General features: G+C 39.3%; 1 protein-coding gene across 2 annotated transcripts; it reads left to right on the forward strand.

Moving 5' to 3' along the window:
- Positions 1-27,041: 27,041 nt before the first annotated feature.
- Positions 27,042-56,263, forward strand: TES (testin LIM domain protein). Of its 2 annotated transcripts, XM_051795549.1 has the most exons (8): positions 27,136-27,197; positions 27,746-27,791; positions 38,876-38,961; positions 47,700-47,952; positions 49,102-49,437; positions 52,689-52,904; positions 53,413-53,571; positions 54,817-56,263. In XM_051795549.1, the coding sequence occupies exons 3-8, from the start codon at positions 38,876-38,878 to the stop codon at positions 55,006-55,008; spliced, it is 1,242 nt and encodes a 413-aa protein (XP_051651509.1). In that variant the 5' UTR covers positions 27,136-27,197; positions 27,746-27,791; the 3' UTR covers positions 55,009-56,263. The 2 variants fall into 2 exon arrangements, with proteins under 2 accessions (XP_051651508.1, XP_051651509.1); XM_051795548.1 differs by lacking the exon at positions 27,746-27,791 and having other exon boundaries at positions 27,042-27,197.
- Positions 56,264-72,089: the final 15,826 nt, after the last annotated feature.

Here is a 72,089-nt window from a genome sequence, read left to right on the forward strand (position 1 = left end):
ATCAACCTTCTGAAACACTATAATAGCCATGAAATAACATCAATGCACCCAGTATACCACATGAAAAATTTTACACATAACACTGAACTTCACAACATCTTTATAATACAGCTAGACACACCAGTGTAAATGTTACTCTCTCCCTTAACACATTAGCTTTCTCACTTCATTAGCCACTTAACCTATGATACAAAGCGTTTTATGGCAATTAAATGTTTTTTCCTGTTTGTCCAATACAATAACCTCCAGCCTGTTCGTAACATCCCTGGACATCACCATAATACAAACACATAATTAAAAATAATTTTAGTTGTTGGAGCTTGCTGCAGTGATTTTTATAAATAAGTAATATATTTCAATCAGTAGTATATACTTTCTTGTTTTTATTTCCTGAAGAAATAGTCTGAAAAATATTACCTTCAGTAATGTTGCAGGCACATTATTTGCTGTATGCATTTTCTGTATTGCTTTTTCAGACACAGAACATGCTCTCCTCCAGTTCTAAATGAGTGTCTGTGTCTCCCTCAGACAAGGTTATGCTATATAAACCAAAGTCGCTTCCTCTTTTTCGCAGAAAACTCGTTCCCCATTTATTAAACAGAAAAGTTAAGCAGTGACTAATATAAAAGCATAACTATTTTGACTACTGTCCCTCTCAGAGAAATGTCAGGTTATTACTCTAAAATTAGAAATTAAAACTATTTATAAAATGCTCTTCCTCTAACACAGTTCTGCTAAAGAGGCCACGAAAAATAGTGCAGTATCCTTTAGCAAGTATTCAACACTGCATGTGATAAAAAATCAAATACACATGGGTCTAATGAATAAGAACGCTATTCAATACCAGAAGCTAAACTAAAAGGAATACACAAGATCCTTACAAGATCTACTGTATGTAGAAAAAATTTTAAAATATCAATATTTTAATATAATTTTAAATTATGGGTATCATTTCTCTCCTTACTCACTTTAACTGTTGCAGCAAATAAATACACAATTTGTGTTACATTTTGCAGAAAATATTTTATAGACTTTTCAGTAAAATCATGAGTATACTTAACAGGCATTGTGATGGTTAGATTTAGAAAATAACGTGCTATTTCATTAATAATGGATGCAAAACACATTTACTCCTCTGCAAATGGCTCCAAATCCAATTTTTCTTCTATTATATTTGGTGTTGAAATGTATTTTTTGTCTATATGAGTTTTAGATGTTTTTCTAATCATCCAGGAGCTTTCAGAAAATAAACTCGGTATGTCAAATCTCATCTATTTATTAATATTGCATTCACTGTACACAAAAATGGCATCTCTGAAGAGAAAAAGTATTAATCACAGAGGTTTACAAATCATTTTTCTGAGTTTGAGGCAGTCTTTTCAAAAGTTGTCATGCATATGGTTTTTTCCTTGGGCATGTTATCTTTTTCCATAGGAAATTTTTTTTCCAGGCAAAATTTTCACAAAATTTTTTTCCTTTGTTCAGAATTTTAAGATACACTTCAGCATATTCAAAATGTAGTCAGCTCTGGATATATCTGAAGTACATGGACTTAGAAACATCAGTGTAGTATGACCAAGGCTAATTTGTATCTGTGAAATATGTTGCCATGTTAAAAAATTTCTGGATATGAAGATGCACATCTGTCCATTCTTCAGTGCTTTTCGGAACCTCTGGTTTATATAACTTCTGAGCTTTTAAGTGCATGCTCATAAGAAGTAACGTATCTGTCCTGGAAATTCTCCACTCAAGTGCTCCTACTCTTCCCCTAAATAAGGACCCACATGTTTTGACATTCCAACCATTTTGTTGGTTTTGACACCTACCAACAACTTCCAAATCAAAAGGCCAAGACACTATAACCGCAAAGATTAGCAACTCATAACATTTGGATCACAAATCCTTTGCTATAACCAGTTTGCTTGCTGTTTCTGAGTTTTGACATTGAAATGCAAGCAAACAATATACGAGCTGACATTTTGTACTGCTGTCAGTCACGGCAAAGCCACAGCCTTTCTGAGTGCCAGAGAGGAGCCAGACTGGGACCCCATGAGTGTACGGGAACTGCCTGGGTTCCTCCCACCCCTGCTGGGAGCACACTGAAGGCCACGTTCCCATCTTAACATTAGACATAACAAAAATTGGTCACACGTGAGTTATAGACCCTCAGGATGTCATTTTAGTTGATTTCCACCCACGTTACCCTTCTCTATACTCCCACGGTTTCATTATATTGCTTCACCTGAAAATTCCCTGTCTAGATGCCCAACTCCCACCCACACATACAAATGTTGCATCTCAACATGCCATTTGGCTCATGCACTCTTGTATAGGAACTGTAAGAGAAAGTATTCCCCGTGCCCCAAATCTCCCTTTTCTATAGTTCAGCCTCACTGTAAAGTAAATCCTCATACCATAACAATTATCGTAGGAAGCTGAAAAGAAGTATCAGTAAATGGTAGAAACTGATGTCACTATTAATACTGCCTAATAATTTTCTTCTTTGTAACATACCTGTTCTTTGCGTCCAATACTTCATAAAGCATAAGCAGCAAAATCTCCTAAGTCTTTAGAGATTAACCAGATCTTCTAGCTTGTAATATTACCTAGAGGCTGCTGTGTCAGGTCATTCTAAAGCATTCTCTAAGAGCCAGAGCTTCTGAGTATTTTGTCTCTTTCTCCAGAATTTTTAATTGTCTCAACAGTCAAGTTGAAGTAGGAAAAGGAAATATTACTGGCAATTTAGATATAATCTATTTTGTTATAGGAAGTTTTTCTGTTCTTCTCTACTCTACTTACTGGTTACTTCCTCTTTATCCAATATGACTAATTTTTAAACTGATAACAACATAGTTCTTGTTAGAAACTCCCAGGAGCAGATGCTGGAGTTTAACTGCTGAATCATTGTGTCATCTGATTATGTAAAAAATTACTTCTAAATTTACAGGTTTATATCAAAATCACTAGATGCTTGCAAAATGCTTTGTTCTGGATCTATATTTGTACTATAGGATTTGTACTACATGTACTCAGGAAGAAAATACACTGCAGACTTTTACAGAGGAGTGGCATGTTCAGAAGAACAAGGTGTCTGAATTTTTTATCCACTACTCAGTGGCATTGTGTGTGCCTGTCTCCCTGAAAGAGACATTATGCTAGAAAATAGTGTTTCTAAAACTTAAGAAGAAAGAAAACTCTAGACATATAGCCTCAACTGACATCCTCAATGTAGAGAACCAACATAGGTGATGTGACACTTTTTGACACTGCTTTCATTTAGCAATGTACAGAGAGAGATTTCTTTATTTTTAAAAACTAAATCAAATGCATTATAATGACTGCAAATAAGAAGACAGAAATAAATAGAGGAAAACTAATATGATTACCAAGACAGAGAGGTGACCAAGGTATTGATACCTCTGTCCCTTCCAAATTATCTGTAAGAACACAAAAACTCAATACCGATATTACAGGTTGGGTACCACCACAGGTTCTGTTCTCAGGACAGAGAAAGGCAGAAGGGGGACACAGGGTGGAGGCCACTTCCCCAGCACTTTCTAGTGATTCTCTGTCTAGGGAATAAATAGAGGCAAGAATATAAACTACAATACCTGGACATTTCCAGTAGTACCTACCAGTCCCTTCTGATTATAGGCCTGCCTTAGTTAAACTAGTTGTCCCACTTTTTTCCTTTGAGGATGAAAACTTAATTTCAGCAATTAAATTCTAAGCCCGATGTCCTTTTCACTTGACTAATATATGCCTCCTATGTACTTCTTCTTAAAAGACTGCTATGTATGTACTCTCCACTGATTGCCGAATTATCCAAGTCTAGGAGAAGAAGAACAAGGTATAAGGGAAGAAATAGTCCCTTTGTACTCAGGCAATCTTTGGTCATGTATTAACAAGGAAATGTTTAATGACAAATAATAAATTACATCACAAATAAGTTTTTCCTTTCTGGTAAATAACTGGGTGTCAAGCTAGAACAGGAACAGTAATTATTTCTTTAAAAATTGTTGGAGTGAAAGTTATACAGTGACATACATGTTATCCCGTTTTGGCTTGCAGTGTTATTCATGAGGCTTATCATGTGACATACATACTCCTAAACTCCCTGAAAGAAAAAACCCTGATTTTTGCAATTCATACTGCTGAAGTATAGCTGCATACAAACCACCCCAACACCACTGTCTTCAACAAGCACAACCTGCTGCAACGAAGAAAACAGTAAAAATGCTGGGTGAAAAGCCTAAAGGTTCTGGCTTCACGCAGGGAACAAGGTGTGATGCAGCGTGCATTGGTCCAAGCACCGCCAGCAGCCCGCCCTACCCCGCAGTCTGCCACTAGAGGGAACATGGACATGCTAGAATTAGGAGCATAGGAAAATCGGACATTTGAATTTTCTTGTTCATATCCCTTTTAGAATTCTCTTATATAAATCGTCACTTACATAAAGTTTCTGAAATATGCTCTACTGGGTCATTTCAATTCCGAGAAAGTACAGTATTAAGGTTTAAGTGAAAGTGAAAGGGAAATCTTTTGAAGTGAAAAATCCTTACCTGAAATTCAGCTTTCTGCAAGCCAATCTGCCCCATTTTCTCTCAGACTTGCAGAAAAACCCAACAATATCACTGAGTTCTTTTTAAGTAAATCTGAGTGAGAACTTTTCAAGGAAAATAGCCCAACAGAAAATACGGACTCACTAAAGAATCCTCTTCCCCCCCCCCCCTCCCCCCCCCCCCGAAATAAAAACAACATTTAAATTCAGGAAGTTCCTAATTTTGCTTTCCGTGGAATTTCTGTACAGAGCAAAAGTGTACATTGCAATACCAGGGAAGTCCTCCTTTTCAACTTTCTTGCATCCCAGGTGAGAGACACAGTCAAGAAGCTCTTGTATAAAACTGCCTTGATTTATTTTTCAGAAACTGTTTCAGTTTCCATTAACAAATGAGAAAACTTATTGAAGCATGAGTTCTTTCTTTAGGCACTAAATATGCACTAACTACAGGCATAATTACTATACTGTAATCTCTTCCTCCAAGAAATTTGTAGCTTTTAGTTTAATCTAAGACAGTACAGATAATTTTAAGATCAGAAATTTCTGTATAACAGAAAATCTTTGCCATATTCAGATCAACACCCCTTCATAGCTGTCACAAACAATGTCATGTTTTGGGGTCGTCTTCTTTAATGGGAAGCATACTTATAGAAATACAAGAATTCAATTCTGCTTGTAGTTGATCTTCCCTTAGATTTAAAAAGTAGGCAGTTTTAAGTCTGAGGTTATTTTACTCATGGTTTCAACTGGACCAGCTACTTCTATGTTAAAGAGTATGGAAAAACCTTATTATTTAAAATGAGTGTTAACAATGTGAAAGAAGTTTTACACAGTCTTGATCTCTGGTGAGAGAGAAGGGCATTCACTATGTATGGCACTCCAGAGTACAGGGCAAGACCAACATATCTTCAGTAGACATAGAAGCCATCAACAGGTAAGCCTATCAGTGTAAAGCAGTAAGTGAGTAGAAAGTTAAATGTCTGTTATCCAGACTTCTAACTGGGTTTTTAAGTAGTAATTTAAGATCTTAAAATAATTTCCACAAAATAATAAATAGGTTATATAATAGACAAAAATTGGGGGGGTGAATATCTGCTGAGAAGATTGAGCTTTAAAGAACTAAATGAGGCAGTGAAATAGGGAAAAATATGGCAGGTTTTTGATTTTTTTTTTTTAACTGAAAAGCAATTAGTACTTAGAATAAAAAATTTAGACTCGAGACAGGACAGGCTCCCCCAAGATCATCTATGAATTAAGGAAAATAATTTTAAGAACTATTCATAATAGTGCTGTATTACTTTTAGGAAAAAAATACTTGTCAAGCCCATAAGATGGCAGCAAACTCCTTTTTTAGTTGAGAGTGGTAACTGTCCACTGTTTTGCACAAAGTTTATATTTTTGATGTGCTTCAATACCACCCCCTCATCGTCCAATTAACACCAAAAAATTAGTACGCCAGTAGTATATGTATTCCTCTAATTTAAAAAGTATTATTTCTCACTGTGAATATCAGATGCTAAAGTAAAACCAAATGCCACTTGGAACGTCAGGTTAAAAAAAAAAAAAGAGAGAGAGGAAGAATAAAACCTCCCACAATGAAGAGACAGAATGTGCCCCACTGTGAACTGACTGGTAACTTCTTTTCATGACACATCAGTTGACCTCAGTGCTCTGGCTATTGAAAGAGCAGAACTAACAACATGACTTATGCAACATCTCACTGCAATAAAATCTCCTTCTCTAAGTTTTCACATTACTGAGCCCCATACCATTTTAATGCTCAGCATCTCCAGAAGGCATACATTTACAAGCAGAGTGGAAAATATATTCATTTTGACAGTCATGTTTACAGATAAGAAATCTCTCTCTCTGTGGGCTAGAGAGGTTCACTGTCAGAAATTAGTAAACTGTATTGTATATGAAATACTGTCATTGCTTCTACAACTCTATGGCTGAAACATAGTATCTGTACTGCTAACAACTCTATAAGATCTCATCTACGAGCTCGGTCCTGTTTTTCAAATCTGGTTGATGCTGGAAACAAGGTGCCATATGTTTGGGTTTCCACATCTTATTTTTTTTTTTTTTTTGCACTGAAAATGCATCCAGGCAGAGAGAGTGTTACTGTACATCTGTCAAGGATTGCAAAGCACAAATTAATGGCTAGACTGCTGACCTCATAGACATCCCAGACACAGATAGTTAGAAAATCACAGAATCATTTAGGTTGGAAAAGACCTTTAACATCACTGAGTCCAACCGTTAACCCAGCACTGCCAAGTCCACCACTAAACCATGTCTCTAAGCAGCACATCCACATGTGTTTTGAACACTTCCAGAGACAGTGATTCCACCACTTCTCTGGGCAGCCTGTTCCAATACCTTTTCAATGAAGAAATTTTTCCTAGTATCCAATCGAAACCTTCCCGGCACAACTTAAGGCCATTTTCTTTTGTCCTGTCACTTGTTACTTGGGAGCAGAGACCAGCCCTAACCTGTCTACAATCTCCTTTCAGGCAGATGTAGAGAGAAATATGGTTCCCCCAATAAGGTGTTCCCCACTCTGCATATGCATTTCTAATCTCAGTACACATATAGCTAGCCTGGAACTTCTGCCAAGTATTTGATTCACTGAATCTATATTGCACAAATAGTTTCATAATTTCATCATACCTTCTGATCCTGTATAAATGCTAGCACATTAACCCGCTGCACATAGGCCACACTAACAAACACACACAAATAACAGTTAAGTGTATATAGCAGACATTTAATTTTGGTCATAGTATACATTAGCTTAACCACATTACTAGGGTCTATATTTAACAACGGGAGCTTGTTTCTTCAATTTCCAAATAAAGATTATTTTTATGCATGTTACACCTCACGGTCTGGGCCTGGAGTTTTGCAAATCAAGCTGTCTCCTTTTCCTTGCCTGTGAAGGAGTGAGAAGGATTGAATTTGCTGTTTCCTGACATTCTCACAGGTGTTTCCTATTTCTAGGCCTCATCTAACTTAGTTCACTTTCAGTTCAGTAGGCACTGTTTTCCCTGTTTCTGCTTCCATAAACAATCACTGAAGGTTCCATTTTGTCAGCTGAGACAAAACAGGTCAGTGCAGGTTGATACAGAATATTTCTCTGATCTTCAAAAATAACATCCTTTTTATATGCATTTCATGAATTACTGTGAGCCATCTGTTTTTATGATTGCCTGATTCCATAAGATCACACATTACTTTGTCATAATTAATGCACCAATATTAATGACTATACATTACTTTAAATCAAAATAGAGGAAAAGAATTAAGCAAGTCCCACATCTGCTCATGAAATTAATACAATATCAGCTGTGAGCTAAACTTGTCAGAAGACTGAGCTGGTTTAATCAAGATTTATCAACAGAGATTCCAGATGGAAGAACACTAACTTTTAGTTAGCACTTTCTTCTTTGGACTTTGTTCAAAAGCTAAACTAACCTTGTCTCTTGGGGCAATGCAAAATAAGCAATAAAATGTCTTCTCTATGTAACCAAGAATAATTCTTCGTGTGACTAAAAGATGTTTGTGCTTTAACACATACATATTTTGGGAACGGTTTAATAAAACCAAAACTACAGTGGTCTAATTCTGAAATGTTTTCTATATTGAATAGACAAATATTTATACATGTAACAAAATCATGGCATGGGAAAGACATCTTTATTCAGCACTTATATGAATCAATGACAGGAATAAATTCTCTGATGTCATACAGTTACTCCATTCCTTCAGAGCAAGAAACAGCTCTTCGGATTGCCTTCTTGGGAATGGAAAACATGGACCATTCATACCGCTACTTCTTGTATCAGTGGCTACTTCTTCCTTTTCTCTATGTGAGGTGTAACAATCTGAAGTTTATTTATGTAAGAAAAACCCTTAGGAAAATTGAGCTTTCTAAGTAAGGCACATCTTGTTTTTATTTGTATGTAATTTCAACTGAAATGGCTAGTACACTGTTAGAACAGAAAAGAGCACTGCCAGAGCTGTTCTGCCTCGTAAGAACTTATCAGCCTTACCCTTTTATTCTGTTTTACTTTCTGAGATACCTGCTGAGTTGAACCAATTACATTGTTTTCAGAGTTACATATTAGACAAGACTGCTGTGATCCCTCCTCACCAGTGTGGGTACAGAAATGGTATATGAGCGCAGTTAAGAAGGAAGGGAACTGCTTTGTGAAAGTCAGTGGTAATTTAGATGTATCTCCAACTACAATCTGAGGATGCTGTTTTGACAGCTTCAGACTCTCTAAGGCAAAGGTGTCACACTTCCCTGTGGTCCCTCTGGTCACTTGCTTCCTCCCACCCCTTGATGTCAACCCTGGCAGAGTGAACTCATCGTAACAGGTAAACCAGCAGAATATTATCCTTGCCTAGGTTTCCTGCTGGCTTAGACAGTAATATTGCCATCACTAACTGATTCAAGCATTGAGAAAAACTGTTGGGGGATGGGGTTAAACAGGATGATTTGGAGAAAAAAGAGGCAAAGAAACCAAAGTCATCCATGCAAGATGAAACACAGTGGCAAAAGTCCTTTGCATTATGCCACAGCTCGGTAAATCAAAACACTACTGACTGAGCATCCAGATTGTCTTTGGGTCCTATAAGTAATTTCGTTTAGCTATTTGGTTGGGTTTCTACAACCCAAAGGGGCTTTCAAGGTTACCCTCTTCTGAAGGTCTACAAATAGTCTTGCTTTTGATGAAAAACTCTAAGAGAAAATTGTATGCCTAATAACAGCTGAGATAGCCAAAGTGAGCTACATTTCTTGGAACTTTATTTAATGGTTAAACCCACTGGAGAGGCCCTCCTGCCACCTGTGCTTGGCTCCAACAGATGTCCAGAGACCCTTCCAAGCTCAGCTGTTCTGTGAAAATGAGTTAAACTATTCTGGCCGCAAGGCTGTAAATACTCACTAAGCTAGAGGTGATCTGGCCAGAAGCAGTATGATTAACTATGTATCAAAGATAAAAAGAAATTGCTGTCTCTAAAGGATGAATCACATCACCCTAAGACCGGTGTGTAAGTAAGCCAGATGAATTTTGCCACTGACCATAAAGGGAGCTCAGAGTGACTAGCTGTGACTCACGCATTTAACACCTACACATCTAAAATTAAATGATGAAAAGCTCTTGCTTAATAATGAGAGACAACTGTATCTGCCTTCAGAGGAAGTACAGGAAGTTGTAGACTACCCTACTATCTCCCTTTATACCTGAGAAATAATGATGACCGGACAGATTTCTACTGAGAATGATCTGTGGTAAAGCAGTATCTGTTACCAGCAGCAGCACTGCTGTTACACCACTCACACCTCCCATTGTAGCTCTTTTCTCACCAGAACTTGTGTTATGTTCTTTTATTTACCTATTCTGTGTTTGATGTTTGTTCTGTTTATTATTTTTCTTCAGATTGCTGCTGCTTGTCAATTCCAGAAACATCCACAGTCTGTCTGACCGAGGCTTTTTTAGATTGGTTCAGAATTAAAAACTGCCTGCCTCTTTAGTCATTAGCTTCCTACTGATCAGAGAGCAACCTGCTGTTCATCCAAAGTGAGGTACATTGACTGCTGAATAGAAATGCAGCAAAGAGATTGGTAGTTAGTAGAGCAGGTAGTTTAGAGAGGCTTAAAAAAGCTTGCTCCAGGTTGTGTGGAACTGTGCAGCAATGTTGGTGATGTGCCATGTGACACAGTCTCTGCCACCAGCTGGAGGAAGCACATAGAAGACCTCAACCCTCATGGCAGTCTGGAGGGCAGGTGGATGCGTCGTGGCCAGGTGACAGGCTGAAGGGCATCTGGGATGGGTTTAATGGTGGCCTCACCTGTGGGAGGTGTGCTCTGTTCAGGCTGACAGGTGAAGGGGTCATGAGGTGAGCTGACTGACTGCACACCATCATGGAGGAAGAAAACATCACTGGCTCTTCCCAAACACCTTATAGAGTCAAGAGCCTGAGCCACACAAAGAATCAGCATGGTATGAGGCTATGCCTGAACCCATGGTGGATGGAGACTCCCACAGAGGGGAAAACTGGGAGTTTACGCCTTCTGGCACCAATAGAATGGGTCCTCTTCTGCCCTCAGATCTGAGCTTACAGTGCCCTGAGAGTCAACAAAGGGGCACAAGGTCCACTGAGGAGACTCTAGAGCTTAAAATATGCATTAGCACCAAGATGAAGTGGTAGGTGATAATGGTTGGAGACCCCCCTGTGTAGAGGATGGAGTTGCTGTCATAGGAGGTTTCCTATTTGCTGTGATGATTCAGGACATTGTGGAGAAATTGCTGGGGTTCATAGTGCCCTCAGACTGATATTTCTCATTGCTTATCCAGAGAGGCACCAGGGAGACCTGGAGCAAATCTAGGAGGTCTAGTTTGCTGAACGGGCAGAGGTGAAAGACATGGGAATCCAAGGCAAATTTTCCACAATCCTACAGGTGAAAGGGAAAGGCCTAGGAGGATTAAACATACTCTGATTTACCAGGTGGTTGCATGGATGGTGTCATGACCTTTGGTTTTTATGACCATGTTGCAAATTCCTTTTTCTCTCATGGGGGAACAAGTCGGAGGAAAATGCAGGTCACAGTCAATATTTATTAGAGCATTTATTAATTAAGCTATTGTTATTAATAGAAGATAACTATTCACACATTACATTTCCCTCACACAGTTCACTTAAAAACAAATACACAGCTACTAGTCAAAGCCAACCTCGGCTGCTCACTCAGAAGCAGAGGGTTATATTGATACATCAGTGGCTTGTACGTAGGTGTTGAGAATGGTCCCTCCAACAGTCCTTTGTTTTACCAGCTGTATGTGCAGTCCTGTAGCACTCATCTGCATACAGTAGCCTCCACTGCTTCTTGATGTCATCTGAGCACACAACCCATTTTTGATTCTAGTACAAGCTAGTGGCCAAATACAGATTCAAAAAACTCATGTCCCAGGTTTTTCAGTCATTGTGGATTCAAAAGGATTGCTAGACTGTGGAGATCCTGAAATATCTTCTTCACATGCTACTTCTAGCATGTACTTTTCCTGTCTTCAGATTGCTGTTTCCTGGCTATTATTTCTCCATCCATACTCACAAATACCTATAGAGCCCATCCACACAAATTCATACAGAAAGGGTTTTTATGACAAGCATGGGTTCCTGTATCAGGAATGGGGACTGCTGGCAAAGATCAGGCCCATTTCGAGGTGGCAAACTTGGTGGCACCTCAGTAAAGCGGTGTAGGAGTTTGCAGCTAAGTGAGGAAACAGAGGTCAGTAACTGTTAGCCCAAGAGGCAAGGTGGTGGGAACAAGCAAGCCCTTGTGAAGGATTAAAGAGGGCAAGAGTTCCCACCTATACGCAACAGCACACAGCTTGGGGGAATAAGAAGGGCTGTGCAGGCAGACACAGAACTATGGCATCACTGGAACAGCTGCTAACTGCTGGGACAACTCAAATGACAGGACATCACTGATGGATGGACACAAGATCTGTAGAAAAAACAGGAGAAGAAAAGAGGAGAGGGCATTGCTGAATATGTGAAGGAGTAGTTTGAGTGTGTGGAGGTCTTTGGAATAAGCAAAGAGACTGGGTGAGGACTTATGAGTCAGGGTCAGAGAAGAGACCACTGAGGGTAGCACTGTAGTTAGGAAGTGAATGAACCTTTTTTAAGCAACTCAAATCAGACTCTGGTTCTTATGGGAGACTTTGTCTTTTCTGAAGGGGGCAACGCAGCGGGATCACAATCTAGGAGGCATCTGGAGGTTGTCAGGGACAACCTCTGACCACATATTTTAGGGGTACCAACCATGAACTGGAACAAGAAAAACTGCTTGGCAATGTGATAATCAATGGCATCCTTGGCTGTAGGGACCAGGAAACAGTGGAGTTCAAAATCCCAAAGGAGGAGGAGAAAGGTGAATATACAGACCTCATCATCAGGAGACCAAGTTTTGCCTTCTTCAAGGAACTGATACATGGGATCCTGGGAGAGAAATCTCTGAAAGCAAAAAGGAGTTCAAGAGACCTGGCAGGTCATTAAGGGAAACTGCCAAGTGCAAAACCGGTCTATCTTAATACTCAGGAAAATGATCAGATGTTTCAGGAGACCACTTTTCCTAAACAGGAAACACAGCTATGCTCCAGTGTAAAAAAGGCATTATACAGATTATACAGGAGGTAGAAGCAAGGGCAGGCTACTAAGGAGAATACAGAAATATTGCCCGGACATGAAAGGATGGTGAGCTATTCAATGCCACCTTTGCCTCAGTCTGCACCTGGCCAGGTGCTTCATGCTGGCCTCTGTGCTTAGAGCGAGGATTTAAGAAGAGAACCATCAACAGTGGAAAGGAATAGAGTCAAGTATCTTTAAGAAATATTTATTCATACAGATCCATGGGATCAGGTGATATGCATTTGATTGCCTGCCATCATCACTGTAAGGCTGCTTCACACTATTTTTGAAAGACTGTAGAAATCAGAAGAGGTCCTGATGACTGAAGAAAGGCTAATGTTGCATTCATCTTAAGATCTTGTTGATTGGAGGAATGGTAATCCGGTCAGACACGATTTGGTCCCTGGGAATATCACAGAACATGTCCTTTTGAAAGCTATTTCTGGTCACAATAAGGTAAAGAACGTGATTGGGAATAGGCAGCATGGTTATAGCAAGAGTATACCATAGTTAACAAATCCAGTGCCAAATGCCTTTTACAATGAAAGAACATCTGTCAATGTGGAGAGGACAGTGGATGTCATCTGCCTTGTCTTTAGCAAGGCCTTGAGAAGATCTCCCACAGCATTCTTGTATCTATGAGATACAGTCTAGGTGTTTGACAGCTGTTTGACTACCCGATGTTTCTACTCCTTGGCTGGGATAGAGTCAGTTTTCTCCACGGTAGCTGGTATGGGGCTGTGTTTTGGATTTGCGCTGAAAACAGTGTTGGTAACACAGGGATGTTTTAGTTACTACGGAGCAGTGCTTACACAAAGTCTTTTCTGCTCCTGACACATTTCCCCTTTCAGTGAGGAGGCTGGGGGTACACAAAAAGCTTGGAGGGAAGGCAGCCAGGACAGATGACCCCTGCTGACCACAAAGATATTCCAGATCATATGATGTGCTCAGCAACAAAATTGGTGGGGCCTGGCTGAGCATCAGTCAATTGGTGGTGAGTAACTGTTTTCTTTTACATCATCAAGAAATAATTCTTGGATTTTATTTTCCTTTCTCTTTGTTTGGTTTTTTTCCTACATTTTTTAAATTTGTTTTTAGGTATTACGTTGTCTTTATGTCACCCATAGGTTTTCTTCACTTTTACCTTCTGATTCTCTCCCCATAGCACTGATGGGGAGTGAGTCAGTGACTGCTTGGGGATAAGTTGCCACTTGGGGTTAAACCACAACAATTGGTTAAAAAAAAGTCTGCTTCTTCAAACTAACTCCATACTGGGTTGTGAAGATAAAAAAAAAAAAAAAAGACTGTAGCCACTAAGTCAAGGGAAGTGATTCATCACCTCAACTTGGCACTCATTAAACCACTCTCAGCATGGACCCCCACTGTATAGGGCCCCACATTCAGTTTGGGACCTCTTAGCACATTAAAGACATTGACCAACTGGAGGGACTTCAGCAAAGAGCCACAAAAATTACAACTGTCTAGAGCATTTGCCTTGTGAAAAGAGGCTGAGGGACCTAAGCTTGCTCACCTTCTTCTGAAGAGGTAGCTTCAGGGCAACTTAGGGACCACCAAGAGGATAGAGCCAGGCTCTTTACTAAGTTGTGGTGGGAAAATGACAACCAGTGCCCATAAACTGAAAGATGGGATATCCTCACTCATAAAAGGAAAATATTATAATTAAGCACTGGAGTGGGTTGCACAGAGGAGTTGCATGAACTCCATCCCTGGAGGTTTCCAAGACCCAAGAGGACAAAGCCCTGAGCAATACAGTCTGATTGTTGACCCTGATCTGATCAGGAGGCTGGAGTAGATAAGCATGAGCACCCTTTCAAACTGAATGATTCTGTGAAATATTCTTTTTCCCCTCCATCATTTGTATGCTGTGACAAATCATGGGTAACATGTGAATGAGAGTGTACATAACTGCGAATGGAGAGGCTCCCACTCCAATTCATGCAGCAGCAGTTCCAGAAATCTTATCTGGTTTTTCAAACTCAATTCTTACTTTCATTTACAGGTGGGAGCCTTAAAAATACTTACAAAAAATAAGCATTTTGAGGAAAGTGTCACTTTCCCTTCACTGATGCTCAAAGTATGCCAAGATTACAACCTGTGTAATTCTAAGATCTCACTGTAGTGGGATGATCTGCTTCTCACAAGGTTCACCTTCCTTTCAAAAGAGAAAAGAAAATCATTAATTTTCCCACAAAAAAAAATAGTGATGGCAATCATGGTAAAATCCTTAGTTATACTAGAGTTTCAAAACAGAAGATATATTCCAGTTATACTATGCTTATATGGGGTTTATGGTTTAAATTGTAATTATCTCTGAAACCTAATTTAAAATCACTGGCATTTTATAATGATCGTCCAAAGACATGAAAGTCTGCAAAGCAACTGGAGCATTCTTAGGCTTTACAACAAGACTTCCTTTAATGTAATTATAGCAATTAAGATCCTACTATTAATAATTTTCTTTTCAGATTAACAAGCCACTTATGTAGTACAATATAAAGAGGCTTCTAATTACAGTGACAACATTGTGATTTTTGAAAACTGTTTAATAATGCGTGATAAACGACTGCCAACTTGCATTAAGATGTTTTAGGAATCCTGCATAGATCTGATGTTTGATAATCCTATTTTGAAGACATGATTTGAATTGCAAATTGAATTTAAAGGAAAATACAGCATTCTTCTGCCAAAAGGAATCTTTATTTGCAGTGCTGGGCAGACCTTTAAAAGCATAGCAGCACTTGATTAAAAAAGTCTGCAATTTGTTGCTATTTGATTTATCTGGCCATGTGACACAAACCACAATGGTGACAGAAAAACTTCTCTTAATAATCTCAGTGTATCAAGATCTTAAGTGAACTATCTGGTTTAAACAAAGCATCCTCTCAATAGATAAGCTAATCCAGAAGAAATAAATAAATATAAGTTATTTGACTTAATTAACATCAGAAAATAACAAAATGTTGGAAATGAATCTCTATTTAATTGCTCCAGAGCAATGTATCTATTTTCGGTATTTATGAAATTACCTTGCTGCATATGAAACTCCTGGATTCTTGATTTTTTTTATTAATTTTTTTTCAAATGTCACATGGGTTTAAGGAAGAGTTATTCTTCAAATTTTAGACATGAATACTGAGATACAGAAAGGTCAGATTTTTCAAAAGAGTAAGGTTTAAAGAATGTTAGCTGACTCTTCTTCTGAAATTTTTATCCCAAACACATTATTCAGTCATGTAACCTTTTCAGGTTGCTGAGCCTAGGGTGAATGGTTGCTGAACTACATGGTATAGACAGGCTTCAAACTGAGCTACCAAACTGAGAAGTTCTTGAGAACACAATTTTTCAGAAGCTTATATTACTATAAAATTATAATTAAATTCACCTGTTCTTTAAAAAACATGAAAAGAGAAACTCCAGACTTACTTTCTGCAAAAATTCAAGTATTCATTACACAGATTAGAAATATTAGGGGGAAAAAAAAAAAAAAAAGACCAGCCATTTTCAGAGGAAATTTACCTAGAGGTTATAGGATTTGTGTGGGAGATTCACTATAAAAAGAAAAAATATTAGACAAGGATGTCCTATATTTCACCTACAGTTGAAGACCCTAACCACAAGACTATCCAACAGGAGAGCCATATATCCACTTAGGTTGAAACACCTGAATTATCTGGCATTAACAACAAACCAACTTCTTTCTCTCCTCTACCATTCCACTTCCATTAAAAAAAAAAAAAAAAGTAACAATAAATAACTTGTAAAAGGAGAATTATGCTGCGTAGGATGTGAAGCAGCAAAGTTTTAATCTCAAATGGTTGATGCTTAATAAAGTTATAACAAGGTGAAAATAGACCCTGTACCAGGAATAACCTTGGCTATTGTACTGTATTTTTGTCACATTTTTGTAGGGGAAAAACAAGCAAAGAAGTGAATGAAAAAAGCACTGAGAGGTAGGCGTGTACATGGGCACACTGAATGCTGGCTTTCTTTTCTTGTGTACCTTCAGTTACTCCCTTAGTAACTGACAAATACAAAATGCTATGAAGCTATATTAAAATATTTTTTTTGAGAATGGAAGGCAAAACATGGATGGGAAAAGTAAACTAAGACTTCAGTCACTCCATATAAGGGAGTGAGAAGAGGACAGAAACCAAATAACAGAGCAGCAAAGGGTAAGAAAAGGCACACATAGAAAAGAAAAAGGAAAATGTATGAAAACATCTAATCTGATGAACTCTGTTGTTCATATTGTTTCTTTTTATTAATGTCTTATGAAACCTTTAGTCTTTACCAGTAAAGGAGTACAGCTGATGTATATATATATAACAGCTGTAAGAAATTGTGTTGTAATATTTCATACCTAATACACACAGAAGACGTACATCATTCAGACAATGAAGTCAAAAACACAAAATGAGATACAACTTCAACAGTTTCTGTTTTCTTCAGCACTCATGTATCATATTCTATCCAACAGCTTTTGAGACAGCAATATACCCATTGTTCATTAGATGTAGATACTTGACCAGTGATCGACAGGGTTTTCAGTGTTTAGTTTACATACTGTAAAAATTTTACTACTTTCTATTGAACAAACAGAATCTAGACAGTACTGTATTTCAAGACATGCAAACATGCTGATAATCTTTGGGATTCATAGACTTCTTTCTTGGTCTGTACAACAAACAGCTTCCCAGTTATACAGTATAGAAGAGATGAATTCTAGTGTCTCCTGAACAACCAGCCCTCCATGTTTGTCTCTGCCTTTCCACCTTCAAGACCCAATCCCTAATCCCTTCTGGCATAATTTTGTTGTAAAGCTGTCTCACAGCTCTATTTAATAATCCTTCCAATTCTGCTTCTACAATGACTTCTCCTGTTATCTGGCTCCCTCACTTTGAAGTGCCATGAAAACTTCTCTGCTCCCAGCTACACCATCGTGCCCTTCTCCTTCTGCTCTCTCTGGTGTTTGATTTCTTTCACAACAAGTTCAGCTCACTAAACTGACAAAAAACTAAATAATCAAAAGATTAATACATTTTTTCTGGTTACAGAGTTGAACTGTCTACTCAAGGAATTGGAGAAGGACCAGAGATGGCACAAGGAAAAGTCATAAGACTGGACAAAGGGCAGAAAGGAAGGAAGGAGCAAAAAACAGAACTGCTGCTTTAACCAAAAATGGCTGATAGTTAGGATCAGATGTCTTCTCTAAATGCTTCTCAGTCACATAACTACTGAATGATTTTTTTAGTCACATGGAAACTGACTATTTCTCCCAAAAACACACTTGTTAATGGTATGCAAGCCATCAAACCACTTGAAGTCAATGGTACTATCGTGGCTGTGTAAAGCTAAACACATAGACAAAGTACTTGTAGGACAAAGCCTAAGAAAGACCAAATGCAGTAAGCACATATAAGTATCTGCCTGTGGCTGAACTCATGCCTTTGTAGGCTCTTTGCCCCAGAAAACAAAAATCAAGTTTTCTGAAAGCCTTTGGAAAATCTTTTTTTTATTTGTTGAAAATGCAGTTTGCTTTACTTCTCGAGACAATGTCACCTTTTTTGCAGTGAATACCACTCCTGCAGATCAGATCTGTTGAGCCACACTTTTCATCTGTTTCAGAGCTAGCAAATCTCTACAACAAAGGCCTCTAAGTCAAACAGCAGAATGCAACTGCCAAAGTGAATTGCATGCCACAGATGTAAATTACACCTTTTCATTTTAAATGAAAGCACAAATGTAGGGAAATTCTCTCTGTGGTTGACTTATTAATCTCAACTAGCATCCCCATCTGCTGGATTAGGGCCTAAACTTGTATTTCAATAGAGGCAGCAAGTTCTAGACTCATAGCAAGGCCATATTACTATATGAAATTATTATATGAAGAAGGATTAGAGTGCAGTAGAAAATCTTACAGGACTTAAAAAAACAGAAGTGGCAAGCCGAAGCTGGAAGTTTACTTATTGTAGTTTAGATAATTGTCCTAATTTTAATTTTTCTTCCTTAATACCATACATACCATCAGAAACTATAAAACATTCACACTGAGACTAATCCTTTGACAAGGTGTAAGTTACTGGGTAAGATCTCAAGTGGATACCTTTTCAGCTGGGCTAAGAGTGGATTTGATCAGTGACAAAAAAAGGTGTTTGACCTATCAAAGTGACAACTTGGAGACCTATGACCCTAATGACAACCAAAATTCATTTAAGAGAAAAATTTGTGCTTGCAGAGCCAAGCCAGAAGATTTTTTGATGGCTCTAAAAGGAGTCCGTTATGCAGAAAGGCTGATGATCAGTGCCTGTTTCCTAAGACTTAACAGGCTTGCTTTTCTCAGAAATGGGTGGCAAGTATCACCAGATACTGTAATTACGAACAGACATATAAAGAATTCAATTACCTATTAATGTTCCTTGGCATTTGTAGTCATAAAAGCATGATCTCATATACTGTAACTACTTTCTTTCAGCAGTGCTAGACATCATCCCTGCAAGCCTCAGCTGAAGTTATTAAATATACATTATAGCAAAAGAGTTGCTATGATTCTGTCCAGATGGTACTTAAGTTATCCCTCTCTAGACATACACAATCTTTATGTAAATTATTACTAATGGAAAATCTGAGAACCACAGAACCTTTGCTGGAGCTTTCTTGCATGGGAAAGAAGCCAAACAAGTGTTCACAACATTATATGGTCAGCAGAGATCTATAGGAAATTAGTTCCCATCCCTTAATTTTTTGAGAGTATAAATAAAAAATTGTGTTGCTTTGCATTGGAACGAAACCAAGAATGTTCCAAGTGAGAAACCTGACAGAAACAGGCTTTGCCCTTTACTGAACTAAGTACTCCCACAGTGAAAGAATTCACCAAGGTTACATTCTTCTAGTCTGAGCCAGGCAGAGCAGGGTCTATAATTTTGTGATCAGATATTGGTCTTCTGCAACTCATGTAAATACCTTAATCCTAAGTGAGATGGAAATTATTTTCCTGTGTTCGCTACTGTGATAAGAAATTCCATTCCTAGTGTTTGAATTCCTGCAGAAAGTTTTGATTTCAAAGAACTCGTCTGTTCTCATGACAAAATACAAAACTGTTTGTCATAAAATTTCTAAATAATTCTAGTTTAAAAATTTTGCCTCTGGACATTGAGAGACCTCTGACGTAATTCACAACAATAAAAAATAGTTAAACTCATTGACTTAGATACCATGCTAATAGATAAACATCAAATTTTTGATCTCTCTCCAGATGGAAAATACAAGTATGTAGATAGCTGTTCCAAATCAAAGTAAAATACTCAAATCCAACTGAAATTATAATAAGGAAGAATGGCGGCAACAGAATTCCCTAAAATAAACCTGTATTTGCATTTTGCTATTTTTTCATATCTTTAGATGACATATATCTTTAGATGTCAAAAATCAAATCACAGAATATACAAAATCGTTGAGGTTGGCAATGACTTCTGGAGGTCATTGTCCAAACCCCTGCTCAAGCAGAGCCACCTACAGCAGATTGCACAGGACCATGTCCAACCAGCTTAAGAATATCTTTGGAGACTCCACAATCTCCCTGGACAACCTGTGCCAGTGCTCAGTCTCCCTAACAGAAAAAAAAGTGTTTTCTGATCTTCAGATGGAGCTTTCTGTGTCTCATTTTGTGCCCATTGCCTCTGATCCTGCCTTTGGGCACCACTGAAAAGGGCTTAGCTCCATCCTCGTTTCACTCTCCCTTCAGATACTTACAAACATTTAAGACTCCTCTGAATCTTCTCTAGGTTAAACAGTCACAGCTCTCTCAGCCTTTCCTCATGTAAGAGATGCTCTAGTTTCTTAATCACACATGCTGTCCATTACTGGGCTCTTTCCAGTATACCTGTTGCTCTTTTGTACCAGGGACCTCAGAACTGGACATAATACTTCAGATACGGTGCTGGATAGAGGGCAAGGATCACCTCCCTCAACCTGCTGGAAACACTCCTAGTGCAGCTCAGGAGATCATATGCCTTCTTTGCTGCATGGGCACATTGCTAGTGCATGATCAACCTGGTGTTCACCAAGACCCCCAGGTCCTTTTCTGCAAAGCTGCTTTTCAGCTACTCAGCCCCCAGGAGGTACTGGTGCCTGGGGTTGTTCCTCCCCAGATGCAGAGCTCTGCAATTCCTATTGTATGTCCTGAGGTTCCTGTCAGCCCATTTCTACAGCCTGTCCAAATTGCTATAGATGCCAGTATGACCCTCTGGTGTGTCTGTTACACTATTTTCCATTATCAGCAAACTTACTCTGACCCAGCACCCAATGATGAAGATGCTTCTCTCATCTACCAAGCCAGTCATTTTATCATAAAACACTATCAAGTTGGTTAAGCATGACTTGGTAAATCCATGCTAACCACCTTTTTGTTCTTTACATGCCTGAAAGCAGTTTCTGGGATTAGCTGCTCCATCACCATCACAGGGATAAAGTTGAGGTTGACTGGCCTGTAGTTCCCTTGGTCCTCCTTCTTCTGCTTATTTTTGAAGATAGGAGTGAAATTTACTTTCCTTCAGTCTCCAGGCATCTCTCCCCGTCACCATGATAGATCCAAAACTATCAACTGGTCTCACAATGGCATCATCCAGCTTCCTTGGTAATCATGGGTACCTCCCATTAGGACCCACAGACCTATATATGTCCAATCTGCTTGTGGGATTTCTGAAGGCCAGTCTTATTAGTAAAGACTGAGGTGAAGGTGGCAATGCCTTTTGCATGTCCCATGTCATAAGGGCCCCTTCCCCATTTAGCACTAGGCCCACATTTCCCCTACTCTTCCTTTTGCTACTTGTGTACTCAAGAACTCCATCTTGTTGCTTTTGACATCACTTCTCAGGTTCAGGTGGGCTTTGGCTTTCATGAACATATCTTTGCACGCTTGGACAGTGCCTCAGTATTCCTCCCAGGTTACCCATCCCTGCTTTCATCTTCTGTAAACTCCCTTTTTATGTTTGAGTTTTGCCAGGAATTCCTTGTTCATCCATGAATGAAATATTTATGGAAACTTACTACACAATAAGCTTTTCAAAGAACAAGAAGTGTATCTCTGGATTTACTTAGTATTTTTCTGATACCATACTTCAAATTTTTTATAATATAATTTATTATTCATTTTGGGCAGGTGTTGAGGGTTTGGGTTGCTTTTTGGCTTGTTTTTTTTTTGTCTAAGTAAATTTACCTCAATTAGAGATTTAATAATTCAGGAACCTTTTTCAGGGTAGCATGGTTGCAACTATTGATTTTGTGACTAGGACTGAAAAGCAGAGATGAAATAAAGAATTAGCTCCATTCTCTAGTACATAATTTCTGAGTTATATCAAATAAATTACTTAAAAGCCTAAAAGTTCATGGAGCAGTCCCATAATTCAGAACAGACTCCAAGCCATGAAGCACACTGGGCAAAAAAGAAATTATAGTCAGCAAACAGCTGTCTCCCAACTTAGTGGAATCTCTTATACTTGATAGAAAATATCTCTGCCTGTTGGGAAACACAACCTCCTCCTATGTCAGTTTTTTCAAAGAACAAAGAACAGCTTATTTTTTACTTTTAGAAGAAGTCTTCTTTTTATTGCTTTCTCCCCTTTTCTTTATCCCCTAATACTCTCCACAAGGTGGAAGATACAGGTTCAGGTTCCTCTTCTGATTGGAGAAAGCTTTGATTGTCCCAGTAAGTGCCATAATTATGAAGCTACAGCCCATTTTTCCACCATTTTGCTTTCCCACTACTTCAAGAACCAAAAAGTCACAGGGACAGTCAGGGCGAACAAGGAAGAGTATGACTGCAGCCTGTGCTAAAGGTTCTTTGGATAATAAGTCTCAGCTGTAAAACTGTAAGTTTATCCAAAATCTGGCCAATGTCAGTCTTGGGACTGCATAGCCACTTAGAAGACCTACACTGTCACTACTTCGGTGGAGCCTTTTTTCTCTTCTGTACAGTGGCACTACTTCAAAAGCATAGTTAACACATCTCATTTAACTATGTAGCCAAAGTCTAGTAGCTAGGCCACAGTCCTAACAGATGGAAGCTGTAGTTTGATTCCCCATCAGGCTGAGGAAAGTTTGCATCCTTGTAACCCGACTTGGGGAAAAGTTCACTATATACTTGGGCTTTATAGAAAAGCAGGGCAGCCTCTTCTCGCTATATTCTTTTTAAAAAGCAATAGCTGTTACCAAACTTCACAAGGTTCTTAAATCAGCCTTTATTTCATGCATGGTCTGAAACTCGCTAATACATTAAGCCTCTTTGAAGAGTGAAATACAATGAAGTTTAGTCTCTAGATCTTGAATAGGCCAAGCATGAAACAACTATCAAATTACTCTGTCAAAATTCACAGAATCTCAAATCTGAGACAGTAAAAATGGAGAACTAAGTATACACTTACCTGGGAAGCAGATAGTCAGCAATGCCCCAAAACTTACAACTTTTGATTTCTGCACCCAAGTTCCCTTCTGTTTTTTTATTGGACCTGCCACAAGGCATTCCACGTAACTTTCCCTTGTTTTATTCAAATAGATATAAAAAGGCAAATGTTATTGCTTTCTCAAACTGAAATGTTTTTTGAACACTCATATTTATATTACATTTCAGATTATACTTACAAAAAAAATCTTAAAAGCACTTCTAACATATGAAGCACTAAGTAAACAGCACAACTAGAAGAATTTAACTGGAAGCTAGTCTGAAATATTTGCTTCAAAAGTTTAAACAGAAGAACTGTTTGTTAAATCACAGCTTTTCTAGAAACAAATTTTCAGCACTGCTAAGTCATTATGAACTATCCTTTCTCTCATTCAAGGATGGACTTATAAATCGTCTATATAACCTACATAACTAATGCTTGGAGAAATATAGTTACTCTAAATACATTTATCATAGTGGTATCTAAGTGCAAAGGAAATTGTAAAACCAGGAAAATGATCCAGCAAATCATCCACTCCCTATGTTCCCAGAAGTGTGCATCGTAGAAGTATTAGCCTTTTCCCATCTTCTGCCTGTTGTGTTCATTAACATTGTTGTGGAAAGTTAATGCTGGGATGCATCTTGCTCTTTCTTTAGAAAACACTAATATTTAAATCAGGTATTCAACAGTTCCTAGACAGTTATGAGAAATCCCAGCTCTGTGCCCTGGCACATGTCAATACTGTGCTCCTGGAAACTTCTGAATCCTTAAGGAGAAGAGCCATACGGGATCACATTCACAGGACAGGAACTTATTTCTGCCAGACTAATTAAAGCCATAGAAAACACAAAAACCAGAATCTTAAAATGCACTCTTTATTGATCCAGGTCTCAGAGGAAGTGTGTTCCAACAGCAACCTGCTGGTTTGCAAAACAGAAGTCTTATATTACTGCCTGTATTTTCCATTATATATATGAATTTGTAGGCCTCATACAAAGTCATAGATAGGAAGGTTGTTAAAATTTACTGTATTTCAGTACTAAATGACACAACTGAAAAATGCACAAATCACAACCAGAGCATCTCCAACTAAGGAGGTTTAGGAAAAACAGCAGCAAAATTATTATTAACTAAGCAGTGTCATAGTTTACCAGAGGAAAAAAAAAGAAAAATGTCACAATCATTATTATGCTCTTATACTTAGGGAGATAAGAATAAGCAAAATACACTTAAATCATATAAGATTTTCTTTCACTTTTTAGCTTCCTAAAATGAAAATATGCACCTACATCCAGTCTCATATGAAAAACATATAATGAGGACTATGATAGTTTCAATTCTCTGCTTAGCACCATCAAAGGTGCATAGCTAGTCTTTGTAATTGCTGGTGTGTTTCAGTATTACATCATCTGACAGCACATTCACTGAACAGGAATAATATCCTGCTTAGTCCTTTGATCTTAGCCTGAGAAAGTTATGAGCATTGTTGATATTCAAACTATATGGTCCCAGGTACACCAACATTTAAGGCACCCTAACTTCCCCTGTCTTCTACCCCCAAAACCAGCAGGAAGTGACCACTAAACCAAACAAAACAGAATGAGAACAAGAAAAGAAAAACAAAATTTCAAAACCAACCAAACAAAATACATGCAACATCTCTTATTATTCTCCTCTGTTCAGAACAGCCCTATGCACTAAGCACAGCTGCATTACTTGATAGTCTATATTCTCTCATTTTTTCCAATGTTACAGCTTGAGCCCACCCTCTATTAGTTGCAAACTGAACTTTTTGGCCAAGGTCTGCTACACAGACTCATCTGTAGGAGCAGTTGGCCCACAACATACACCTGTCCTAGCAAAAAGTCAGAGCTTTGCTTTTATCAGTTAACAGACAACAAACAGACCTCTTCTCATTTTTGCTTTGTTGCCAACATCTTTCAAAAAGTGATGCCAGAAAAAAAAAATTAAACACTGAAAGATAAGCATATTTGGCCTCTGGGGAAGAAACAAGATGACCTAAGACCTACTTGAGAAAAGTTGGTATGTGTGGAGAGAACAGATTAGATTCTGCAGATGAATGACCAAATAATCTACCAGATTAATCACCACCAATGCCCAGGGTAGCTCTAAAATCTATATGAAGGTTTGTTACTTTTTCCAAAAATCAAAAGAAATATGAAGCATTAAAATATTTATGGAAGTATTCAGTCTTGCAAATACTTCATTTTTCTGACATTTTACATTACACATACATTATATGTAAAATATATATTATCAGTGACATTCCAGGACTGAACACGTGCATATGAGTTTGAAGACTGGGATCAGAGCCTAAAATTTTTTCATAATATTCTCACAGTGCCAACAGGAGAAAAAAACCCTGCTGTTCAGTTCAATGAAAAGAAAAAAAAAATCTGTTATAAAATGTGTGGTAACATATGATGAGATCAGGTTTTGGAGTATCAAAAGCTCTTGACTGGATTCAGGTGGAAGAAAATTCACTTTGGCAAAACCACTTAATTTCCTGCAGATGTAAGGGGGGTGAGAGGGAGCAGAATTAGGCCACAGAACCTGCATCAAAGAGCAGTTCTATTGTAATCTCAGGTGACTGGGCTGGGCAGAAGGTTGGCAGGGTGGTCCTGTCCCAGTCACCACGTGCCCCAGCTGCCACACCTCTGCCAGGGCCACCACATGCGCACAGCCCCTCTGCAAATGGGCACAACCACTGCTCCTCCACGGCCTCGATGAGAGCTCAGCCCCTGCAGGGTGACATTTTAACTGTGTTTCCAGAGATGTGCACAGCCTGTCCCCAGTGTAGCCCAAGCACCTAGCAGCCTCCTGGGCGCTGGCAGGCAGGTGGAAGCAGCCCTTGCGGACACAGCACTGCCCAGGAAGTCACTGTGATATCGGGACCAGTCTCAGCCAGGCGAGGCAAGGGTGTACCAGCTGCTGCCTCCCACTTCTCCTCATGTCAATAAACCACAGAGAAACAGAATCATTAGAGTTGGAAGGGATTCCTGGATCCTACTCCAACCCCCCCGCCAAGGCTGGGTCACCTAGAGCCGGTTACACAGGAACACATCCAGGTGGGTTTTGAATGTCTCCAGAGAGGGAGACTGCATGACCTCTCTGGGCAGCCTGTTCCAGTGCTCTGCCACTCTCAACATAAAGAAGTTCTTCCTCATGTTGAAGTAGAACTTCTTGTAGTTTAGTTTATGGCCATTGCTCCTCAGTCTGTCACTCAGCAGCACTGAAAGAGTCTGGCACCATCTTCTTGGCATCCACCTTTCAGATATTCATATGCATTAATGAGATCCCCTCTCAGTCTTCTCCAGACTAAACAAGCCCAGTTCCTGCAGTCTCTCTTCACGGGAGAGATGCTCCCGACTCTTAATCACCTTTGTGGCCTCTGCTGCACCCCGTCCTGTAGCTCCTTGTCTTTTTTGTACTGAGGAGTGCAGAACTGGGCACAGCACTCCAGATGAGGCCTCACTAGGGCCGAGTAGAGGGGCAGGATCACCTCCCTCGACCTGTTGGCCACATTCTTCCCGGTGCACCCCAGGATACCACCGGCCCTCCTGACGGCAAGGGCACACTCTCATTACAGCCCGAGATTTCCTCTCTTCTCATCCTTCGGGAGGCTTCGCGTTTCCAAGCGCCTGTACTCCAAGGCAAGCGGCTCCAGTAGCACTCACCTCACCATTCCCTGCTCTGCCCGTCCCGCCGGGAATGACTCACGGCCGTGCCCGGGGGCGGGGCGGGGCGGGACCGGGCGGCGTGGATTGGCTGCGGGGCCGGCGCGGCCGGGCGCGGATTGGCTGCCGCGCGGCCTTTGTTCGGCTGCAGCCACTGCCCCGGGGCAGCGGAAGTTTGAGCGCTGCGGAGCGCGCGAGCCGCCTCACCTCCGCGCCCGCGGGAGCCGCCTCACGGCCGGAGCGGCCGGCCCCGACATGGACCTGGAGAGCAAAGTGAAGAAGGTAAGGGAGGCTGCCCGCCGGGTCACCTGCCGCGCCGGCCGGCGTCTGCTCCGCGGGGAGCGGCGGACCCGCCTCGTTTCTGCCGCCCCCCGCGGGCGCTGCGCTGGGGTCGTTCCTCGGCCTCCGGGTCAGCCCTTCCCATTGCCCCGCCGCCCCGACTCAGAGGTGGGAGGCAGGGGAGCTGCCTGCTAGGTGACCTCCTGGTGCGGAGACGGCTGAGCTGCCCCGCTGCTCCGACCGTAGGTAATCGCCGCAGTTTGTGTCCGAGGTGGTCATATGGGGATGTACCATTATACGCGAGTAAAAACATGTATTCTCCCCTCCCGCCCCAGTAAACCTCTCAGAGCTGATAGTTGTCTTCAGGTTTTGCTCATTGTATGTAAGTTTGAAACTTAAATTGCAAGCAGCCAAAGAGCTGTTTGTGGACAGGCTGAAGGTTAGTTTCTGACCGATGATGTGACTGGCTCCTTACAAGTGCACTGTTAGCGTTCCTGTGGATTACCTACCTGAGACAGAGACCTAGGATTGGTTTCTCTCTCTTTTTAAAGGCATATTGACTAGTTAGTTTGGAGTCAAACTGGCAAGAAGCTTAAGGTAAGTAACAGAAACCAATAGGTAATCCAGTTGTATTAAATCTCTCTCTAAAACTCGCTATTTAAAGCTTCCTATATAAAACTGACTTCATATGGGATGCACATATAAATCTTTGCTTCTGGTACTTTTGCAAATTAAATGCAGTGCTAAATCACTGACATTTTTCTTTATAGTAGCTGTTTCAACACTATTTGATAATGGCAGAAGGAGTTTTACATATTAACATGGGTTAAATCTGTACATAATAATATCACTGATGTTTGAAAACTAGTCTTTTGAAACGCATGTTGTATGAACACTTGTAGGTTTTATTCCTGGATTTCTATATTTAAAGGTAGCAACTTGTTTTAAAATACACATGTGCACTTTTGTATACTTCTGTGCTTTTCCAGCTTGCAGGTCAGAAACTGACAGGAGTATGGAAGTAGTTGTGCAGCATGGAAAACTACTTGTCAAGGCTGAATCCTAGTGAAAAAGTTAGAGCTTGCTTCAAGCCATAATGTCACCTGGATGAGGATTGTGATTTGGAGAAACTACATATATCAACCCCTTATCAACATTAGCCGTCAGTGTATAGATGGGTGTAGCTAAGTACTATCGCTGTCTTTAGAAGATAGTTGTGTGCACAGGGTTGTTCCCCCATATGACTCCTTGTAGGTAATGCAAACAACCTTACTGAGTAGATTTGTATATATCATCAAAGCACTATTTAAAACTGAAAATTGATGGCATCACAAGGCTTGTTAACTGATAGTTTTTTGAACTCCAGGAGGTGAGAGATGCATATTTGTGGAAGATAGAGCATTCCTACTCAGAATTTCTCCATCTAAAGAGAAAGTTAAGTGCTGTGAAATGACTGATAAAATTCTGCTGAATGTTGATTTGAGTGAACTTGTAGTTGCTGAACATCTGCTTTAAATTGCACTGTAATTATTGGGCAGTTGTGTGTGTTGTAAGTTTATTTGACTATTTTTGCCATCTTTTTCTTTAGTCATCTTTTACTCTTCTTCATCATCTTCAAAGTTTACTGAAGACTTTTCTGAACCTGCTCAGACAGAGACAGAAGCTAGCAAAACTCTGTTTGTAGAAAGTAATTTGTCTTTTTGTTCTGTTCAGCTTTAGTGTTAATACACAGAGATGTCTGTGCTGGGAAAAACTTTACATTTTCTTTGTGTCTACTATATGTATGTTCAGAAGACTACTTCTGTTCTTCCCCTATGTCCCCTCTCTTGTTCACATCTTCTCGTCATCTTCTTTCTCTTTGAAACTTGGGTGAAGCTCATTTCCAAGAGAACAGACAAGGATCAGTGACAAGTCACTGCAGGGAGAACTGGAAAGCTTTGTTATGTACCAGTGCGTTTGGTACCAAATCCTTTCCTTCTTTTATATCTACCAATATTTACTTAATGAAAACTTCCTAGATTTTGTGCACTGGAAAGAAAGTGACAACTCACATCAACTCTGAAATAACTGTCTTCAATTCCCATCTTTTAATTCCAATTCTCAACAAACCTGTTTATCATCTTTTTGCTTCTCTCTCTTTATATTTTTTTTTTTTTGACCAACTTCCCTCTTTCTTGAAAGATGGAAGAACATTCTGAGAAGTTTCTAGTCAGGTTTATCAAAAACAGTAAACTCTTTGGCTTGAAACTTGTCCTGAACTGGAGATGTCCATGTCAGATTTTTTTAGTCCATCAGCAGCAATGAGTTACTTTACCATGTGTTGTAGTTCTCACATATCTTTTGCACCCTTGGGCAAAATAACTTGAGTCCTTTTACAAAATGTACTTGCAACCTCATGTAACATTTTATTTTGTAGTGACTTGTACCTATTTACTGCCTTGCAAATAGACATAAACATTAGGTAGTGGCTGACCTGCCTGTTGGGTAGGAAGTTCCTAGAACACTGGGCAGAAGAAAGCAGGAATTGTCACACTGTCCAGAAATAAGCTGTCATTCCCTTGCTTTTCTGAACTCAAAGTCTGAATTTAGAAGTTGACTATTGGGTAGCCCCAGTGTTCAATGGAGCAGAGGGAAATTAATGCCTGGTGGAGCAGTGTTCAGTGTAGACACTCAGCTGATACTGTAGAAAAATTTGTTTCCCTGCCCACAACTGCTAATGTATAACTGCACAGGATAATATACTGGGGTGTTTTCTGTTTCTGGAAAACTCAATAGATGAAGTTTCCAAGGTGACATTTCTAAGGTTTCTCTAAGTGTCAGTAACCCATGAATCCATTCTTTAGTTGTAAACTGCTTCATTGTCTCTTTGGAAAACTGCTGCATACGTTTATATCTACAAGTCTAGGTGTGTACAAAGGAAAAAAGCACTCGGTAAAAGTCTGTTTTTATTGTTGATATCAGGTTTGGGGGTTTTTCCCCTAAAATTTAACAGTTCTAGCACAGTTCCTCTGACTGGAATTGCTTCCCTCTAGTACAAGAACCCTAGGGCTCAAACAACATGCCTGTCTTTCAGCAGGAAGAGTTACTGCCCCACCTGACACTATTTCTAACCCATCTTTTAGCAGTGGATACCTTATATATTTGCTCTTACACAGTAGTCCTGTGTAACATACCCTTCTGTAGTGTTTATCTGTGAGGAATCTGAGGACACAATTACTTCAGCTCAGACTTTTAATTCAACTTCTGTTTGGTTTCTTTTATGTGCTGTAAAACTCATCTTGCTGTCTTAACAAATGGCTAGAGGAACCAATACTACCATGTAGCCAGGTGTCTCTCCTAGTCTGAATCCCGGGCTCTGGACAACCACAGTCTGCCAGAAACAGAAATTTCAGCATGAACTTTATGCACTGAGGAATATATATGCAGAACATATGCAAATATTTGGAATAACATTTAATTTTTTTGTAATCAGTTCACCAATCTTCTTAGACACATGAGATGACTGGCAAATATCTAGGCAGTGAATACTGTCTTTTTGGCTGCTTTGTGAATAGTAAGCCTGATACCTTACTGTCTGTTATAATTTCCATTTAAAGGAGAAGGAGCGTTTAAGGATTACTTTACAGTTTTCTCCTTTTTCTCACAAGGAATTGGATTTGCTCTTGCATTTGAGGATCATGAAGATAGCGTTTTGTATAAAAAGAGATTGCACAGCAGAGCTGAAGGGTAAAAACAGTAGCTCCAGCTTGAGAAGTACTTGTGCAACAAACAGACCACTGTTTCTCCCAAACACAATATATGCTGTGTTCTCAAACCTTGCTTTGAGGGTATAGGGAAAACGAAGACTTAATGCTTTGTGTTGAAGACTCTAGCAGAACTTTGTTCTAACAGTCTGGATTCCTGCCCTGTCTGTCACCTCTGTGAACTTGGTAAAATGAATCAGCAGGTCACAGTCATGCTTTGCAGTCCTGCTGGTAGCATGGTCTCATGCTTCATTAGAGAAAATAAGAATCTGGCAGTGAGTCTGTTCTGTATAAGCTTTCACAGTATAATACTTGCTTTATAAAAAGAACTTTGATTGCGATGGAGAAGGGGTGGGGGAACTTGGGGGGAAGAGGTGCAACTTCTCTAATGTGAAATTTCTGCGTGGTTCTTTTTTTATGGTGTGAGACTTAATTTGTTCTATTACAGGTGGAAAAGCAAACATGGAATGCTTTAGACGTTAAGTCAACAACTGTAATGATCTTTTATCTGATAAATGAATGGTGAATAAAGTATGTATAGGAGCAAAGTCAACTTTTTTGTGTTTTGCAAAGCATGATTTAGTAACCTGCTGGACTGCACTTCCTGTTGAGATCACTGTTTGTTTTGGTGTTACTGCCATGGGAACCCTTTATAGTAGAGCTTTTTTTTGCTGTTTCTTATATGTAGTAAGATCAAAGAAATGTAGTTTTATTCATGGGTGATTTTTGCCTGCAAGTAGAAGTACGAAAGTGTTGGTGGAGATATAAGAGGAACTACTTCAGTTTTGTTAACAAGGAAACTGAGTAACTGCTTCCTGCATATGCTGTGGTGTTTGGCTTGGGGGTTTTTTTCCCATCAAAATTTGAAAAAAATATATCGTGTGAATAGTTTTCCTGAAACACCTATCTGAATCCACACCCCTAGTTGATTTTTTTTGTCCAACATCCCTTCATATCAGCTTGGCAAATATGGCAAGGCTAAATTAAACTTTTTGAGTTTTTCTTTTTCCTCCTGTGGCAGAAGTATTCCCCAGGTGTCTGACCATAAAATATCATGAAATGCCTGAATAGCAAGTCAAAAAAACTCTTTGAATGCAGGACTATGTGGCTTCTAAGATCAAGTGAAACTTTCTTTGATATGGCATAATTATAAACCAAGTACCTAACAGTGAGGTGGAAAATTAACTTACTTTGAGTTACAGTATTCTGCCATTAAAATAACAAAGATCTACTTCTGAAATTGTTCCTGGAAAAAAAAGAAATGTGTTTATTTCCCTCTAAGTAAGTAATAGTGAGTAGTGATTGTCAATGAAATTTTATTGGTAAAAGTTGCTTAAAACCACATCTATTTTTTTTACCTCAAGAATTATACTCAACATGTTATGCAAATTAATGGCTTCTTCTGAGCAGATACAGAGTTTACAGATGTAAAGGCATTGATGTAAATATCTATAATGTGTATTTTAAAATTGTTTTACTATCTAACCTAAATAGATATGCGTGTTTCATTTATATATATAACTAATATGTACATGTATGGGATGTATGCATATATATATATATGTTTTATACAGGGGTATATGCACAAAACTCCCTAATACATACTTTTTGCTAATGTGCAGAGTTGGTCAAGTTCTTTTAGGTGCTAGAGACCTGCAAGAAGAGTAGAGCTGTGAAGATGAAAGCTTGTCACACCTGTTTTCTAGAGTCTTAAACTTGGTTAAATGAACAGGGCGAGTGTCAAGGTAGTGAGGAGGCTTCTGTCATGGCATTCCAGATTACACAAGATCTAACTGTAGTCATGTACTGCTCTGTGTGTGTTTCTGTTTTTTTTCATTTTTAAAGTCTTGTTTAACACTTTTTCTTTATGCCTGGTTTTTAGTTTCAGAGCATGCACTCTCCTGCATGGCTAAAGATTGTAAAAAGTGAGTATGTAGGTTTCCAGGTCCACTTCTGAAAACCTAATGGTAAAAGATGCAACTGGGTAAGAGCGCTGATGTCAAAACAAATACACAGAATAGTGTGAAAATGCCTCTGCAGCATTGGGTGATGGATAGAGTTGTATTGGAGGTTTATAGATAGTGTTAGATAGTGTGTATAGACAGTATGTCAGCTGCATTCAAACATAGCTAGTATGATGCTGGACTTTGTGAATAAACATTTGTTTTCTATCCAGCTGAGGTATTTTTATTACCTGTTAGTCTCTTGATGATACTCTGTGTAACAGTGTCTTAAATATTTAGATCCTGAGCTATGTGATATTTTGTTGAAGACATCATAATAAAATAAATTCTTAGTACTTGTGTATTATCATAGGCTACTGCAGCTCCTCGATTTATTCTTCTGCTTGTCCTGCCCGGATCATCTTTCAAATATTTTTTCTTGGATATATATATGCATCCTTTCTGTGCAAAAGGGGCTTTCATACCCAGTCTTCTTAATTCTGGTCAACTTTTCCCTAATTCAAAATGCATATTTAAAAAAAAACCCAACAGGATCAAACTTACCATCAATTTTAATAGACATGTTAAATAATAACAAATATAGAGTGGTTCATGGGATGCTGCTCTTTGCTCAGCAATTAAGCAGGCACAGCATATGAAATTCCTAATGTGTCTTGTTCTCATGGTCTCTTTTTTCCCCTCCTTTTTCATTCTTGCTTTACCTTCCCTTCTTTGAAAGTCCCTAAAGCACATTAGGATGTGCTAGAAATCTGTTGTGCTATGCAGGTGTTTTCCCATCTGTTCCTCAAATAGATCAATAGTTAGGTGACCTTCAAATCAGAAGATTCCTGGTATTTTATAGTAAATCCAAGAATAGCTTTAGCATGGATCTCTTTGCTTCTCCCCTTGGAGTAATGAAGAGCACAGGAGAAAGATCTGCAAAATGATATTGAAGGTTTGATTTTTAAGGGTTTAATCTGAGGCTCACTGTTAATTGTTGCAGCCCATTAATAACAACATTCTCACTGTATAGCCACATTCTTTCAAATTCTGGAGATATCTTGAATGTTGGAAGGACCCTATCAATCTTCTGCAAAGGCTGAGTAACCAGTGTTGTGTCTTGCTGTCTGTGGAAGGAGGAGTAATGCAGTTCACCAGTCTGGTGGTTCAGAAGTCCCCTTTGGGGAAGGAAGGAAAAGCAGCTGAGGCCTGAGTTATCTCTGGTCTCTTGGTGGGACTGAGGAGGTAAAAGAAATGTTGTGGGGGGGAAACATGGAAATGAAAAGTGGCGCTTCTACCTTTTGTTACAGGTTCCTCTTTTACCACATTCCTACCATTGCACCCAGGGGCTTCTTTGTAAAGGGCAGGGAGATCAGAGCAACTAACTTTATTTGAGGGATGTATTTGTGTTGGGTGTGATGACTATTGAATGGTAACTATTAAAATAACTAAAGACTTCCAAGACTTGTCAAGATACTCTTTCTATTGTTTGTGCCCAGCTGCTTAGGAGAGAATAGACAAGACAGAACCAGACTAGTCAATGTACAATGATAATATTGAAAGACAGTGGGCAGAAGCTGCAGTGTGAAAAATACTAATTAAACAGAGATTTTTTCATTCATCTGTGAGGTCCAGTGTTGTTGGACAAGGATGTTGTACCTACATCTGTACAAGACCCCTGGGCAAATACAGTTTTGTGACACCTGTTCTTTGTGAGCAACTGGGTGACCTCCAGACAGCTCTTTGAACTTAAAATAATCTATACATATTAAAGGAAGTACAGGCAAGCTTTAAAAACTACTGCTCTGCCTTATGTTTTAATTAATCTAAGATTTTTTAGGGCTTATCTCTGTTTGTCCTGTAACTGTCAGCAGTAATCTTTTTCTGTGTCATTATACTATTTAACTATTAAAAAACTAATCCTTTGTTCCTCAGAAAATTATTTTTTTTGCTGGCACTGGGAGCTGTGGCACAGTTTATTCAGTGTAGGATCAAACTTCTTAACAAACTTATCCATATTTTACCACATAAGAGAAACTGTAGCTGACAAAAGGTAATTGCATCTGTTTTAGCCTGCAGACTAAACTGGCTATGTACCTCCACATGCATAACCCATTTGCATCCATGGGTTTTTTTTTCATAGAATCCCATATGGGGAGGTATTTATTGTCTGATGGTCTCTGAAATATACTCTATTTGCAGGAATGCAAATTCTGAAATTGATATTCTAAAACTGCAACAAGGCAGGACTTCCACGTTTGCTGATAGGTTTCAGTTAATAGGAGGGGGAAAGTTGGACTTTGATTCTTGGTAATGTTCAATAAACTTAGTTTAAACCTAACTTATTGCATAGCAACTTCTCTGTTTACATATCTGAACAAACTATTAGATTCTTGAATATGATCATTCGGGGTTTTTAAGATGACTCCTTACTGTTAATACAACCTACTTTTGTCACTGGATTCCAATCTGAACTGAAACAGGATGGTCTCTCACTAATTCTCACTTAGTGGTAACCATTTAAAATTCTTTACCCTTGAGGTACTATTTAGTCTTGAAAGCAGCATGTAAAAGATGATCTCAATCATAGTTATATCATCTTCTGTACGCAGAGTATTTAAATCCATATTGAGTATTTTAGTAATACCAGTTGGTTTGGGATAGCTTTTGCTGTTAAATGAAAATTAATGGTGGTAGACAGACAGGAACCTTCTTCTGGCAGTATTCCAGCTGACGTATCTACCATTTCTCCCATAGCTCCATTTATGGGGAAAATGGATTCAGTCCTGTTCTCAGGCATGCATTCCTGCTCCAGTGGGTGCTCAGCCAGCTCTGTATCTCTGGGTTCTCCAGCATGGAGCTGACCATGTCTTGCAGAAGACATGGGGATAAATGCAGGCAGCAGCAAAGCAGCAACACACTGCAGCTTTGGGCTTTCTGAATTTCCCAAACTACAGTAGAATTGACTGCTGAAGAAGAAACAGTCACTTCAGAGGCTGATGCTTCTTTACAACTGAAGGATGTCCTGTTACAGGACTCTGGAGGAACATGTGACATGCACTGACTTTTAGATAGCCAAACTCAAAAGCACTGTGCTGTTATTTTATATCCTTATTTTCAGCAAGCACCCACATAGTTTCTCTGTCAGAACAAAGGCTGAGGCTGTGTGTGCATCTGGAATCTCATCTAATTTGGTTTTCAGTGTGCCCCTTAGCTGTGAGCTCAACCTTTTCCATAAGGTGACCAGACATTGTGTATAGAAAGGTTGTCCCCTTTCTGTTTCACAGTAAAATGAAAAACATATTTCAAAACAAATCAGTCTCATTTGCTAATTCAGTTTATTTGAAGCTGCACAAGCATTTACTTAATAATGTTCTCTGTATTTCTAACCAGGGAATATGGAATCCTGCATTTCTGAAGAAATGTGCATTTAGACTGCTGGTTGTGAAGGTGCAAGTAGGCTTGGCCGATGGCTGTCTCTGTAGTCTGCAGAGGGAGTATGTTCTGGGTGGAGCATTTAGACAGCACAGATTTCCTCTCCTTAATTTGTTTCTAAAGAGGTATTTTTAGCTTTTAAAAAACCTTAAATGTTAAGACACTTGAAAATATGTTAAAAAATTGAAAAAAAAAATTTATTTTCTTACTTGCATTTCAGATTCTGTTTTGGGAATTCTTGAAATGTCAAGGCTATTTCTCTGTGCACTGTAAAAAAAGTACACTCTAAACAAGTGATCCTAAGTTTCTAAGTCTTCTAATTACAACACTAAGAAGATTATTGTTATTTCTTCCCCTTCAGCTCTTTCTAAAGGAGGAGAGAGCCAAAGCATAAAGAAGTAATGCCAGTTTGTAGCTGAAGTAGTAGCAAGAGAGAATGGGTTTAGTGTTGCCTTTGGGGTTTTTTTGGGCGATGGGGGTTTTGTGGGTATTTGGGTTGTTTCTTAGGGTAGTGCAAGCATATTTTAAGTTTAACAGCTTTTTAGAGAGGATGATTTTAAAAACCAAACAAACAACTCCAAACAAAAAACAACCTGTCCCTCCCAACAAAAAAGGCAGCTCTTTTGTGTTGCTTTAGCTTCCTCTTTCTCTTCAGAGAACATCCTGGCCAACATTTTGTTATAATTGAGTGTGACTTGACGAGAGCGTTTAGTTGTTTTGTGGTATGTGTATGTGTGTTCATGAGGTACAGTATTCTTATGGGGGAGCTCTGGATTCCAGATAAGACCCCTGTAAATGCCCATCTTCAGTGGAGGCAAACTTTTATTAACCTGTTATCTTAGACAAAAGTGTAGCTGATAGAGAACTTAATCTTTAAAGTTATGTTTATTTTGCATGTCTTCTGGTAGGCTTCAGGTTAGCACTTATAGCATGTGAACTTCTTGAGTCCTTAGGTTGATGATGATGTCACGAAGATCACAGTAGGCTTGTATTTCGTCTTGCAGATATGAAAGAAATAATTTTATGTCCCTCAGTCCATCCCTGCAGTTGCAACAGTAGCTTAATGGCTGCCGAAGTATCGCTTTCCTCTAAATAGACCACGATCTGCAGGCAAGCTTTGTAATTCCTCAGGGATGTCTAATGACTGTAAAGGCACTGATTCTTTAAATTATAAAATAACTGAAAATGTGGTATTCCCTGCATCTTACCACACGTTCTTCATTAAATAAGTGGTATATGAATAATCTGTTCCTTCGTTTTGGACAGAAACAAGTTGAAAGTTGAGCTGTTTACATCCTTGTACATACAGCAATAGTAGTACAATTTCTCACATTACATGGCAAACTTAATAATAAAACTGTATCACAACATCTAATCAACTTTGGCATTGTGCTGTTGTTGCCAGAACTAAGATTCGTACCAGAAATTGTCAGCTTTAGCTCAGTTTCCATTTGTGGTAAAAGCTAAACTGTAGGTGAGCTGTCTGCTTCACAGTGACCATCCCTCACACAGTGTCTACCCAGAAAGCTGGGAATGCTCCTCATGCTGCTGGAGCGGTGGCTGGGGATGTGGGGATGGGTTCCTCTCTGCGCGTTGGGCATGAGCCTGCATACCCTGCTGTGGCCACAATTCTGTGGTCCTTCATCTGTCTGATTTAAGAGCAATGTTTCCGAAAGGTTTAAAGAGCTGGAATGATACATTTTAAATTTACTGTGTTATATGAACGCATAAGTTATGGTGCTTCATGTCTGTTTTTCATCTCAAACTTCAAGTGGCTGTTACTCAGTTAAATTTGTTGATGTGTTGATATATTATGTGAATACCTGGCCTTCACTCTGCACTGTTTTTTTTTTTATATTCTCTCGTATTTTCTCTGCATTAAGAATTGGTCATCTGTCCTTTTAATTTTTTCACCATGAAACCCTTTACTTATCACTTATGGTCATTGCTTTTGCTAACTGTGCTGTTTCCATTTCCCCCAAAAAATAAGCTGATATGAGTCCACTATCAGAGTGCAGTCTCAAATATACTGAGAAATATTAGACTAAATGCTTAGTTGTTACCTTTATTCCTAAATAAATGTAAATGTGGGGTTTGTTTATTTCTTGATCTCCTGTATTTTACCAAGTCATATACTTTAAATCACTTGGTCCTGACAGCTGGATTAAATGTCCTTTGACTTAAAGTCTTCTGGCCTCACTCACTGTGGTTTCAGAGCTTCAAACCTAAGGAAGGGATGCAAAGAATCTGCTTCTTCCCTTGTCTGATGCTTGTAGAGCAAGCTGGGCTGGGGAGACAAGTCACCAGAAAAATACTTGCTTTTGGCTAAAGCTAGCTCTACCTGCTGGCTCAACTCTGTGAACAGGCTGGTGTGAACACTGTTAATTATGTAGATACAATAGGAAGGTAAGTGGACCCCAAAATGCTGTCCTGATGTCAGCTTACTCAGGTGCTTAATCTTTTGCTTTAACTGTAGATTGCAGATTATAAAGGCAGCAGTAAGATCACTCATGCAGTATTATTCTTGAAGCTGACTATAGTTATCTTGCTCTGTACACAGATGGGCTTGGGCCACGAGGAAGGGTTTGGTGCCCCCTGCTTAAAATGCAAGGATAAGTGTGAAGGATTTGAGCTTCATTACTGGAGGTAAGTGACACCGGATGTATCCTATACTGTGACTCAGCACTCTAGACCTAAGTACATGTATGCAAATGTCTGACTGCTTTTGTTCTCTCTTTTGATTAAACTATTGAGATGCTTTTAAAAAGCTGACAAGGTTTAGGACCAAAGCTTCTCAGATGCATTACAACAGAGTGTTTAAGTGTCTAATCACTTGTGAACGTACATTTCATCTACACTGAAAAAAAAAAAGTGGTAGTACTTCTACTGAAGCATTTGCTTTAGCTGACTAAACATGTGAAGTAGGTTTGTAAAAACATAGCTATCCTTACTGTAAGAGAATTGACAGGGAAGAAGTGTGTTTTATCTCAGTGATAAAATGCATTCTCAACTCCTGACCAAATAGATAAGCTTTGATCTGAGACTCAAGGTAAAATTATTTTGAAAATATGTTGAAACTTTGTATACAGCTACAAATGACTTAAAAGGGGGAAGAGGTGGCACAATTCAAGTAACTTGGATAGTACTCAACCTTGGATAATGCACTGTTACTGTACAGTGAGTTGATGATAGCAGTAAATAGTCTGTGTTATGGTCTGTGCCATTTGGGCAGAAACTTTGTATGCCATTAAGACCTTTCTTGTTTTATTGGAACAACATCTAGGTATGTATATTAATGCATATATATGTAGCTGACCCAGTTCACTCATTGTACTGGGTGTGCTTTAAGATGTAGCTTAGTGATTCTGATTTTTAAAAAAAGTCCTTCTGAAAGGCAAAACACCTGAAAAGGACATAAAACCAGATAATTTTTAGTAGCACTAGCACATGCTAACAGTAAAAATTATTACATATTGTCAACACTGTTTAGCTAGAGCCATAACTGTATCTGCAGTAGAGTTTTATTTTGTGGGGTTTTTTGAAGGTAGGCTTTGTATCCCAGTCATGGCGGCATCAGGTGCTAATAAGGCCTGGGAAATTTTGTCTTTGCCCAAATATTTGACTGCAGATGAGACTCTGTTTAGAAAACAACCAGACAAACAAAACCAAAACAAAACACAGCAAAAACTTGCTATAAGTTGATAAGAATATAGCATGTTGATTGTGTATCTGTAATATGTAGCTATAGAAATAACTTACAAATAATGATATGGAGCAAGAAGTGGTAATGCACTAATAAGTAAATGTGATCATCTAAAGATAAAAGACACAATTTATGGAATGACTTTTTCAATATGCACTGAGTCACTGAAGGAACTTGTGTAGAAGTACTAGTAAAATAAAACAGAACACACTTAATGTGTGGAGGTAATGCAATAAAAGAGAATTAAAAAATGCAAGAGTAAATAGTGTTTATCTATGGTTAGATGAGAAATGTATTGCTTTCTACTTGAAAGCTCTTTGTTCACAGTCACCATGATAGATGGGGAAATCACAAGTGTGGGAGGAAAAAGATTAGCCCAGTGAACTTTTTTTTCTCCCTTTTTTTTATTTCTTTTACTTAGCTCTCAGTGTTAGACTTTGTAATTGCTAACTTATTCTTTAAAAGGGAAGAATTTGGTGTAAAAAGAAATAAAATGACTGAAGTGATTTAGTCACATATTAGTATGATTACCAAGTTAGGAAGCGTCTGCTTTTCTTTATATGTGTTTCACTGTCTTCCTGTGGTTAGGCCTCATTGTGCCAGGTCCTAAATTCATAGCTCATCAGAACACTGCCTCTCCTAGAAAGGAAGAGCTTGTAGACAGCAGTGGACTAAAGAGCAGGTAAGGAAAAAGATGTAAAAACAGTGACAATTTAAGTAAGATTTCATTTGGAACTTGAATCTATGTAGGATAGACCAGATAAATAAGGTGACTGGAAGCATTCTGAGAAGCTTCATCTATGAGTCAGACAAATGTGGCACATACCTCTGAAACAGCTGAAAAGTTAGCAATTGGGACAATTCAAGAATGGCTTAGAAAACAGCTGTTTCTCCAGCAGAGCTGCTACTGGGGACTGTAAGGGTATGAATTTGAAGTCTTAATTCAGTTTTGTGTAAACAGTTTTCAAAGAAAAAAATATTAATATACTTTGCATGATGCAGGTATTTTGGGAGTCTACCACTTGAACAGAAAGATTCTTTTCACTTAGTCATTAACCTTAAAATTTGAAACTGAAGTAGAAACAAACTGTAGCACAAGTGAACAGAATATTGTCTTTGTAGCGTGAATGATCAAAATCAGTTCAAGTTTAATCACTAATTTTACTGTTACTCATCTGTAAAAGACAAGTGTTGAAGTAAGAATTGTAGTTAGAGAATCTGTTACTCTTTGGGGGAATAACTGGGGCCAACCAGCAGCCAAGCACCCACACAACTGTTTGCTCCCTGTCCTGCGTCCACAGTGTGGGACCAAAAAGCAAGAACAAAAATGAGAACTCATGTGTTGAAGTGAAGTCAGTTTAATAGGTGAAATGGGGGGTGAGCAAGTGATGCAAAGGCAATCACCGGCCACCTCCCATCAGCAGACTGATGCCCAGCCAGTCTCCAAGCAGTGTCTACTCTAGAAGTCAGAAACCCTTTACCTCTGTCATACTGCTGATCGTGACATTATATAGTATTCAGCATTTCTCTGACCAATTTGAGTTGGCTGTGCCCCTTCCCAGCATCTTCACTTGCTGAGGTAGGGGCAGAGTGCAAAAACAAAGGAGCCTTGACTTTGTGCCAGAAGTGCTCAGCAATAGCAAGTGCTATCAAGGCTGTTTTAGCTACAAACACAAAGCACAGCCCCCTACAGGCATTAGGAAGACGGTGATCTCCGTACGAGCCTGACACAGCACGGTAAGTGAGGCAGCAGCGGCTGCGGGCGGTGTAAGGGTGACACTGCCCTCTCCTGGGGGGAACCGCCTCACACAGCCCTTGGCCTGATCCGCTGAAACGGTGTTCCTCAAACAGCTACCAAGTAATTTCTTTCTGTATTTCCGCACAAAAGAGTCTCAGCTCTTCCTCTGGGGGGTCAGATTGGAAAGAGCACAAAAAAATCTAATTACCTATCTAGTGGCAGAGTTTTACGGAGTTGCTACACCCTTCTTCTCTCTACTGGGAGTGTTTGGAAAATATCTCTTCTGGGATGGCAAGTTTATGCTGTAAATTTTGAGACACTATTGTGTGAAGGTTTTATAGATGCAGAACTGTAAATTGAGGGTAGTATAAAAATGGTGGTAAACAAAGCCTTTAGTAATTTTTTTTTCCTGAATTTTGAAATTCTGATAGCCTCAGTGTTGTGAGCTGAACACAAAATTAATAAAATGGAAGACAGGGTCTACAATGTAGCTGAATGATTAAAAATTATCTACTTTATCTTAGTGAGCTCATAGCTTTTGCTTTCAAAATTGTCCTCAGAATCATACTTCTGTCCAAGTGTAGAAGCAGCATCAAGAAGGGTTTTCTTAATTTTGGTGTTTTACTTAGTTCAGTCTGCAAAACAGTCTCCACACACATGTAGCAGGGCAGGCTGGATGGAAGACTGCTACTCAGTTACATGTTGCTCTTTGGGAACATATTTCCCATTAGAGGGAAATATGGGACAGGAGTTAAAAGTTGTTAGAAGTGGGAGGGAAGGTTCTGATTTATCTTGGTTGTGTATATACCAGACAGTGATAATGGTCTCTGCTGTGGCTTGCCAAGATATGAAGAAGCTTCTGGGGATAAGAATCTTAAACTTGGGAATGACCTTTTTCAGCATCTGGCTTCTCTGCACAGATAAAATCCCTGGAAGGCAGGGAGAGCTTTAAATTGACTTTAAGATTGTCTGATACTACCACTGACAGGCAAGTATGAGATGCAGTTCAAAGCATTTGCAATTACTATAGCTTCATAGATAGCAAGGAAACGTAACAGAAGGAATCATACAATTACAGACCTGAATGAAGGGACAGACGCTTTCTCAACAGGTTCACTGCCGACACAAAACTGGAGGAGTGGATGATAACGAGGGTTCTTTGCAGCCCTTCAAAAGCACCTTGACACGTTGGAGAGATGGGCACAGAAGAACTGTCTGAAATTCAGCAAAGACAAATGCAGGGTCCTGTACCTGGGGAAGAATAACCTCAGGTACCAATACTGGCTGGGGCCAACCTGCTGAAAAGCAGCTCTGAGGAGAAGGACCTGTGGGTCCTGGTGGACAACAAGCTGTCCATGAGCCAGCAGCGTGCCCTGGTGGCCAAGAAGACCAATGGCATCCTGGGGTGCATCAGGAAGAACATTGCCAGCAGGTTGAGGGAGGTGATCCTGCCCAGCCCTGGTGAGGCCACAGCAGGAATGCTGTGTCCAACTCTGGGTTCCTCAGTACAGGAGACATGGAGCTCCTGGAGTGGTCCAGTGGAGGGCAACAAACATGATTAAAGGAACTGGAGCACCTCTCTTATGAGGAAAGGCTGAGGGAGCTGTGACTGTTTAGCCTCAAGAAAAGACAACTGCGAGGGGACCTCATCAATGTCTATAAGTATCTGAAGGGAGGGTGACGAGAATGGAGTCAGGCTCTTCTCGGTGGTGCCAACAATGGGACTGGAGACAACAGACAGAAACTGATGCACAGGAAGTTCCACCTGAATATGAGGAAGAATTTCTTTACTGTGCAGGTGACCATGCACTGGAATAGATTGCCCAGAGAGGTTATGGAGTCTCCTTTGCTGGAGATACTCAAGAACCACCTGGATGCAGTCCTGTGCCATGTGCTCTGCAATGGCCCTGCTTGAGCAGGGAGGTTGGACCAGATAACTCGCTGTGGTCCCTTCCAACTGTACCCATTCTGTGATAGGAAGAGGTTAGTCTTTCCATGTGTAGGGCACAAGCCTCAGGACTTGCCAGGTATTTGTTGAGGGTTTCTCTATGCTTGCATCTGCTGCCTGATGTCACTAGTAGCTAGCATAGGAAGGATCATGGTCAGAATGATTTTTCCTCTCCATGCACCAAAACATAGGAAAGCAGGAGGATGCAACCTTTGGTTGGATGCAACATTTGGTCCTGGAGAAGAGACTGGAATTGTTTGATCCTTGCAGTCAGTAGACTTCCAGGACAAAGGAATTTACCACTTGAGAGAGAGGATGGAGTCTGTATACCTTTCTTGCTTCTCTGTAGTGACTCAAGACCTGGAGGCAAGGCACTATCTACTAGATCTCTATTTTACAGATATGCAATTTTTAATTCCACAGATAGGGAGGAAACTTCACAGTCTTCCATGTTTTGAATGGGAAGACCTTCCCAAATTGTTGCAAATTGTGTGGAGGAACATTTCTGCTCTGAGGTCCAGAGAGCTGTGAACATGTAACTACGAGTCCGTAACATCTCCTTCAGTAGGGATCTTGCCGAATGTCCTCAAGTGGAGGGGAAACGTTTTCAACAGTACAGGTGGAGAGAACAAGAAATTTTCACTGCCTGTTGTTGTGATAGAGTCAAAGGAGATAAAGTTGCCTATACATACATACGTGTTTATATATGTATGTGTCTGTGTATGTATATAACAGCAACTGGGGTTTTTTTCTGGCACATTTGAGGTGTTAACATGTTAACGCCAAAGATGAAGCACCAATTATCAGACAGTCTTGTGAAGTATAAGTTTGAGGTAATGGCATGGGGTCGCTTCAGTGAGATAGCTGTATCATAGCCAGAAATGTGTGCATAGCCAGAAATGACCGGTCTGTTTGTTCTAAAAAGAAGTAATTGACCATATTCCTTCTGCAGAGGGGACTGACAATGAGCATGATTCTGATGTGGCCCTAGTTGTCCACAAGTTCTAGTACCAAGGCCACTACCCTTGTAATTTTACAACATAGCCCCTGTACCAGCTTCTTCCAGACTCTATGTAGGCAAAGAGTCATTCACTTAACCATGAAAGAGGAAGGAAATGGCATTATACCTGAAATGTACACACTCAGATTCTTAATTTTGGTAGGTGCGGGGGCAGGGAAGATTAGTATCTCGTTATTTTCAGTGCAAGTACAAAGCACAGTAGTTCTATGCCAGTTTTCACAGTGGGTCCCAGGAAGGATCTGAGGACAAATTGTATGCTTTCACTTCTTTGCAACCACCTATTTATGAGGAAAACAAAAAAATAAAATCTCTCACGGATACTGAAATTAGTGAAACATATTAAGCCTTTAAGGTAGGACAGAGAATGATAACAGCAGTTATTGAGTCTAGGCATTCACATAGTTGAAAATAAAAACAGGATCTCTAAGCTGTTCTGCATTCTGAAAGAATGTCATGACATTGCATATCTTTTCCTAATAGCATAATGTGAGCAAAAATAAGGTGCCCTTGTGGCTCTTCCAGCACATGTGAAAGTCTTGGGAAGAATTCCACCACAGCTTATGAGGGGTGGTCTGGTCTCTGCAGGCTGTCAGTGCTGCCTCTCTGTAGTTGGATGCTTTACAGATGGGGAGAGCTGCACAGCCTGTCACATTGCAGTTGTGACTGCACAGGCAATAAAACAATACAAACTGCTCTTATTGAGGTTTGTCCTACAAGCAGAGCAGTTCTGGACAGCGAGATTTTACTTTACTTGCATGAGTCTGTGCAGGTTACTTGAGAATATCGGTTTGCTCACCAGTGCTATTAGATCACATTCTGTCAAGAGGTAAGAGTAAAACCGGAGCTTCCTATTGCTTAGATTTAAGTTGAAAAAATAAACAAAATATCTGGTAAGATGTTGTTCAGATGGACTAAATTCTTTAAGTCCAGTTGCATGTATGTGGTGAGGCACAAAGCTGCATTATGATCATGATATAATAATCACTAAATTTTTGAAAAACAAGGTCTGATTCTGTCACCTTGTATTAGATTTCAAAGAAGATATGATGAAGAGTTGGTAATAAGGTATAATCACATGCATGCCTTAAAAGTGAATATGAATTTCTTTATTAGTTTATTAAACAATCTCTAGGTATTAGCTATGTAAAGGGCTCATGTCGACTGATGCTGAAGATCTTGCAAAACTTTGTTTCGATTGCTTGAAATGCTCAGTACAGCTCTTATGCTTAATGGACGATGCTAGTTCATGTTTGAACATTTTGGTAAGCTGGGAGATTGCAAAGGTACTTAGTGTTTAATAGCTATTCAGATAAGTATCAGCTTTGATTGACATCGTGCATCTTTCCTGTTGTGGAAATGAATTGGAAGCTGTTGGACAGCCAATTATTGATCTCTTTAGATATTTCTGTTGCAAAGTGAAGTCCCTTCTGCTTAACAACCTTATTTTGCATGTTATTAGAGTGGAGTGGTTTGGTTTTATTGCAGTTAGCTATTATTTTTATTTGTAGTTGGCGTTATAACTTTTACCATAATTTGTGGTTGCTGTATAACCACATGACCAGGGCAGCATCCACCACACACTGAACTGATAGTACCCCACATCATAAACTGGTGTACATATGGAAGGCATATGTTTGGGGCTGGCTGTGCATCACTTCACGTGACCAGTTAAACTCAGATCCTCCTTCTTCCTTCCTTTCTTATCCCCTCAGAGGCCTGCTGGGGTCAGTGGCTTGTTCTTGTCTTGTACCTGTGACATACCTTATCTTAAGGCACCTAACTTGTTTTCAAGACTGTAGAAAGCAAGATGAAGAACAAGGTTAGAGTTCAATGGGTTTTGGCATGCAGGGTTGAGAAGCAATTTATAGGTGGTAGTTTATGCTGTTTGAAGGATAACTAATGGTGTAAAGGATAGATAATGGGGTAAAATATTGCTCATTCTTCTTCAAACTCCAGAGATCCAGAAGGTTGATCTGTTTTCTTAGTCTATAATAAGAACCTTTAGTTAACATCCAGCTTCACTAGTTTCTGTATACAGTGACTGACTACTTTGAACTGAAGTTCTGGGGAAGCCATGAATAATAAACTAGCTTGTCTAATCTAAGGTTCTGCTCATTATATGTGAATTGTTTAATTATTCTTAAGGTAATAAATTGCTTTCTCATATCCATTAGCCAAAGCAGTTGAAGTGTCTTGTATATAAAAGAATACCATTTATATCTAAGTAAGTAGATATGCTTCTACCTTTTAAGGCTGTTATCCATGAAAATTCTCTCTACAGCGTGTGCCAGAGTACTTCTGACTTGGTTCAGAGCTGTTCGAAAGGCTTTGTCCATATAAGCCTTAAACTTTTCTTTCATCTTCTCTTTAAATGCTATGCTTTGAACAGAACTTGGTGCAGTTACACTGTATATATGAATGTGTGCACTTTTTTTCCTTTCTAAGAAATACTTGTTTCCACATGATGGCAACTCCGTGATAACCGAATATCATGCATACAGTGAAATGCATATGAACAAAATAGTACGGTGTGTGTAACTCTGAGTGTATAAAGAGCAACTGAAAAACTAAAAGCCCAAATAAGTGATTGCTGAGGGAGTCATGTAGATGCATCAAGGCAACTTAAAATAAATCTGGTAGGTGGCTGATAATGGACATGTATGTGTATGACCAGTGTTGAGATGTAACTGAAGGAATGATATGGCATCATATTCAAAATGCATTAGTGTAGTTGACTGATATCTATCTGATAACAATATCTGTAAACAATGTAAATAATACAGCAGGAGAAATAAAGAGGTGTTTAACATGTTATGGAATAACTTGTAAAAAGCTTCCTAATTTTTTAGGAAACGATATTTCTTAATCAAAACACTGGAAACAAGAGGTTAGGTGATGTTACTACACACACAGCTGGTGTGAGATGTCATTTTGATTGAGATGGTAATTTTGTTGCTGTTTCCATGAATTTCAGAAAAATATGCCGCAACTGCAAATGTGGCCAGGAAGAGCATGATATCCTCTCAAGCAATGAGGAAGATCGGAAAGTGGGGAAACTCTTTGAAGACACAAAATACACGACCCTTATTGCGAAGCTGAAGAATGATGGCAATCCCGTGTATAAACGCAATGTAATGATACTGACCAATCCAGTGCCAGCCAAGAAGAACATATCCATCAATACTGTGACTTATGAGTGGGCTCCTCCTGTTCAGAATCAGACACTTGTAAGTCTAGCTTGCTTTTTTTTTCATGTTCAAGGCAGGAGTTGATGGGAAATAAAGTAGTAGAGCTTACTGGAAGGATAACTTTACCACTTGTAGCCTTCTCTTCCTCTTCAAAACTGAAAATATGGTGCCTTTTTAATGAGTCTTGCCTCTGTCATCTTGCTTCATGGATGCTTGTATGTGGAAGTTCTTAAAATCTGGGGAGATGAGATGGTTTTTAATAGCAGATAACTCTTAACTGTAAGTCCCTGGAGTCCTGATTTCTCTAACCTGCCTTTTTTTTAATAAACTTGAAAAATTTTCATGGAGTATGGGCTTAAAGGAAAAAACAAACCAAAACAAAAAACAAACAAACAAAAAAAAAAGAAAAAAACACGAAAACCAACCCCCCATCAATTTATGTCATTGTTTAAAGTTTAGGGGAACACAGTCTTGCTTATAGCTTTTACTGTATATGGTAAGAATAAGGTCAGTGTTGACATCTGAAAGAGCAGCTCTCTGCCAGTATATTTTCAGCTGAAGTAGATGAGATGGTAGATAGCCTTCTGAGGATTTTGCTTCACTTTTCAAACTCTGATTGTTAATTTATTGTACTGCAGGATTGTGTGATCCATGCCAGAATCACGTTATCTCTGACCTACCCCTTTTCAGTGAATTAATCAAACCTTGTGCATCTAAATTGACTGTTACTTAATGTTCAGTTACTACTTGGATTTTTTTTTAGGCTTGTCATTGCTTTATTAAAACTAGAGGGTTGGAGGGGTTTTACCTTTATTTAGCAAGAGTTATTTTTTCAATGGTCTATATCCCCCAGGCAGACTATTTCAGATTCTATTTTTCTAAGACTATGCTGATGATCAGTAGTTATAGATAGAGACAAGGTACTGTGTAAATGTTACTTACTCTGAGAACTAATAACTCTTTTCTGTATGTTATAAAAGGTTTAAAAGCAAGCCTTTGTCTTACTCTGGGAAGAAGTGAATTAATGCATCTGCATTACAGTGTTTCTGGAGTTTAATGTTTACGGAAAGAACTTTGTTTTTGGCAAATTCAACTGTCGCTAACAACAGTAAAGATTATTTTAGTTGTGTGTTTGCTTAAGAGAATGGGTCAGTAGTTGAAGTGCTATCTGATTCCTTCTTTATTCAGGCTAGACAGTACATGCAGATGCTACCAAAGGAGAAGCAGCCTGTTGCTGGCTCGGAAGGCGCGCAGTACAGGAAGAAGCAGTTGGCTAAGCAGCTGCCTGCTCACGATCAAGATCCTTCAAAATGCCACGAGCTCTCCCCCAATGAAGTTAAGCAGATGGAACAATTTGTGAAGAAGTACAAAAACGAGGCACTTGGCGTAGGAGATGTCAAGCTCCCTGGTGATGTGGAAGCGAGAGCTGCTGATGAGAATAACCTGAAGGATGGCGACAGAGGCACCTCATCTGCTGTAGGAGCAATGGAGGACAAGTCCTCAGATCAGAAAGCATCTCAGTATGTAAGTATAAGAAGGGAAAGATAAAGCAAGAAGGTATATTATCACCAGAGTGCTCTATTTGGTCATTTTAACCAATTAAATTGTTTGTTAACTTGGAACAGTGAAAATCTGGGGAGGGAAAGAAAGAAGGGGAACTGGAAAATGCTGTCAGTGTCTGCAGAGAGCCCTGGTTTCTGACAGTATTTAATGTGTTCCAGCAAATAACTTCCTCGGTGTCATTTTCATCCTTGATTGCAAAAACATGTTAGCTTGGAGATAGTATTGCAGTGTGGCTTTTACAGAATAATCATCAAAAAAGCTGGTGTAGTCTTAACAGACTAATTCCTACATTATTCTCCTGTTAAAGAGTTTAGTTTAATTTTAGAAGCCTGTTTTCTCTTCTTTCTTGGAAGAGCACCAAAATTACCCACTTGACAAATTGTGTTTAAAATTAAATGAAACTAAGAAATAATAAAGTAATGCCTCTCCATCCCATATCTAACAAGTCAAGCCATATAATGGCTGTTTTCACTAGCCCTCTTTTCATATTCAGATCCATTTTCTTATCTATTCTTTGGCATCTGATTTCTGCCTGGTAATAGTTCAGCAAAAATCAGTTACCCAGTTTTTATTAATATTTTGAAAACTACAGCCTTAATCAAGTATTTCTGTCGTAACTTGCTGACTTCTGCTGTGCATGTCACAGCTACCAATTACAAATACAAAATAGGGGTAATGTTACTGAAGTAACATTAAATTAGTTTAATGGAGGTAGACATTTATTTAAGAGTGTCAAAAGCTACTGTAACTTGATTTCTAGAAATGTTGCTATTATGTGTATGAATCCCCAAAGTTATTTCTCTGCAGGTTACTTACAGAAAATGAATATACAAGTCTTAGATAAAGAGGAAAGTTTGCTTGTTAACATGGGTTGTAGAATATGGCTTTTGATGTTATTGGGGAGTATGGTATGCTTTTTTTGTTGTGGGTTTTTTTGTTGTTTGTTTTTAAACTGACACTGTATATGACTTGTGGTGTGAAATACAAAATCAATACTTAAGTTTTAGCTTTGAACATGTACACTTACCCTAATCAGTCTTGTTCTGTGCCACTTGGCTGCCTATAGCTATTTTCTAAAATTTTTTTTTGCCATTATCTTGTCCTGGGAAATCTAAGATACTACCAAGTTATTTTATCATGGCTTTATTAGGTTACTGTCATTTTGTTTTAAATCAGACTTTCCTACTGGCTTACTTTAGTTTCACCACACTTACCTCCTCAAGGGAGACCTACAGAAATACACACATTGCAGTGTACCCTGTAGGCCAACTACCTTGGACTACATTGAGTTAATGGCAGGAGGCACTCCGTCCTCTTGAGTAATTGTATCAAAAAGTGCTTTGTTTTTACATTACACCTATTTATCGCTTCCAGACTTTCCTTACTCTAGAACCTGAGTATTCTTCCTACAATTTAAGCCAGGCATGTCTTATCACTGTGGGCAATGATTTAGAATAAGGCTTAGAAGTGTTAAATAGTGTAAGTGAATATTTGAGTTGCTTATCTGTTGTTAGGCACTGAGTTTATGCTGAGCTAAATAATCAGAATTCAGATATGTTATTTTTAAGTATTTGGGGGAGGGGTCTGATTTCTGCAGTGATACTTCATTTCAACTGTATACTTTATCTTAATTTCTTTTTAACAATTCAAAATAATACACAGAAGAGCTCTTAAATCCTTAACAGAAGAAATGCCATCTTTGTCTATACTTTTTTTCGATTGGTTCTACATCTCTGGTCATCAAATTTTCTTCTATGTTGTCTTTCAGACTGAGTCTGAAAGCACGTGTTCCTGTAGCTGTGGAAAATTTATTTTCGCTACAGGAATAGATTGCAGTTCTTTGAAACCTAATAAAAAGCAAAAAATAACAGTAAACCACTAGCAACCAGGTCTCCACTATTAATGTAAATATACCTAGAGTAATTGTCTCTGTGTTTGAAAAAAAAAATAAATCTTTCACCATGCCTGAAAGCTGAATAAAAGGAAAGTAGATATTCAGCATATTTTCATGTTGCAAAGAAGCAAATTTTTATGTACCTTTTAACCACCTAGGCTGGAGATGTTGTAAATGGTAGGTTAATGAATCATGTTGCCTTCCTCTGGGTCTATGCAGCTACTTAACCTTCCAATTGACTTCTCTTGGAGTATGAGGTCTAAAGTAGAAAGAAAAGTTGCAAAGCTTTATATACATATATTTACACTTTCCCTTTCATTAGTGTCCCTACATATTCTGTTCCAAGTTGTTCTTCCTCCCCTTTTGGTGTCTTTCTGTGTATATTTTGAAACTGCCTCAGATCTGATCAATATGCCTTACAGCCAAGGCACTTCATATGTATTTTATTTTTTTATGCACACACAAAGCCTTTTGTGGCTGGGCTTGTTGTGATGAGGGTCATAGAGGAAAACCTTCCCAGGATGTTCAGCCCAGTCCGCAGACCAATTGGAGTGCAGGAAATGCCAAACTGGTGATTAAATTGTAGATTAAAAAAAATTGGGGTTCAGTAACATAAATTACCTGCCTTTTTTGACTTGATGACAAAACCCTCTCTGTAACCAGGTATAGAGCAGAAGACTGACTACAAACTCTTTGGAACTATTTGTAGTGTAGATGTGTTCATGCGCTTTGTAGTCCCTTTTCCACAGTCACTCTCCCTGTCCTAAGATCATTAATCACAGACTGTTGGACAACAGCCATGAGTGACTAGCATCCCTAGAACACAGCTTTGTTTGAAATATTCACAGTTTTTTTTCTTCACCAGTGATGCAGGTAGGGCTTGATCTACTCATGATGTATAAGTACAGCAGTTTTCCTGTCATGCGTGCTAGTCATGGTCTAGTTGGTTAACTTTGATGGAGGCTCATTATTCTCTCCTTCTTCTTGAGTATGTAGGACTAATAGAGCATAACATGAATTTTAATTGCCTGTTGGTTTTTTTTAAACACCGGACTGTAATTGCAGAATATGAATATGGCAAAATACAATATCCTTTTAAGCAGCGCTAATGCTATGCCAGTAGAATGTGCATCATCTTGAATTGCTAAGTTAAACCTCAGATATGGCATCCTATACCACTACTGTTTGATCGTGGGAGTAAAATAATACTTTAATTTCAGTCTGGGAAGGTGGAGTTTATTAAATATATTGATAATATGTAATTTCTATAAATGTACATCTCAAAGACGTAATTAACTTGGTAATAACCTCTTTCCAGTCCTGCTATCACTGCAAACTGAACATGAAAGAAGGTGACCCAGCTGTCTATGCAGAACGTGCTGGATATGACAAATTGTGGCACCCAGCTTGTTTTGTCTGTTGCACCTGCAGTGAACTTCTAGTAGACATGATCTATTTCTGGAAGAATGGTAACCTGTACTGTGGAAGACATTACTGTGATAGTGAGAAACCCCGCTGTGCTGGATGTGATGAGGTAGGAAATATTCTAGTCTTTTCTTGTAGGGCACAAGTTTGTTCCCCTGGGAAGTGATTAATGTTTTTAGTAAAACATTTCAGTGCAGGGAGAGGATATCCCTTTACTAGCCTTAGCTGATAGTAGTTGCAAACAGCCGAAACTGATACGAATACTGCACATTTAGGAAGATCCATAGTTTGCTTTGGATTTGGTGGGGATTTTGCACGGTGTACAGGGACAAAGGATGTGGAAATGTGAGGGGAAATGCTTCCAGCAAGTCCTATTGTGCAGTTCTTTGCTCATGAGGGGCACTAGAGGGCGAACCGACTCTGGGCAGCACACAGGAAACACTCCTCCTGGGCCTGCTGGCAGCTGCAGGCTCTTAGTGAACGGCGTGGAGGCTTTTGGGAAACAAACAATGCTGGAACCACCGGGAGTTCCTTGAAAATTACAAAACATCCTGAGGCTAGATATAGTAAAAGAGATCCTGTTCAAATGAATGTATCTGTTTATATCTTCCTCATAGCTAATATTCAGCAATGAATATACTCAGGCGGAAGGTCAAAACTGGCATCTGAAACACTTCTGCTGTTTTGATTGTGATTGTGTTTTGGCTGGGGAAATCTATGTAGTGGTGAATGACAAGCCAGTCTGCAAATCCTGCTACGTGAAGAACCACGCTGAGGTAAGGTCCTTACTGACATCTTAGTGCTGAGAAGGAAGGGAACATATGTCTATGGAGCTTGAATTCTTACTTTTTCCTGGTGTGGGAATATCTGAAGAGTATAAATCGAATGTATGTTTAGGCTTGAGTCAGTGATCTTTCTCAAAATCCTTTGTTTAAAAAACAAACAAGCAAACAAAAAAAAACCACAAAAAACACAACTTAAAATCAGACAAGTATTTTGTCAACTTATAAACTTAAATAAAAGCCACTGACAAGGGAAGAAGGTTGATGGAAAAATACCTTGATCTTAGCCAGTGGTGAAGCAGGACTTGATAACAGAAGGGGCAAGGTAGGTAAAGATAAGTAATGCTGCTAAATGTTTAGTTCTTGTCAACTGTATTTTATTGAGACTGGTGGGAGTCAACTTCAGCTGATCTGGTAAAAACCTGTAGTGGCAACTGCAGTCTAGGTACTTTGTTTCTTTGTATTTCTGACAACATGAGATATAAAGGAGAGTGAATGACAGAATAAAGCCAGAATTTTGGAACAAAATGGTGGTTCTTGATTCATGGTTATGATGGAAACTAATCTGAGATGAGGGTCCATTCGTATCGTATCAGTTAACTGGGTGCTAGTTGAGAGGTCGACCTAATGTGCATTAGACTGTTTATATAGTGAATGGAGAGAAGAACTGTTATCTCTAGCTGGCAGTTAATAATCACCTGAGGTAGGTATGAGGAATTGTCTTTTGGAGAGGCTTCTTTTTTTTTCTTCTTAAAACATTAACTTCCTTGATCTGAGTGATAATTTGTGACCAAACAGATTTTAAGATGAATAACATCCAAGACTCTCTAATAGCATTTAATTATTGGGCATTGCTGTACAGCTGTCAATGCATAGGAAGATTTGTAACTAATCTCTTCAGATGTATAGGTTAATATATAAAGATCTATGCTGTTTGACATAACAGGTTGTTATGAATATTTGGATATTGGGAAATCTTAACCATCCTAACTATCTAAGTTTAGTCCCAACAGCAAATAATTTCTTATGTCCATTGTATTATTTTGTGTCCTCAACTGAATTCTAATCAGAATGCTGCTTTAAAAATAAGGAAAAAAATAAGGAAAAAGCTGGTTTAGAGCTTTAAAAGGCTTCTTTCAACACCTCTCTTTTCCAAAAACATTTAAGAATTCCAGCCTTTATTGGACTTGAAGAGAGCATGTGTATGCTTAATTTAAGTGTTATTTTATTTCTAAACAGATCTGCCAAGGCTGTCATAATGCTATAGATCCAGAAGTTCAGCGTGTGACATACAACAGCTTCAACTGGCATGCTACTCAGGAATGCTTCCTGTGTTCCTGTTGCAGCAAGTGTCTAATTGACCAGAAGTTCATACCTGTGGAAGGGATGGTTTTTTGCTCAGTGGAATGTAAGAAAAAGATGATGTCATAACACATGCACAGAACCAACCAAGCATTGCTGTGTTCCAAAGGCTCTTGCATTTCTACTGTAAAATATATAGTATCAGGGCATTTGAAGTTATTGAAAGTATTAAATAGCAATTCCCAAAGATTTTTTTCTTTTTTTAATTACTAAAACTTCCTATGTAATCTTCATTTCTCAGCTATAATAATACTTTCTTTTTTGGAATACTGTTCCTGAGTTTTATTTCAAATTACTTCACATCCCAGAAATATAAGAAAAAATGTGTTAGGAACTACATACACTTTAAAGGAGCTCTTCACTGTGAAGGATCTTTTTGCTGCATCTTGTCTAATGGAACAAAGAAATTGTGAAAATGCTCCAGTTTATCCTGGTTTGTATGATAAATGTAACTCTTACACCTCTGGTTTCACTAATTTATCATTTTTATAGTTTCCCTGCTTTCATCAAGCACTTTAGACAAAATGATCAGTTTTACTGGCACGTACAGCTTTGTTCACCTGACCTCAAGTATGCAGGGAGAATGACACTTGAAAAAAAGTTTGCCTGTAATCATTTGCTTGTTTTTGACACATGGGTTCTTGAGGGGTAGTGACTACTCTTGCATCTAGTTTTGAAAGCAACTCCACCAGTAGAAAACTCTGTTGACTCATATTTCTCTCTTCGTGCTTGGAAAAGTTTTAATTTTATGAATACTGAAGTTAGGTTATGGACTGGGGGGAGAGTGTTGGTGTTAGAAAATAAGAGCAGGTCTTGCCTAGATTTAAAAAAAAAATCCACCAGGACTAGTGTGTCACTCTTAGCCTTTCTGAACTGGTTTCTGTTTTATTTCATGAATGTTCTTTTCCTAAATTGTGCCTTCTATCAGAGGGATGTGGCACACAATACTGTATGCATTTCCAAGAATGTATTTCTGCAAAAGGATCCTGTTTAGCCTTTTGATTTTTAAGTTCTTAACCAAAGCACAAAGAAGCCTTTCCCAAAAGACTTCAGTATTTGAGTGAAAAAATTCACAGCTGTGTATTACCTTTGCTTACTAGATAAACCAAATGTGGGCTATTTCTTTTTCTTAAGAATTACAGATCTACAGTGAAGCGTTCTAGTTATCTTTGTGCCAAACAATGAATGGGGAGTCTTTGGCCTAAAAACATAATAAAATAGCTAATTTTTAAAAAAAGCCGTGCAAGTCTTATGTTCAGCTCTTTTATGTTTTACGGCGACTGTATTGTAACATTTACAAATAAAATTAGTGTTGTTCACTTAAGTTGTCTCCTAATTCTGTTCTTATTGAATCCCCTTCAGGGGAGGCAAAGAGGAGGGGAAATGTTTCCATACTTTTTGATTTGGATGTTATTTTCAAATAACTTAAGGCCTGTGTTACTGTACAGTGCTTACTGTCTTGTGTAACATTGTTGATGTGCTTATAGGTCTTGTTCCAACAAATACACAACTCAGTGTTAATTTATTCTTTGTTCACATAAACTATTTTGAGACATTGTATGGGAAATTTTTAATTCACACAGGTGAGTTAATGTGCTGAGAAAGTAAAGTGCATTGTGATCCTTTGGGTACTGCAAAAATGAGAAAGTGGTGTGAGATACATACTTAATATGTTGCCTAAGTTAAGAATCAAGTTTTATGTCCATGTTCTGGAAGCCTGTACAGCTTTTCTCAGGGTTCCTCGGAGTGTACAAAAAAAGTATATGTATTTCAGCTCATACGAACAGGACTGTATTCTTACCAGTTTTGCAGTTTTAAACCCAGGAAAACCAGGAAGACTCAATAAGAGAAGGTTTTTCCATTTAAGTACTACTTAACCTGTAGCAGGTTGTGTACCTTAACCTGTACAGGACATGCTGTGAGAATGCCATTTGGGGGGTGAGATAAGGTCTTCTTTAATTATTATATGTAAGGGTGGATTAATAGTGACTGGGGTTTATGTGTCTTGAGTACATCTGTCCTCACCCACTCACTAACATCTATTCTTGAAGATGAAGCTGACCTTTATAAAGAACTCCAAAAAGCTGTTGTGCACCTTTCCCCACCCTTCCCTCACCACCTCATGTACCAGCTTTCTCCTTAATGTGATTGCTTGCACTGATGGCAGTCTTTTCAATTTAAATCTTGTTTTCTTTTATTATTGTGTAACCTTCATTTAAAAGGGTGAGCAGGAGCTACCTCAGGGCTCACTCATTCCATCAAGATAGAATTGCTAACGAAACTGATGTCAAACAAAACATCTCAATAGTCCATCAGCTTCTGGGACTGACTTTTTCCATGCCCCTCCTGAAGCATGTTGGCTTGCTGGCTTTATCTGGCTCTCTCCTTGAGAATCCTGCTTGCTTGATCCCTTCTGGCTCTCCTCCCTGGAACCTGATGCATGTAGGTGTTTCTGCTGTGGGATAGCCAAAGTTTAATTTCTGTTCATGCAGTAATTGGAAAGGATCATGTCATAGGAAGGTCAAGTGTAATGTGCAGATGATATGGAGAGGAGACAAAGATACTGCTGTGTGGCTACACAATAGATCAGGAGATGATTAGGAGTGCAAAACTGTTTTTATAATGAGCTTGGAAGGAATTTATGTTCCTGCAGATAACACTTTTTGTGTTAGCTGAAAGATCTGTCAACATACTGGAGCTTGAAAACAAGCATTAAGGAGATTTCATTCTGTCACTGTCATAATAAAAAAAATGGCAGTTAAGTGTTGAGTTTGTTTCTCTTGTATTTTTTGGCTATTTCATTAGAGGTCCCTTTGGATCTATTTATCTTGGTGAGCTAAGAATAGAAGCTGGAAGCTTTTACATAATTCAGTACTTTGCAGATGAAATTTTGAACTCTATGAACACTGAAGTTATTTGCTTAAGAGTAGAATTTTGTCGGTAAGAAAATCTTATAAGAACTCATTTTAACACCAAAAATCTCTTTATTTAAAGAATAGTTATCCTGTGGGTCTGAAAAAATGAGACTGGTAAAAGCTTTGCAAAAACTTGGAAAAAAAACAAAGCTAAATCAATGCATCTTTGAATTAGTAACAGATATTTATATATGGTGGGCCTAACCTGTAACACTTACTGAGTTTTGGATTGCATCTCAGGCTATACATATGCTAGAAATAAAAGAAAAACATACTTTAAGCAGCATTTGTATATATGTTTTATACCTCTAGAAGTCTGAGGTTTGTGTCTTTTAAAATACATGCTAAAGAGCAATGAGCTGAGCAACTTATCCTTTGCTTGTAGAATCCTAGGTTTTGAGTTTTATAGAACACAGTTAATGGTATCAAGCAAAATTATCTGGCTTTGAAGTAATGATCAGTAGCACACTTGAGGCGCTTGGACAATCTAGACCATCTGTTCCCAGAAGAACTGGTGAGGTGGGAGTGGCAGAATGTTATCATTTTGCTCAACAACCTCTGCCAAATTTAGCATGGGTTTGGAATATTAGAGCTAGAAATGGGTGGCAAAGAGGAGGTTGGCAGTCCAGGAAAGGGTCAACATTTCAACAAGCAACAAGCTCTCCAAGGGCTGTACTAAGAGGACAGGAGGAAGGGAGCTTATATGAGTATGAACCAGTTCAAAGGCAGAAATTCATAATTTGTGCAGGGTGTCCTCAGCTCTTGGGCATGCTATGCCACCAAAGTAGCGTCCCATACCTTGTGGCATCTCAGTGGAAAGCCATCTTAAAAATCACCTCTACAAGAGCAGACCTGTGAGCCAATGTGGTCTCCTTTCCCAGCCCAAGGAAAACACTGTCAGGGAAGATTACATATTCACGTCAATATGTAGGAATCCTTTTGTGAGGTGAAAAAGGGTGTGAGAGGCCAATAGAAAATATTTTGCTGGGTCTCCACAGTTCTTCATGTGTCAGGATTGTGGAGTGCCCTGTTTTATCCTACAACAGAGAGGAACCCAGTCCAACTGCTCCCCAAATACCCTCCAAGCTCCACTGAGCATAAATGTTATTTTCATTATAGTTTTTGGTGTGAAACACAGGGGGGTTTATTCACCTTCTTTTGTGTCTCTGGATGAGTGACGTATTTGCTTCCTGATGTGGGAAGTCTGGATTCAGGGCTCTCCTCAAGCGTTTCAGCTCTAAATTCTGCCTCACACCTTCAGGGAGAATGTCCCAGCCATCAAGCTGTGGTGTCAGCTACAGGTAAGCACCCTTCATGCCATCTGTTGTATGTAGACTGTAGCTACACATATGCAACTAATGATTTTTAATGTTGGCTGAAATGCGCCATTAAAATTGTATTCCTGTGCCATCAGCAGTCAGCAGCAAGTAGGATCACACAGAAGTAGATATGGTGATTTTTGTCTTGCAAGTTGCTGCTTGCTAATGGTATAAAGTTGGAGCGTCTCTACACTTAAAAAGGTTGTAACTGATCACCCACGTTCATGTATTGCATCCACTACTCTGTTGCTTCAAAGTGCTAAGGCTCTAAAAAGTCTATAGCCCAGGGCCTTCCGACTGTGCCTTTGCTCAATCCTTCACTAAATAACTAAATTGAGTTTATTAATTAAGCATAAGGCCAAAGCATAGCACTTAATAAAGGTGAGTGCACTACTAGAAGTAGGTGTTAAATAGAAAGCATGTCATCTGTATATCATCAAGTACTGAAAATAACATGTTCATTTTTTCCATGTCTTTATTAAAAAAATGATGGTTAAAGGAGCTTTAGGGAATAACAGTCCAAAACCATATGAGCCAAACTAGGCTCAGATTGTAGATGTGTTCACTGTTCACTCAGATGTGTTCACTGCCTAACTCACAAAAACTGACCCAGGTAGTTTTTACCTCTGGTAAGCACCCAGGGAATACCTGATTGACTGTGCCGCCACCAGAGCAACAGTGTTGAGTTAGGTGTTTGCTATGAACAATCACAACAAAATGTAACTGATCAGTTTGCCCCATTGCCTTCCCCATGAACAAGTAAAAATAGAACCAAAGGAGAGGATGTTTCTGCTACAAATTAAGCCCAGCATTGTTGTAAAAAACTTTTGCACCTAGTTTATGAGAAACTAGTCAAGCTTCATGCATTTGTTAACTTTTCATTTGTTAAAAATAAATTAGTGTGACAGTAAAGCATCGAGAGTATTTATTGGTTGCCCTGGATGAGTTGTTTACATGAATAAAGACTTGGTTTTTTATGTTGGTAGTAATTGTACTATTGGAAGCAGTCACATGATGTTCCTCGGTTCCCCAGCAGATGCCGTCTGTGCACATGGTCTGCTTCATCCACAGGACAGGGTCTGGAGAAACAGCAGGAAAATTGGACTGAAAGAGAAGAGATTTTCTGAAGGCTTTAGGAAAGGAGCAAGCTGAGGACGGGGCCATAAGTTCAGGTCACAGTGCAGAAGTGGAAAACAGCATGATCAGGAATTTGGATAAGAGGAGGAGGCACAAGAGAAGTATTTTAGAATGAACATGAGTAGAGTAAGAAAATAGAGGGGGGAAAAAAGTGCAGTAATCCAGGTGGGATAATGCCGAATCATGGAGACATTCTGAAATAATTTTGACTTACTATAAAAGGCAGAAAACATAGAGTTCAATTACTCTAAAAAAGAAAAGGTTGGTTGCTATGGTTAGAAATCAGAACATGAGGTAGGAAACAGGCTGCAATAACCAAGGTTGTGAAATAAGGAGAAGAGGATGTCCAGGGGACAGATGGTGAGGAAAAGTTGTTCTTCAGGCCTTGTGAGGCCACATCAGGAGTTCTGTGTCCAGTTCTGGGCTCCTTGATACAAGAGACGTGGAGCTCCTGGAGTGGGTCCAGTGGAGGGCAACAAACATAATTAGGAGACTGGAGCATTTCTTTTACAAGGAAAGGCTGAGCGAGCTGGGGCTATTCAGCCTCAAGAAGAGATGACTGAGAAGGGACCTCATAATTGTCTATCTGAAGGAAGGGTGACAATAGGATGAAACCAGGCTCTTTTGGGTGGTGCCAACAATGGGACTGGAGACAACAGACAGAAACTGATGCACAGGAAGTTCCACCTGAATATGAGGAAGAATTTCTTTACTGTGCAGGTGACCACACACTGGAATAGATTGCCCAGAGAGGTTGTGGAGTCTCCCTTGCTGGAGATACTCAAGAACCACGTGGATGCAGTCCTGTGCCATGTGCTCTACAATGGCCCTGCTTGAACAGGAAGGCTGGACCAGATAACTTGCTGTGGTCCCTTCCAACCTTATCAATTCTGTGATTCAGCAGTAATCCATGCTCCTAACGCTGTACGCTTATGATATATCTAAAATGTCATCAGTTACACTTGTATGGTGATTAATAGATGTGCCTCACCTAAATAGAAAAAGCAAAAATGTTTTTTGTGTGATAATGGTTTTATGCACTATGCTGAAGTCTGCTGTCTGAGGTTAACTTTGTGACACTTCCTAATAAGCAGATCTGATTTGGAAGAATTTCACTTCTGATTCTGAGAAATCAAATCAGAAATGAAATGCAGGGATAGATCCAGGCCAGATGTTCATGCCCTGGTAACAGTTAAGCAACACAAAAGCAAAATCAATTACCCATCTTTTAACTGTGAAATCACTATTTGAGAGCTCATAGGATCACAGAAAGATTTAAACTGAAGAGACCTCTAGGGGTCATCTAGTTTGATCCTCTGCTGAAAGCAGGATAAAATTTGTGGGTACATCAAGTTACTCAGAGCCTTGTCCAGCCAAGTGGTTATCACCAACCTGCTTATTCCAACAACAGATGTAATTTAGTTCTTTGTACCCCATAGCCTGCTCTGGTTTTCACTGTCACACATCACTGAAAAAGTACCCACTAGGTACCCTTTCTCCCTCTACCTGAGATCATTGCTCCATAGTTTCTTCTTTACTTAAGTCTAAAGCCCCCAGTACAGAGATGCAGCAGGATCCTGGGACTCGAGCCAAAGCAGCTTAGCTCCCAGAGATTTTATGATTAATTGTCAATCTAATTGTATTATATTAAGCTGCAGCAGTTTATCCATTACAGACTTCAGAGAATCTAAGTGGGAAACTATATTCAAAAATGTATTTATGGCTTCTGTCATCATCTAAATTTGCTAGGCAGCAGAGACTCCATACAGGCAAAAACTGCAGTCTGAGATTTTTCTGCTGCTTAATCCATAAACTCTGACTAAAGCATTTCCCATGGTTAGAGACTTCATTAGATCTTATTTACCCATGTGAAATTTCTCTTGCCTTTTAGAGGCTGAGGCTCAGCAGAGGTTCAGCATTAATAGACAAAACTTGTTTTGCAAGTTTTTCAGACCTTTTAGGAACTTAATATTAGATCTTCATCCCTCTGCCAAGTTTGGCTGTGGTTCCAGGAGAAGAGACTGCTCTGTCTCTCTCACACACACAGACCGCCTACACGGAAAACACATCCACACATGACTCACTCTGAAGAGTCTTTCCAAAAGTACCTTGACTAGCATTTCAGTGTGGTCTGCACCCATTTCTATGACACTAGTAAACTTCAGAACAGGCAGAAAAATCCATGTTCAGCATTTGGAGCATTTCCTACTGGTGTGTTTTGGTGGGGTGACTGTTCAGCACGTTGGTATTTTGGCACTAGTCTTTACCAGGTTTCAAATTCTGGACCCAAAAGTTACAGATTCTGACAGCTAAGTTTTAGGTACTGGCATAATTTTGTTAGATTGTGTAGAAATTTGACTCAGTGGAAGCTATTGAGGCTTGTCTTGTCTCAGTTGGACACATATTCATCAAAAAAAAAAATGGAAAAAAGCCAACATCATAGCTTAAATTTCCAGCTGAAACAAGCTGGGAGGCATTTTTATTGAATAAATTTGGTAGTGTATTTAGGAGAGAAATCAGGAATAATCAGTAAGAACAAAATCAGTAAACAGTTCGTCAGTTCTTAGAAAACATTTTAATGACCTTCCAGAATAGGAAGCCAGAACATTGTGGGCAGAATACAAACAGCATCTCTCTCATTCCATGAATTCAATGCACTTTTTTTGCTTTAAAACTCTCTGTATGATGGGCATTCAGAAGCTTTTCAGCTGCTTTTGTGGAATTTCATCTATTTCATTGCTTCTTTTTTTATTATTTTTTTTTAATATGTTGGGGAAATTATCTCTAAAATGAATATTCCTCTACAAATTTCTTAATAGTACCAAACAAACAGACTCTTAGCCCCCTCTAATTTAATCATAATGCATGGAGAGTATCAATATAAGTTGTTTAGAATCCTTTTTATGTAATACTTTCTTCCTGTCTAAAAGCATAAGGAATTGGCATAGTTTAGGGTACTGCAGACTGACTGCAAAGCAGAAACATTTGATGTCTAATTCCAGTCTTCTGCTGAATGCAATGGGACATTGTCTAAATTCCTTGGTAAGTCTGTTCCTCAGCTAACATCCTATGTGAGATGAGTGTAATAGCAACGTCACAGTGATATTTTGAGCCTTAGTTCGCAGTACAGTTTATACAAATGGTCTTAGTAGTCTTTTCTGAAATAATTTTTATCTTCATTTTGACATTCCCATATGAAACTGCCAAGCAGAATCTGGGCTTTATATTTATCAAGCCTGTAATTGTTCCATGAAGTTAAAGAAATCTGGCAGTGATATGGAAAACTTAGGAGGCAATAAAAGGTTACTAGGAGGAATGCAGAGCTGCCTTGTATGGTAATGGAGAGTAGAACCAGTACATATTTTGATAATACAGCACAACTCTTGTCTTTGGGGTGGGCCTTGGTTGTATAGCTCTGCCTGCATCTGAAATACATGTCAGTGTAAACATTCTTCTAATAACACAGAGGTTCTCTTAAACATTTGTAAATAGTCCAGCAATTTTGAGAAACTGGGTGGGGCCTGGAGATGGCTAAAGAAAGAAACATTATTCTAGTGCTTCTTGAACTTACTGTCCCAAGCCCAGTTCTGATCCTAATGTAAACCACTGCCACTTGCCTTCGGGCACAGTTGTACAACGTGCATCTGAACAGACTTGGAAAGCACACACTGTTCCAGAGAGGGATGGCTCTGTGCTGCATCCAAACCTGACCCAAGTGTGATACCCTAAGCTGAGGATTTGTTTCTACATAGCAAGAAAAGATGCATTATTGGGTATATTGTAGGTGATTTGGAGGAAATACAACTTTTTTTACTAGGAACTAGTTATAGTGGAAAATGTAGAGGGAAAAAGAAAATTGTAGGATCAAATTCAGTAACATTTTTGCCAACTTTGATTATGTACAAAAGCAATTTTGTAATATAAAGTGTGAACTCTATAGAGGATAGGAAAGTCTTAATTTCAACCATGCTTAGGTTAGTTAACCAGTTCATTAATTAATTAGTTTCATTAGAATTACAGTAATGCACTTCTGGGGAAAGATAACAATACCACCCTGACTTCCAATAATAGTTTCAAAATCAGTAGTGTTCATGCAGGACCAGGACTCCTCTTCATTTTGAGGCTGATTTTTCTTCTTTTCATTGCTAACCGCTCCTAGAAAGCCACTACCTTTTCTAATTCTATGCTCTCATTTTTTAAATGAGGATGGCAGGAAATTGTCTCTGGGATCTTCTGGAGCCAATTAATAACTTTAAAACAATTTGAAGATGAAAGGTGACAAATGTTTACTCCAGGTGACTGCCTATGTTTTTAGCATTGCAGTTTCACTGAACTCAGTATAGAAGTTTTCTTGGCCAGCAATACCTGGCCATTACACATGGGCCTTGAGGCCATTGTGTGCTGCCACTCAGCTCCTCTGCTCTGAATCTTGGCTCAAGGTGCAGTATCTTGTATTTCAGAAATACTCTCATGCTGTTACTGCGGGTAACTTCTGCTGCTTAGTTCAGCCAATTGAACTCGTATACTGAGTTAACTGCAGCTATTTATTTACTTGCCAGAAGACAACATTTTAAAGAAATAAAAAATCAAATAAAATCAAATTTTAACATCCTTTAATCCGAAATAATCCCAAATAGTCTTATTAAACTTGCCTGATTCTAAGTATTGTTTGCTGTAGCAACACTATTACTATTATTCTCATTAGTGCAGGAAAAAGTTGCATCTTTCAAATTGATAAGAACAGGTTCCTACTGACAGAAGTCTGCGGGAAGGGAATAGGATGTGGAATTTTAGACTCCCACCTCAAAGGAGCCTGCCAGCATTATCATTCATAGTGGTATACAGGTCTCAGTCCCATTAGCAGAGGTAATAGGAAGACAGAGCTCTTTGGGAGTGGTCTCTAGGGACTCCTGAAACAGGACAGGAATTAGAAGCCTCTGAGGAATGTCAAAGTCCCACCCATTAGTTGGCCCTTATCCTTCACTTTACTTCATAGTGATAGGCTGACATCCACAAATGAAGCAACAGTAGATCTGAGTCATCTAATCTAACAAATTATTTTCACAGGATTCTCCACATAAAATGGACAAGAAATATGAAGATATAAGTTTCGTTCAAGCACAGTTCTTTTACACCAAACCAGTGCCATCACCTCTTCTATTGCTATTAGACCCTTACAAGAAAACTAGAGAGGTACAGAAGTGAGACTGGCCAGCTGCATGCACGTACCAGTCTGAAGCCAATTCAACTGACCAATAGAATCATAGAATCATCAAGATTGGAAGAGACCTTTAAGATCCTCAAGTCCCTCCACCAACCCAACACTACCACTGTAACCTAAACCTCATCATCCAGCACCAGCTCCAGACACCTCTTAAACACCTTCAGAGATGGTGACCATCACCTCCCTGGGAAACCTATTTCAAAGCCTGACCACTCTAACAGTGAAAAATTTTTTTCTAATGTCTAATCTGAATCTCCCATGTATTGGCTTAGGGTCATTTCCTCTAGTCTTCTCGCTGCAATCACAGTAGAAGAGATTGGTCCCCATCTCACTACAACATCCTCTCAGGTAGTTTTAGAGAGCAATGAGATTCCCCTCGCGCCTCCTCTTCTTGAGACTAAACAAATCCAGCTCCCTCAGACGTTCCTCATAAGACACGTTTTCTAAACCTGTCATGAGCCTTGTTGCTGTTGCCTAAAGAAAATGCAGGGAGAAAAAAAAACTCCGAGGCAATTAGTTTTGGAGATGAGATAAGAAAAGGGTTTAATTTGTGCCTAGGCATAAAGATCACAAGACATGCGTGCCTTCCGTGCCTGAGATGTTACAATTTATAATACTGCCCGACCAATCCAAGTTTTGTCCATCCCGTAGCTTTTGCCCTGGTCCACCCCCTGGCCCACCCCCTGGGAATTGGGTCTGGGGGCTTTTCTTCATCATCTTTATCTTCTTCAGAGCACAAAGGGTACACAGTCACCTGGTTTCTGACCATGTTCTGTGGTTCAGACAAAGACATGAGTGTTCTCTAAACAGCATAGGCCTTGCCTTGACAAAAGACTAAACATTTTCTACTGGAATTCAGGGGTAGGATTGATATGGGGAACATAGAATGGGGTAAGAGGGTTGAGGAATGTGTAAACTACTGTACTAAAGGGTGAGGAATAAGGGCTGCTGCTTCTAAAACTTACTTTTACTACTTAACTACTTATAAAGCTTATAAAATTAGGAAAATAAGAAAAAAACAGATGGACCTTAAGGCATCATTGCCATTCTTTGGACACGCTCTGGTATCTCCATGTCCTTTTCAAAATGAGTGGCCCAGAACTGAATGCAGTACTCGAGGTGCGGCCTCACCAATGCCGAGTACAGGGGGAAAGGTCTCAGGTTTAGGAAGCACTCAAGCCCCACACAGCCACTCTCTCACTGCCCCACCAGCAGGATCAGGGAGAGAATCAGAAGGGTAAAAGTTGGAAAACTCTTGGGTTGAGATAGAGACAGTTTAATAGGGAAATCAAAAGCCACACACACAGGCAAAGCAAAACAAGGAATTAATTCACTGCTTCCCAAGGGCAGACAGGTGTTCAGCCATCTCCAGGAGAGCAGAGCCCTATCTTGTATAATAGTGACTTGGGAAGACAAACACCATCACTTCAAACACCCCGTCCTTCCTTCTTCTTCCCCTAGCTTTGTATGTTGAGCACGAAGGCATATAGTCTGGAATATCCTTTTCATCATTTGAAGTCACCTGTTCTACCTGTGTCTCTTCTCAACTTCCCATGCACCCTCAGTCTTCTCACCAGCATGGTAGTAGAAAAAGCATAAAAGGCCTTGGCTCTGTATAAGCACTGCTCAGCAATAACAAAAACAGGAGAAGGACAACTCTAAACTCGGGCAGATGGAGCTCGTTTTAGCCCCGTAAGGCCATCCATCTAAGAGAAGATCACTCTTAATTAAACCTACGTTCTGAGGACCTCGCTGCCACTGTCCAAGCTCGCTCAGCCCTGGCAGATGAACCTTAGGATTAAAGGGTGTGGTGGGGGAAAAATACTACAGTGGGTTCAGTTCCATGCATACTGTGTCTCACCTAAAAAAATCCACTGCACAAGCTTGAAGGTCTTACCCACATTTGCAAAGCCGGGCGAGGGTCGAAACGGCCATCTTCTACAAGTGCAGTCACACAAAGATCAAAAGACAAAGGCATATACACCTGCCTCCAAAGGTACACCCGAATTAACTCTAGCATGCTGGAACATCAGAACCACGCTCAATTCGGTGGATAGTGGACGTCCTGAATGTCGTTCTGCCCTAATTGTCCATGAACTGTCACGTCTCAACATCAACACAGCTGCTCTCAGTGAAGTTCGCCTTCACAAGGAAGGCAGCCTCAGAGAACATGGTGCCAGTTACCCACTCTTTTGGTCAGGTAAGCCCAGAACCGAAAAGCATCTCTCAGGAGTCGGCTTCATGATCAAAACGCTATTGTTCCTAAACTTGAAAATCTGCTGACAGTCATTCTGATCGCATTATCTCCCTACGCCTTCCATTTTTTCCCAAATCTTCGTTCGTGAAGCCTAGACATGAATGAATGTGTAAGTGGAGAAATTGGTCCATCCCTCATTAAATTTCTATTTTGCTGGAGCGCATCTCCAGCACGCTGACCAGTCAACATTTGCCAGCTTAAGCAGATATTTCACTACCCACCATGAGTGGGAGAGTGAAGATTTAGGCCGCTGTCTTAGGCAAGACTTTTCTCAGAATGAAGCTATTTGCAGTTGAATCTCACAAAAAATGTGAGTCATCTTGATTGAGCAGCACTGACAAACACCTATTTTGCAACTGGAGTCAGAGAAGCAAATACAGAGTCCTATTTTATATAAGCTGCAAATAAGTCAATATGTAAGAGTCTTCAAAATCTGAAATGTTTTCTTTCCTTTGTTTTGACTAGATTTGTAATAAGTCAAACAGTACAACGAAAGTCAGAGCAGAGCTCCTAAAGCAAATCTCCTCTTTGGCCTAAAAAACCAGTAATGTAGGCAAGAGAAGTATTTTACTCTTTCAAGTCATTTTGGAAACTAAATTGGGTGGCTAAGTGAGTCAAAATTTAATTTTCTGAATATTTGTCACAGGATGATAACCTGCTATATTCACCCTGTTCAAAGTCAATGTATAACATTGTTCAGATGCTTCTATTTTATCATTGTGACATGTACACCAATAGAGTTTAGCCTTCCATACTCAAACTGCAACACAGTTTATGCAGGTCACTTATCTAGATTGCTGTGAAATAGTACTTTAAAATATGGTAAATACTGTGTGAAAAACATTTTTGTGTTGCTTCGACACTGGACATCAGTGAAAGCAGGGTTTTCTTGCTAATTTACAGGGAAGTTAAATGGGCTCAAAAAGATGCTCCGTGTTCCTGCAATATCTTATTTTTCCATGTGTACTTTATACCTTGCCAGGAAACAACCAGGCACTAATGTTGCAATTAAATAGCAAAATGGGTAACACTGAAGATTGCAGGAGCTAGTGCTGATGTTCCCGTCGGCACTTTGAGTGTCACTCTCGTGGGTTTTGAAGGAAATCTGGATTCCTAAACTTGCATTTTCTTAATTGAATCTAAGATAGATGCCTAAAGTAAGCTTAGTATATCACTAAGTAAATTTAATAGTATTATGTTAAATCTATTCCCACTTCAGTGTCTCCTTGTGCTTCTCCTTTTTCCTGACTGTTCAAGATCACGAAAGAAAATAACTTTCAGATGCACGGTATTCATATGTGAGATGTGCAAGCTGTTTTTTCTACACCTTCACTTCCCTTCGGTAAAGTCGGATTCATGGACAAGTGATAAACAAATCCTTTCAAATCTGGCCCTCACATTTTGAAGCTGTAACTGCACATTAGAGCAATGGTATTGATAGGAATTTCAAGTGCTAAACACCACTAGACGTACAGTATTTAATCCTGCAAACTAATGAGCACTCTTGACCTGATCCAGCAATACACTTAGAAAGATTTATGGCACTTATCTTACATTTAAGTATAGCGTTGCTATTAAATACTTTGCTGTATTAGATGAAAATGCATAATGGCAAGATGAGGTTTGTGCCACCTATTTTTAGCCATTTAACAGTAAGATGTCAAACTGAAGCTGATCGTTAAAGCTCAGCCTGTTACTTAAGAGAGGAGGTAAAAGGATCTCCAGAGGGTGATGCTATTTTAGATATTTATTTCTGGTCACAACCATCACTGCTTCATGAAAAGAAAGTTCTGCTTATCAAACCTGATTTCCTTTTATGACAAGGTAACCCACCTAGCTGATCAAGGGAAGCCAGCTGATGTGATCTTTTGGATTTCAGTAAAGCTTTTGATACTTTCTCTCACAGGATCCTATTGGACACAGCTGGATAAACAAATCATGCAGGGGGTGAGCAATTCAGTTCACAGGTCAAGCACAGAGGATAATAGTGAATGAGTTAGCATCAATCAGACTGGTGACCTGTCACTAGTGGGGTTCCACAGGGCTTTATCTTGGGCCTTGTGCACTTCAACATCTTCATAAATGACTTGGACATAGGACTAGAAGACATACTGAGCAAGTTTGCAGACAACACAAAACTGGGAGGAGCTTTTGATTCCCTTGAAGGAAGGGAGACCCTGCAGAGAGACCTGGACAAATTAGAGGACTGGGCAATCACCAACCAGATGAAATTCAACAAGGGAAAATGCTGGATTGTGCATCCATGACAGGGCAACCCCGGGTGTATGTAAAGGCTGTGGAATGAGATACTGGAAAACAGTGCCTTAGAAAGGGACCTGGGGGTCCTGGTCAATGGCAAGTTGAATATAAATCAGCAGTGCCCTGGCAGCCAGGAGGATCAACCATGTCCTGGGGGGCATCAGGCAAAGCATCGCCAGCCAGGGGATTGTCCTGCTCTGCTCTGCACTGGTGAGGCCTCACCTTGAATATTGTGCGCAGTTTTGGGCGCCACAATATAAGAAAGACGATAAGCTAGTGGAGAGTGTCCAAAGGAGGGCAACAAAGATGGTGAAAGGCCTTGAGGGGAAGCCGTATGAGGAGTGGCTCAGGTCACTTGGTCTGTTCAGCCTGGAGAAGAGGAGACTGAGAGGAGACCTCACTGCAGTCTACAACTTCCTTGAGAGGGGAAGAAGGGGGATAGACACTGATCTCTTCTCTGTGATGATCAATGACACAATCAAGGGAATGGCCTGAAGTTGTGTTAGGGGAGCTTTAGATATTAGAAGGAGGTTCTTCACCAGAGTGTGTTTGGGCACTGGAACGGGCTCCCTAGGGAAGTGGTCACAGCACCAAGCCTGACAGAGTTCAAAAAGAATTTGGATGATACTCTCAGGCACATGATGTGACTCTTGCGGATGGTCCTGTGCAGCTAAGAGTTGGATTCGATGATACTTGTGGGTCCCTCAACATATTCTGTGATTCTGTGATTCTGTGATTCTGTGATTCTCTCAATTGTACCTGCTCATTCCTCTCTCATTTTCTCTTGATGGTAGCCTTTTAGCTTAGACTGGATGTCTGACTTTCAGAGAGTCAAAGTAATTCAGGTTAATTACCTACTCATTTCTTCAGAATTTGCACCAATTTCACATTTAAGTTATGTATTTTACAGGCCATATTTAAAACAGTAAGTCTTATCAGCTCAAAACGTTGATATAATTTAAGTGCAAAATTAAGGCCTGCATCCCTCAGTTATCACAAGTAAGCAGAAAGAAAAAATAAAAGCAATCAGCCTTTTGAACTCTTTTTTTTTTTTAATATTATACAAGAGGTGAAATCACTTGGCCACAAAATTGTCAGAGAGGAATAATTTCTTCTCTTCTTATCTGTTACTGGATCTGAAGATTGCTGTCACACCCATGGTGATAAATTTATACCTAGTTCTCTTACGGAAAGAATTCAGGGAGTGAGAGATAGGTGAATGTTAGGAGTGGAGCTCTTATCTAGATGTGGAGTATCAGCTAAAAATGAATTAATAACTTGTTGAAACAGAAAAGCACAGCACTTCAGTTCTTATATATCAAAGCATTTTCTGGAGCAGTGAGTCACAACTGAAGCTAAAGATTCTCAAAAAAAGCACACACAGAGCATTGTGGAACACTGTAGTTGACCTCTGAGATTAGCTCAGTTGGTTGGAGCCTGGTGCTGGTAACACCAAGGTTGTGGGTTTGATCCCTCGGGAGGCCATTCATTTATGGGTTGGACTTTATGATCTTTGTGGGTCCCTTCCAACTCAGAATATTCTGTCGTTTGCCAAAGACCCTCTTGTGTGGTCTTGAGATCCTCTGAATACAAAATGAAAAAATGTGATAATATGTAACATCTTTTTCTCTGGAAGTACACTTGGTGCTGAAAGGAAGATGTGGAAATTTTGATTATAAAAAACAAGGTTGAGTGGATAAAAGTAAAATTTTGCATGGTACCTGGCCATATTTTTAATATACATGTAGTATCAATAAAATAAAACTTTTATCACAACCTTGACACAATATATGTTTTAGTGTGGTGAAGTACTGCATAAGGCATTTTAATGATATGTTCCCACAAGCTCAAGTTAGCACATCTTAATTGCCTGTCAGTCAAATGGCAGTGACTGGTTGTGGGCATGGTCCTAGCCCATTGCAAAGAGGCAGCTTAGCCAATCTTCATGGGTGACTACTTACAGACCCATTTTACTTAGAGTTTGCAACACTAGCAGTGTGCTTGAAGCAGTCAGTCACTACCAGGTCATTGAAAGCCAG

Source organism: Manacus candei, unplaced genomic scaffold (genome assembly GCF_025592945.1).
Source record: "Manacus candei isolate 608988 ecotype Guabito, Panama unplaced genomic scaffold, ASM2559294v1 h1tg000043l, whole genome shotgun sequence".
In the NCBI taxonomy this organism is placed as follows: domain Eukaryota; kingdom Metazoa; phylum Chordata; class Aves; order Passeriformes; family Pipridae; genus Manacus; species Manacus candei.

Coding starts and splice junctions, on each gene's coding strand:
- TES (XM_051795548.1), top strand. CDS start 27,171: ATGGACCTGGAGAGCAAAGTGAAGAAG. Junction 38,962..47,699: donor TTTGAGCTTCATTACTGGAG/GTAAGTGACACC, acceptor CATGAATTTCAG/AAAAATATGCCGCAACTGCA. Junction 52,905..53,412: donor GCTGTGCTGGATGTGATGAG/GTAGGAAATATT, acceptor TCTTCCTCATAG/CTAATATTCAGCAATGAATA.